Source organism: Acomys minous, assembly GCF_964271855.1.
Source record: "Acomys minous genome assembly, chromosome: 12".
Taxonomy (NCBI): domain Eukaryota; kingdom Metazoa; phylum Chordata; class Mammalia; order Rodentia; family Muridae; genus Acomys; species Acomys minous.
The window spans coordinates 14,808,558-14,880,646 of NC_140493.1; the positions used below are offsets into that span (position 1 = coordinate 14,808,558).

At 47.5% G+C, this 72,089-nt stretch overlaps 1 long non-coding RNA gene across 1 annotated transcript; it reads left to right on the forward strand.

Annotated features, from left to right (window-relative positions):
• Positions 1-10,528: 10,528 nt before the first annotated feature.
• Positions 10,529-24,598, forward strand: LOC311609565. The gene is made up of 3 exons (XR_014783442.1): positions 10,529-11,169; positions 11,651-11,768; positions 24,078-24,598. It is a non-coding gene; the product is annotated as an uncharacterized lncRNA (long non-coding RNA).
• Positions 24,599-72,089: the final 47,491 nt, after the last annotated feature.

Below are 72,089 nucleotides of genomic sequence, written 5' to 3' on the forward strand. Positions count from 1 at the left end.
GATGCAGAGCATCTCAATTCCCAGGGTTTCTTATTTACCACCAGCCTGCTTACATGCAGCTGTTGGTTTCCCAGCCCCTCCTTTTGGGATCCCTTTCTTAGGGTGACCAGGTGATGGGATCTGTGAGGCACCACAGTGATCACTCCATCCAAAATTCCCATCTTGCTCATTCTGGTCCAGGTGCAGGGGCCCCAGGAAGGGCTCTTGGCATGGTACAGGACAGGATGGCCCCCAGATGATGCACGTGGGATGAGATCACCCCACCTTCCTTCTCCTGATACCAACTTCCCCTTAGGATGCACAGGACACGGAAAGGCTGGTAGGAAATATGTTTAGAGGTGATTTGAGAGTCAGAAATCAAGAGAGCCTTTGGTAGGAAGGCGTAATGTACAACCAGTCAGCAGATCCCAGAAAATATGCTCAATAAAAAGACAGATAATGGATGGACAGAGAGAGAGAGAGATGAAATAGATGCTGTGGTCCAGTATACTGTGGGATGTGGAGGTGGGCTGTGATACCTGGGTGTTACCAAAGAGATACCAACCACTGCTCATGTCAGCATTAGCACAAGGATACCACAGGATAGGTAGCAACCAGCATCTTCCTCACCTGACTTGCTTATTCTGAATTTTCCCCAAGCTCTCAGGTGAGAAGCCTGAGTTAGCAGCAGACCTCTGGTGGCCTCAGGGGGGCAGCTGTTCTATCCTGCCTTGGGTTGGGGAGGGCAGAAATAAAAGGAAACGAGCTGCTAGATCCCTCGTGCCTAGGAGGGACACTAGCATGGCCTGCACTGGGCAGGTCACAGCTGCTCAAGAACTCTAGACAGGATACAGAGATAAAGAGTGGGTGTGGTTCAGCTTCATCAAGCACATGAGTGGCCCAGGTGAAGGGGGCAGAGAGTGGGAGTCTCGCTTGAAGAAGCATAGGAGAAGCCACGAGCAGGCAGAGAAGCATCACCAAGGACAGAGCCAAACTTATCACCTAACAAGCGGCAGAGTTAGGTGGGATTCACTTAGAAAACCTGACAGCTGGGATTTTGTACTGGAAGGGAGGTACTTTCAATAATTAGTTGTTCTTTTTTTTTTTTTTAATTGTTATAAATTACTGAAACAGTCCTTGTCGTTAGCAGGAATCCAGCACCAGACACATTCCCTATAATGTTCAGGTTTCTGTCGCCTAAGTACCTGAGACAAGTAAAACCAGATGATAAGCCGTGTGAAAAGTGCTCTTTCCTGCTACTTAGAAATATCAAGAGACTGGCGAGGTGGCTCAGCTGTTAAGTGTGTACACTGCTATTGTGGAGGGCCTGAGTTCACTTCCCAACACAACATCAGGCAATTCTCACCCACGAGCTCCAGGGGATCTGATGCCTTCTTCTTGCCTCTGCAGGCAATGCTCACAACACACACACACACACATACACACACGCGCGCGCACGCGCACACACACACACACACACACACACAACTTAAATATTAAAATTTTCAAATCACTCATACCTGTTTCTAAGATATCTCAGAAAAAGGTAGACAGAAATGGTAGAGATGCTTTCATATTTTGTATTGTAAAAAACGTACCCATGTGCATTAGAAAGAGATTGCAGGGCTGAGTGGTGGTGGCACACTCCTTTAATCCCAGCACTTGGGAGGCAGAGGCAGGTGGATCTCCGTGAGTTCGAGGCTAGCGTGGACTACAGAGGGAGTTCCAGGACAGCCAGAGCTGTTGTTATACAGGGAAACCCTGTCTCGAAGAACCTAAAAATAAAAAGAAAGAAAGAAAGAAAGAAAGAAAGAAAGAAAGAAAGAAAGAAAGAAAGAAAGAGACTGCACACGTATCTTATGGATGACTTTACCTTGTATACACAGTTCATTGCCATGTTTATTCTGAGTCACTCCTGCTCACCCCAGGTGCCGCTGAAAGGGCACAGGGTTGACACTGGCAGATGCTAACTATACTCCATGTTCTGAGGAGTGCCTGAGCTCAGACAGCCAGAGAATGGGGGAGGAACGCAAGGAAACTTCAGCACTACGGCTGAGGGCGGGCTCTGGCAGGACTGATAACTTTTGTTCTCCCTACCCACTTCCTCTGCTTGCTGGAAATCAGTCACGTTCCCAGATTGTTAGCATTATGCTCATATCACAGTCTCTGAATGCTCACTTCCATGCTTAGGTGTTTGCTTCTTGGCATTTGTGGTGCTCTCTGGTACCTCACGGCTAGAAAATACAGCTCCAGCTGATCTGCCACCATGCCCAGCCCCCTCCCAACGCAGGAGTAAACCTCACAGTGATCACCATGTCCCCTCCTCCTGGGCAACAGAACACACAGAACACCAAAGAACAGATGCCCTCCACCAAGATAAACTCTTTCTTCTCCAAGTTGCTTTTTTACCATGGTGTTCTATCAAAACAGTAGAAACAGACTAGGAGAGGAATTGGTACCAGAAGTGGTATTTTGCTGGGACAGACAAGAGCATGCTGAGTTGGGGAGGACTGTGAAAGTGGTTGGAACTTTGGGCTGGAACATCTGTTGGCTGTTCAGAGCCTAATGAGCTGTTGTAGGAACTTGTAAAATAATCAATACTAAGAGCGGTGCAGATAATTGCGGCCTGGCTTGTGAGGTTCAGGAGTTCGAAAGTCCTGCAAACAACCTATGGGTGGGTGGGGCGCATCTGTGTATGTTTTGTATTAAGAAATCTGTAGCTTCTGGTCAGGTGAAGCCGAGGAACCAACGATGGTCAAGAATAGACAGGAATCGTTGAGATAAAAACCTTTCCAGTAACTGCTTCCTCGGGGTCAGCACACTGCAACTGTGATCTGGAGGGGGCCAAGGCTGCGTCTCATGCTGGCAACTGAATGTGTGAATGTGTTAAGAGCCTCCCACGTGGTGCTGATTTAGGCAGGGTGAAAGCGTCAAGCTTTAAGGAGTCATGGAGAACAGCTGAGGCCTGGCACCGTGAGGGAACAGGAAAAATGGTAGGCGCAGTTGCAGTGGAGACCCTGGAGGTATTGGAGACCCTAGGACAGTCAGACGACCACTTAGGACAATGGCAGGTGTGGAGTGGAGCCAGCTTGAGCCGACAAGAAGGCTGTGTGTGCTGCAGGTGGTAAAAACAGAGAAGAGGGTTGCCCAGACCCTTTGGAGCCCGTGGGAGTGTGGAAGGTTCCCACATATCAGGGAACAAACTTTCTACACTGTTGAATTTTGATTTTGATTTGACTGGATTGTAACTGTGCCTAGGTTCTTCTTTCTTGGGGTAAAAAGAAAATATGTCACTTACTTTTTACTTCATAGGAACCCACAGTTGAGAGACTTTGGAATTTTAGACGGACTTTGGATTATTAGAGAGACGTTAGATACTTTAAAGAGATTGAACTTTTAAAGACTGTGGGACTTTGAAAAGTTGGAAAAGTGGTTTATATTGTGATATTAACATGAGGCCTTGGGAACAAACAGGAAAAAAACTGCATGTCACAATGATGTGTTTGTGTCAAGCTGATAGAGGGTCAATTGTGTTGGTTAGTTTTGTCAACTTGGCATGGGCAAGGCTCATCTGAGGAGAGGGAACCTCAACTTAGGAAACACCTCCATAATATTGGCTTGTGGGCAAGACTTTATGACATTTTCTTGATTGGTAATTAGTGAGGGAAGGCTCAGGTCACAGAGAGTGATGGACAGGTGGTCTGGGCTGGTGGTCCTGGGTTGTGTAAAAGAAAAAAAAGCAATCTAGTAAACAGTATTTTGCCATTTCTGCCTCCAGGTTCCTCCCCTGATATCTTGTCTTCAGTTCCTGTTTTGGCTTTCCTCCATGAAGGACTGTAACCTAAAGAAAAAAGAAAACAAAACAACCCCCCCCCCTTCTTGTTTTCTTCAAGTGGCTTTGGATCAGCATTGTTTCATCCAAAGCAATAGAGAGCAAACTAGGTCAGATGCCAACCAAAGACGAGATGCAAGTGCCCTGAGTGTAAATCTCTCCTAAGCCTCAAGATGCTAACTCAGGGGTCCTGGTAACTTATAATTCTGAGCTCTGGGGGTGGGGTGGGGCTTGGGACAGTGACTAAGAGAAGACCTTTTAAAAAATGAGTGTAGGTGACAGGTCTGGAGAGCTAAGCTGGTAGGTTTGTCCTCAAGGCAGTAATGAGTTTCCTGCATCTGCTGAGTCCTCCGTGAGGGCAGTCCCTGGCATGTCTTGGAGGTAGGATGGTTCCTGATAGCAGGAATGAGCTCTCTGCAGGAGCCTGAAGTAGCATCCTTCAGAGCTGAAACAGGAGCCCCCAAGGCAAGAGGACCTTCCCCATCTATTGCAGGAATGGTAAGAGTCTAAGCAAGGTTCCCCACATGGGGCAGGAGTGGGTGGGTCTTGGGGGAGCAGAAGCAGTCATCTTTGGGAAGTCTTGTCTGCAGAAGAGCCTAGGAGCTGGATCCCCAGCTAGAGCCAGGAGGCAGCCAATAGCTAACCTCCCCACAGGTGTAGATAAGCTCTTTGGGCTCTGGTTGGCTGACTATATACAGATAAATGATGTTGTACGAATAAGGACCGATCAAGAAAGAAACTGTCAAGTCAAGAAGAGAAAGAAAGGGGGGGGGGGGAACCAACCTGCTGTAAGTAGGAGGGTCTTCAGTCGGGGAAGCCCCTCTGTTTCTTCTTCTCTCCCTCAATGTTGGAAGGAGGATGGCATAAACAAAACAAGAAAGGTGTAGGGAAATCCTGACCACTTCTCTGTCGCCTCCTGGTTTTAATTGCAACTGGGCAGAGGCAGCTTGTTGCATCTAAGGGGTTTGGCTGCTGCCCTGGAACCTTCTAGAATGCAGCAGGGTCTGTCCCGTTGTTACCGCTGACTCAGATGTTGCCGCCCACCCCCTAACAAAGCAAGCTGTTTCTGACTGACAGGGACTTCTCTCCTGAATCCTCATCACCTGCCATGCTGATGTCCACCTGACCCAATGTGCGGCAGCCCTGCATTTTTCTCTGTGCGTAAGGAGACATTTGGAGTGCAAGTGTTCCCATCTGTTATTCAATGTGCCTTTGGAGACGCATCTAGACAGCAAGTGGGGCTCTTCCTATATTCTCAGTCTGTGCTGGCTGTGCCTATCTCACATTGTCGGTGCTTTTCTAGAAGCTTCTGCCATAGAGAGCTATGCTTCCCTGCCGTTCTTTCAGGATCTTCCCCTTGGTATGTGAACAACACCATCTCTGATGAGTCTAAGACTACAAAAGGCTCCCCAGATCACTGGTGTACTTTAACTTCCTGATCTATGGAAGGTGCAGCTGCCCCCTGGCCTGGCCCTGCTGTGGTCGTCTATTTAAGGTTTTCATAGGGCAAAGGGTATGGCCCAGTGGTGTGGAGCTTGCCTACAATAGTAGACCATGGGTTCTCTCTCCATCTCTGAAAAAATAATGACACGATATATTAGAGGGAGTGCTTTCTAATCTTATGTCAATTTGATATAAGCTGGAGTCACCTGGAAAGAGGAAATAAGAATGGGGAAATGTCCACACTGGACTGGCCTCTGGAAAGGTCTGTGGGATGCTTTCCTTAATTAATGATTGATGTGGGAGGGCCCAGCACTTAGTGGGTGGTGCCACTCATGACCAGGTGGTCCTAGGTTGAATAAGAAAGTAAGCTGAGCTACCATAGGGAGCAAACTAGCAAGCTGCACTCCTCCATGGAACCTGTTTTGGTTCCTGCCTCCAGGTTCCTGCCTGGATTTTCTGTCTTTGCCTTTCCCAATGATACATTCATAACCTGTTAGCCAAACAGACCCTTTCAGATGTTTTCTCACAGTAGTGGAAACTTGACTTAACAAGGGAAAAATACTTGCTGTTCGAACCTTGACAGCATGGGTTTGACCCCCAGGACTCACAGTGAAAGGAGACAACTCCTGAAAATTGTTCCCTGACTGCTACCCATGTACCATGGTATGTGTTGGGTCTCCCGGAGCTGGAGCTATCCTAAGTAAGCTCTGAGATCTGTACCCGGGGCCTCTGCAAAAGCATCAGGTGCTCTTAACTGCTGAGCCATTTCCTAAGCCCCGTCACCTGAATTTTTTATTCTCTTACTGGATTTTTTCTTTTTTGACTTACAAGGTGTCCTTGGCTCTTTTCCTCTCTCTTCTGTGAAAAGTCTGCTCACACCTTTGTACAGGGGTTTGCTTAGTGACATCATTTCCTTGGAAGGGTTTATATATATATAGTCTGGCGGTCACACGTTGCCAACTCACACGCTGGTTGCATCTTCCTCAGGCCCATGGTTGTCTGTTATTGTCTACAGTGCTTCTTATTTCATAGACATTCAAAGTTTTATGCTGGTGAATGAATCAAACTTTTGAGGCAGCCTTCCTGGGTCTTTTTGACATGTCTTTAATCAAACTCAGGTCATAAAGACAGAATCTCTTATTTTCTTCTGAGTATTTTAACATATTACTTTTAAACCTGCCCATCCACCCACTTGAGAGTTGGCTTTGTATCGATGTAAGCTGAAGCAGGATATATATATATATATATATATATATATATATATATATATATATATACATAATGTAGCCAGTAACTCCTACACTATAGGCAGTCCTGTGACCACTCCTCATTCTTCTGCAGTGTCCCTTCTCAAAGCAGGGTACCACCAGAAGCTTCTTGGATCCAGGTCTGCCTCCCACTCTGCACTCCTGTTCCTTTGTGGCCTTCAGGGGACACTGTGCTTCCCTTGCCCATCCTTGTGTCTGATGGGAAGCTGACAACTGTCCGCCTCTCCAAAGAGCTTTCTCTCTTAACTTTGCCCTGTGCGCACCAGAGTTTTGACCTGGGCATTAATCGTGTACCTATCTCTGTGGTTTGCCTGTCGATTCTTGGGACTTTGTTTATTTGGTTGGTTGGTTGTGTTGGTTGGTTTTGTGAGACAGGGTTTCTTCTGTGCGTAGTTTTGACTGTCCTGGAATTCACTCTGTAGACCAGGCTAACATCAAACTCACAGAGATCTGCCTGCCTCTGCTTCCTGAGTGCTGGGATTAAGAGTGTCCGCCACCACAGCCCAGTGATTTCTGGGATTTTTTTAAGTCAAATATTCACAGCTCTGAGTCCAAGGTGCTTTCTCCCCCTTTCCCTTTTCCTTCCTCAGAGCAGGCCAAAGCTGCATGCAGCTGCATTTCAAAGCTCCCAATGCCTAGAACAGCAGTTTATTAATTTATCCGTGAAGTTTATCAGACTTGACTGTTCCGATGACCACCCAGTGTTATGCTAATCCCCCACATCTATCCTACTGCGTTCCCTTGCTTTCCTCTGTTCCAAGTGGTGGAGCCACGCTGCTCTATCAGCACTCCCACCTGCTTTGTCTTGAGTTCAGCACTGTGAAGCACACCCAGAGGCCAATCTGTCCAGCAACACAGGACAAGAAGTCACCCTGCAGAGGTAAGCCTGAGGGCATGGTGGCTTGTCCACAAGACAACTAACATTTATGATTCTAGTAGAGCGACCCACACTTAGATGTGGGGAGCAGTTATAATGAACCCCACATATAAGACTATGGCTAGGAAGGAGTAAGCACATTGACTCAAGAGTAACAGGAAAACAGGGGCCCACCTGTGTAAATACCATTAGAGGTATTGCACCTGGGCTCACACAAGATGGCAGACGTACTCCCATCACCTGCAGCTCCCCCCAAAACAGATAATTTTAGCATTGAAAGTGTAACAGGAGCAGTGGAGCCTCACCAACTCCAAGAGCCTTCACATTGACAAATAAGACTATGGATGTTTCTAGGGCCTTTTAGCAGTGTTTAGTCCTCTCATGAGCACCATCTCTTTCTCCTCCTGGTACTAACTGAGCAGCCAGGGACTACCCAAGAGTGCTGGCTTCAGATCTACAAGCAAGAGACAGTGATATGTCCCCCACATGGAGCTACCAAGTTAGGACTTAACGGGCCTTCAACTTTTCCCCAGGCCCTTGCTGTCCTGGGCTATGTTCTCCTGCTCTCCTCAGGTGTGAGCAGATGCAGGCATGTGGAGGAGGCCCTGGCTACCAGGGGTCCTTACCCTTGGTCCCATCAAGCTCCTGGTAAAGCTCTGTCACCTGCCTTGGTTAGACACTTTCTACAGAGGCCTGAAATAGAGCGAGCCTGGAACAGAGACGTCTCCCTGGCAATTCTTTTGCTGGCTTCTCCTCTTCCCGGGATGCTACATTGTACCCCACCACATCAAGAGTCTCCAACCTCCCTCCCAGCAGGCCCTGCTTCTAACTCTCAGAGCTGTGTACTTTTTTCCAATTGTCTTAATTATTTTGCTAATTAGAAAAACCTCTTTTTGTTCAGTTGGCATTTAGGAGGCTCCCTGGAGAGCTGGCAAGTGTACTCAGAATTTCAGCAGCTAAGGCCTAACTCCACAAAGCAACACCCAGAGGCAGCAGGCATAGACTGAGGCCCCCCCTGGACTTCAGCCAGCAGGCTCTTGCTATAGCACCCTGAATTTCTTTCTTCTTCCTTTCTTTTTTTAATGTGTAAGGAGGAAAATTTTGCTCAAGCTTTGGTCACATGTACTTTTTCTCTACTCACAAAAAGACAGAGCGAACTTGACAGGGTCAGCCCCTCTCTCTTCTAATCATGGAAAATTGACCTTTTGAGGAGAACAAAACTTGAATTTCCCAAAGACAGTCTGCCAGCGTTGGCACGAGAGTGAGGCGACCGTCTTACTGAGCCCTTCCGGTTAGGTTCCATCTTGTGAAAATGGCCTGGCTCTGTCCAATTAGATCAACACAAAACAAGCTATTCTATGATTTCTATCAAAACCTGGCTCTGGCAATTAGATAGAACACAGGCATATCACGCATGGCTGTCCTGTGATGCACCAGCCTCCACATGCCACAGATGAAATGATTTTGTAGGAAGGCTGTGTGAGAAGTAAGCTGTGGGCAGTTTAGCCACTAGACAACTTTACGGAAAACATGGCTAGAGAAAGGTCTGGAACCCCAGTTATGTGCTTGCCCTGCACCCCAGGTGGCATGACTGGAGCTCCCATGGGATACAGAGGAGCTGGGAGTCCAGCACTTTGTCCAGCTTAGGCAGATTCTTTGTTTACCAGGAAGCAGAGAGTGATGGTACCCATGGAATAAAGGGCAGAGTTTCCAGCAGGGGAGGCTGTAAGGAGTGTTGCTGGAGGCCTTGCCCTGCCCACCCACACGGGCCCCCAGGACTATCTTCCAGCTTTGAGTGCCCTCCCCTGTCGTCTCTTCCCAGAGTGCACTGGGGCTCAGATGTTGAGCTTGGAAATGGAGGCCTAAGGACCCAGAAAACCAGCACTGCAGTTGTGGGAACCTGGCCTAGACTATCGTGATCATGTAGTGCCCTGCCTCAAGGACCAGGCTTGCAGCAAGGCAGCTTCCAGCAGTTTCTGTGAAGTGGGCATCTGATGGGGAGTCTAGGCTGTCTGAGTAGCTCCTGGCACTCACTTAGCCACTGACCAGCTGTGTGTTCAGTGATATATATAATCTAAGCTCTAAATGTGCCTGTGCTCAACCACACTCTTCCAGGACTGTTCTCTGAGAAGCTTGGGTGTGCTGGCACGGCAGGTGCCTCCTTATTAAGGAGGCTGGGAGTGGAAGCCGCACAGTCCTGAGGTCCAGACCTTGCTGATAGAACTCTGTGGGAATAGATTACATCGCCTGTGGTGGGATGGGAACGGCATCCCTAGAAAGAGTGGGACTATGGTGAACATCATCAAAATGTCCCTGGAGTGACTAGAGACCGAGGGGCTGGTGCCATGTGATGAGCAAGTCTAGTCTCCAGCAGAACCAAACAGCATGAGGCGGTCAAAGGAAGAGAGGTCAGATCCTAGCTGGGCTTGAGGCTGGTCCTCAGCTCTGCACTCGCGAACAGTGCCTGAGTTCTCGGCATGCCTCAGAGTCAGGAACAGTTCCTCATGGGAGGTCCAGTTCCTCATGTTGTGGTGACACCGCCCCCCCCACAACCATAAACTTACGTTTGTTGCTACTTCATAGCTGCAGTTCTGCCACCATTGTGAATCATGCTACAAATATATGTGTTTTCTCACCGTCTTAGGTGACCCCTGTCAAAGGTTCATTTGACCACCTGGATGGGTTTGTGATCCACAGATTGAGAACCACTGCTCTAGGAAGTCAGCCAGGCTGGGGAGGAACGATGTGTGGCCTGCGCTCCACATGCCCCATGGTGGGGGACATAAAGGGAATTAGGTAAGGAGAACTCAGATCTACAGGAAGCCCTTTCCCCAGGTCTTTCCCCCATCTCTCTCAATATGAAGCTCGGTTTAAGATCGATCACAGAGCTGCTGGTATAAGAAACACACAGTCCCTGAGCTCTGTGGTGGCAAGGTTCCCCTCACCAATATCTCTTTACCTTCCTCCACTGTCTCTGGACAGAACAGGAGTTCTCCCTCAGGGTCAAGGGTCCATTCCCCTTCCAGCACCTGGTGTGAAAGATTCCATGGTGGTCTCTGTCCTCATCCTGTCTGCTCTTGCCGCCAGCCAGCCAGTGCCCAGGTGGCATGCACCACTCCATCTCTCTACCGGAACATAGAATCTGTCCAAAGTTCCAGCAGGAGATTCCCTTCTGTTCATCTCCTCACACACAGCTAGATGAACAAATGCTACGGCCCCTGCCACATGTACTGGGGCTTCAGGAAGGAAAGAAAGGAAGAGAAGCCATGGACTCCTGAGACACGCCACAACATTCTGCATCTGCTCCCAAGGGCATCAGGATGAATATGCCACTGAGGTTCTCTGGCACCTCAGAGAACCAACTTCCAACAGGCTTCCCTATGCATCTTCTAAGCTTCTCCGACTGCCTCCCTTCAGGCAGGACACAAATCTGGATGTGTGGGAATTTCCCTGAAGCCTAGGTTTGGCAAGTGTGAGCTTTTCATATCCTCCAAGGAGAAAGAAGTGGTCCCCTCCCTCTGCCCAAGCCTTCATCCTTTGCCTCCAAACAGCCATGCTTAAACCCGTAAGCCAGATGTTTGATGGAGCCCATGCAGACCCTACCAACTTACAAGACCTCGGAAGGCAGCCACTAGGGGGCTGAACCTCCTGGGATAGGACAGGACAGCAGAGGAGAGCTGTAGGGGCAGGGTGGAGCCATGCACCTGTGTTTGTTTCATCTTTACAACAGAAAACACGTGTGGGGGAACACTTGACCCTCTCAGCACTAGGTAGGCAGGCTGCCTGTCCCTTGTAACCCTCTTCCCTCCTACATTGCTTTCATCTGAGGGACCTGTGCACCCACAAGGACTTTCCACCTCTGACTTCTGTTGACTTCACCCCATTTAGTGACCAGGGCCTAAAGTGACCCTCAGGGCCCAAGGACCCAGGACCTGTTCAGGGTCATGGACCCCAGGTTATGTGCTTAGTATCCAGATGGCTTAGACCCCTAGTGACCTCCTCACAAGACCTCTTCAGGTGGTAGCATCTGTCCTACACCCCCATGACAGGGGAAATGTGGAGCCACTGACTATTGGGGCCAAATGGAGATGCCCAAATTTTGCAGTTAAGATAGGATCAGGCAAAGACAGACATACAGATTGCAAAGTCATCACCATCACTTTTACAATTTTCCATTTCATAGTCACCCCCCAACCCTCATTTCAATGCTGAGTCTGTCCAGAGACCCACTTTAGATCTCAAATGTTTCAGAGGCGGACTCTTGCAGTGAAGCTCAGGAGGCTCATGTCTTCATGGGGACCAGGCCTGTTCCCAAAGGGTCATCTCTATTCGATGTCTGAGTGATGAGTTCTTCACCAAGCTGTCCAAGGTGATGTGGTTATCCTAATAATTCTGAAAAATGTCTTTCCTGTAAATGCATTCTAACTGCTCTGAGGTAAGGGCGCATCTCAAAGGAGCCACTAGCTGCTCTCATCCTACACTGTCTACCTGGGCTGACCATCCTTCATTTGGCACCCAGCATGCCAAGTAACACAAACAAGGCATAGGAATGACAGTATTTTAAACATATAATTCTGCTGCATCCATCTGGGCTAGCACACAGCTCTCCCCTCCACAGTGCCTGCAGAAGCTAATCTCCCCTTGTATATGTGTTTATGGGTGCACAAGTGTGTGTATGTGCATGCGGGCGTACATGTGCATGCATGCATATGTGTGTATATGAAGGCTAGGGTCCCTTTAGGCTCTGCCTCTCACTTGATTTCGGAAACAAGGTCTATTCATTACCTGGGAGCTGGCTAACTCTGAGACTTGACCATCAAGTTCCAGAGATCTGCTTGTCTCTGTCTCCTCAGCTATAGGATTACAAATGCAAAACACCTGTACAGTTTTACATGGATTCTGGGGAGTGAATTCAGGCCCTCATCCTAGTGAGGTAAGGTCTTGGCTTACTGAGCCATGTCCTCACCATCTTGCATTTCTGCAGTGGCTTGTTTTACTTTCCCCACCTATTTATTTAATCACTTTACAGCCTGATTTAGCTCCCTCCCTCCTGTCCTCCTAGTCTCACCCTTACACCCCTCCACAAACCCCCCTCTCCTTCTCAGAAAAGGGGAGGCCCCAAGGGATACCAACCCACCCTGCCTCCTAAAGTTGCAGCAGGATTAAATGCATCCTCTCCCAGTGGGTCCTGACAAGGCAGCCCACCTAAGGGGAAGTGGATCCAATGGCTGGCAACGGAGTTAGAGACAGCCCCCACTCCCATTGTTAGGGGGGGGACCACATGTTAACCATGCTGTACATCTGCTACATATTTGGAGTAGGTAGACCTAGACATATGTGTAGGTCTAGTTCCAGTCTATGCATGCTCTTCAGTTGGTGGTCTAGCCTTTTTACGCCCCCATGGGCCCAGGACCTTCTTCTCATGAGGTCTGACTCTGGTGACAAATGAAATGTCACATGTGGTTTTCATTGAGAAAGCTGTAGACTGACCTGCTCTCAGAAGAAATAACCAGGAGGCCAGGTCTTATGCCCATTTCCTAATTCAATTATGTCTTATGATGAATTTTGAGAGCTCACTTCACATTTGGCCAGTCTCCTGGTTTGGAAGCATGTCCCGTTCATGCCCTGCTTCTAACACAACCCTTTTCAAGGGAGATGTTTAGAGTCTGATAAGGTTCAATTTCCCCTTTCAGATAAGTGATTTTTATATCCAGTCCAAGAACTATGGGTAAAACATGGATTCTGAAGATTTTCTTCCATTTTGTCCTAATAGAGTTATACGGTTTAATTTAATTCTGTGACATGTTTTCATTAACTTCTGTAATGTTTGAATTTTAGGCGAAGGTTTGTTATTTTGGTCTGTGGATATCTACTCATTCTCCACATAAACCTTCCAAACTATGAACATACAATGTCTTCCTGTGTATGTAATTCTTCTGTGGATATTTTTTGCTCATATTTGATTTTTTTTTCAAGTCAACCATAGCGATATACAAGCTCCATCCCAGGACATGGGCTGGGGCAGAGGATCATAAGTTCAGGTCATCCTGGGCTACATAATAATACCTTGTCTCAAAAAATAACTTGAGACTGAGGAGGTTGCTCAGACAGTCAAGTAACAGTGAGGACCAGAGGTCAGATCTTCAGAACCCATGGAAATACCAGGATGGCATGGTGGTTGCCTGTAATTCCAGCAAGCTGGGTAAGGAGACTAGTCATTTTGTTGAACTCTGGGTTTTATTGAGAGACTCTACCTCCTTGAATAATGTGGAAGAGCCATTGAGGAGGATTCCTGACATCAACTTTAGACTTCTGCATGCACACAGGTGAACATACATCCATATACATATACATACCACATACATATACATATACCACATACAAGCATGAAGACACAAATGTACACCACACACACACACACACACACACACACACACACACACACACACGAAAAAAATGAAAGTAAATGTTAAAAAAAAATCAGTCTTTTCAGCATACAGATCCCATGCCTGTTTGCTCTTTGGCAGGTAAGGGAGGGATAACGTGTCTCAGTTTTATCGTGCCTTCTGTCAGCATGCAAGTTGTAAATGAATTTTGTACATCTTGTGTATTTGTGCATCCTACAGTCTTGCCAGTTCCATTAGCTCTACAACATTTTTTGTGGATTTCTTGTGATAATTAATAGTGCTATTATCTCCAAAAAGACATCATTTCAATTCTTGCTCTCTAACTATATGTCCTTGTCCTCCTCTCCCAACACACATCCCATTTCATCAGCTATGCAAGGTACTAATGTGGAACTCAGGTTGTGAGAATGGACTTCCTGCCATACTCTCTGCTTTTAAAGAAATAATTTAACACTTAGTGATTTTTTTTATTAAGATCCATCACCTCTGTGTTTCTAACTTTTGAGTTTTTCTCATGAAAAAGCATTGCATTAATCAAGAGCACTTCTGCATCAATCCATGTAAGCATGTGGTTTGTATTTTTCAGATCATTCATGTGGTAGATCACGTGGACTGATCCCAGATGTTTCACATCTGGAATAAACTGCACTGAATCATCACACCCCATTACTTTATGCATCTTAAAATTCAGTCTTCCATTGTTTTGTTGAATATAATTGTGTCAAGTTCATGAAAGATTATGGTCTCTCTTTCACTTTTTAATGCTGCCCACATCTGGCATTGATGTCAAGTTAATGCTGATTTTGTGAGAGTATTTGAAAAGCGTTCTTTCTTGGAAGATAGTGTGCAAAATTATTGTTACTCCTTTAAATACCAGACTTCTCCAGCAGAATCTCTGACACTGAACATTTCCTTTTAGGGAATCTTTTTAAAACTCTACTCATTTACCAATTTTAGTATCAGTTGGATTAATTATTTTATCTTTGTTGGATTTCAGTACAGTTTTGAGGCATTGGACCTGTGAGTCAATGTATGTATGAGCGTAGGTAGCTGGTTGTCTTTCTTTGTCATACTTTAAGGACTGTAGGATCTGTAGTGATAGCTCCTAGAGCATCTGCAATGCTGGCTATCTTGTTTCTTTTCTCTTCATCTTTCTCTGTCCTGATAATTTTATGCATTTTCTGTAAAAACAAAACATTTTGTTCAGTTGGTTTGCTTTACATTTATTTATTTCCTTCCTTCTTTTGCTATTTTATTACACACACATATAATGTTCTCTGATCATATTATCTTTTATCCCCTCAGCCTCCTATTTTCAATCTCATTGGCTTCTTCCATGTTCTTGTTACTTCTTTCACTCACTATTCAGTTTCTTCTTTTATTATTTTTCTTTTTGCTATTGGCTTTTATTTTCTTTTTTGAGATAGTCTCATCATGTAATCAAGGGTGTCTTAGAGTGTTCCATGTACCCCAAGATGGCCTCACACTTATGACAGTCCTCCTGGCTAAGGCACCCAAATGTATTACAGGTGTGTACCATGCTTTGCTCCTTCAATTCTCTGTCTCTTTATTTCGTTCTTCTTTTTCCTTTAGGCATCAATGCAAGTCATTGACTTGAGAGCTTCCCTTGTTTCTCAAGAGTGTGTATCTAAAATTGTGTAACATAAATTCCATTTTCATCACTGGTTGAACTACATCTCACACATTTTGATATTTAATCATTTTTCCTTTATTTCTAGTTTGGCCCCTTCATGAGAGAAAGCCCACTCTACAGTGTTGGTGTACTCACATTTGCTGAGGTGTGTCTTGCATGGGATAAGATGTGTACTGGTGAATGTTCTGAGGCTCCCATGTAAAATTATGCATACATCCTCTAGAAGGTGTTTCTTGCATGTATTCCTCAGCTCTAGATGATCCTTAACATTTGTCTTAGAGACAATGACATAGTTGCAGCAACAAAGCACCCTGACCAAAAGGCAAGTTATAAAAACAAGGCTTATTCAGCTTACAATTTCAGGTCACATCCATGATTGAAGAAAGTAAACTCATAGCCTCAAGGCAGAACTTGAATGCAGGTTGACTTGATATTCCACACATTATGTTGGTGCATTTTTAAGCAATTTTATTGGGGTCTTTTACCTCTACCTCCCTTCCAAACTTAATTTCTTCCAACATCCCAACACCAGGTAGGAGAGACAGAAGGTTAAGAGGGAAAGGAAGCACTGAGTTGTTTTTAGACTACTCCCTGTTGACTAGGGGCATTGAATTCCTTGGGAGAAAGTCCAATCTTCATCTTGTCAGGCTATCTCCAATTTTTTTTTTTCTTATTGTCTCTTTTCTCACAACCGCTGGACAAACCAGGAACAGCAGCAGCAGGAGCAGGAACCAGCAGGAGGAACAGCCACACCTTCTCTTGGGGTACTGGCCTTTTAAAACCCTCTCTAGAGTCCCCAGAGTTAAACTATCTTCAGCTGGCAGAATATCACATCCCACCCCTGCCAGAGTATGTATGGGGCTGCTGTGGACAGCCTGAAGCAGCTGGATTAAAACCGGATTAAACCCGGGTTAAAACCAAAACAGGTTTCACAACATACCTGGGTTTTTAGACACCAAAATTCTTATTACAGCATTATTTCTGAAAAAGGAACTCACTCCACAGCCAAGCACAACAGAAGCCACAGAAGAACATTGTTTGCCAGCCCGTAGGCAGACTCATTCTCTGCTAAACTTTATTATATAACCAACGTCCACCTGCCTAGGGAATGATGTTGTTCAGTGGGTTAGACACCCCTGTGTCAGTTAGTAAGATAATCCTCTAAGGACCAATTTTATGTGGACAGCTCTTCAGTTTATATCCTTTTCCCAGATAACTCTAGGTTGTGTCAAGTTGACAAAAGTAACCAAGATGTGGCTTGTACTAGTGACCCATGGCTCTCCTGTCACCTCTGTTGGTGGTAAGTCATGGCATTGTGGTTTGGTTGTGCACACACTTTGATCTCCATGCTTCCTGGTGGGATGATATTCCTGTCGTTATGCAAAGTGACTGTCTCTAGCAAAACTTTGGTTTTGTATTAGATATTAACACAAAGAGCATCTTTAATTTTACATAGTGCATCTTTGTCCATCCTCTTACTTCCTGCTTATCTGTACTGCTGATATGAAATGACTTTCTTACAGGTGGCACACAGTTGGAATACGGGCAAGTTTCATGTGTGTGTGTGTGTAAAAGAGTATATCCACTTTTTCAAACATCCGTTTTTTATTGGTTGTGCATTTAGTCACCTGTATTCAAGGTTATCTTTGATAAGATGGTAGTTGTCCATCATTTTCATATATTTTTAAAATCTCATTTATCTGTTTCTTGCTATCTTTTTGTATTAGTGGTTATATTTTTGGTATCTGTCGTCATCTGTCTCAGCAGTTCTGGTGTGCGCTGTGGTGTAGTTTGGAGCAGTCATTTTGGATGATTCTCACTACACATCTGTGACTTTGCACAATCCACTGACAACAGCATTGCTTCACACTCAGTGGCGCCTTCGTTCCCACTTGCGTTCTTTCCTTTACTTTTAAATGTTGTTTTGAATACAAAAGAAATATTACTTTTGCTTTAATCATAAAACGTGGTTTCTGTTGCATAGACCTACTGCTGGGAAACCCTGCTGCTAAGGTCTAAGTCCAACATTACCAGAAAGCCCTGAGATTGGTGCAAAATGGTGGACTCCCTTTGCCAGCAAGGCTTCCTTTTCACTGCCTCCGGGATCCCAGACCCCAAACTCTTTAGCTGAGAAATGTCACATAGCCCTTAGGGAAATTACGGGGTCTAACTCCCATTCTCCCCATAAAACTTGTTCAGCAAGCACCTGGGATTCCTGGAATGCCTCTCTATATTGATGAGGCATCTCTGTACCTTAGCTCTTTAGCCAATTACATTCGCTCAACCTGGAAATTCCCTTCACTTCAAATAAAATTGATCTACCCTCCCAATAGCTGATCCCTGAAGGTTATTTCTGTTTGTGGTCATGGGCCACCGAACCCCTAGTTTGTCCCCTCTGCCACCTTGTTCCTGAGGATGGGTAGCCAATGACTCCAGGAATGGGGGAGAGCCACAACCTGCCTGCCATCTCATTCACTTGAGGCTGAGAAACCAAGGCCTGGGTGATTTAATGAGACTCTATCTCAAAATAAAGCATTAAAACAGGCTCAGAGGCAAAGGGCTTGCCGGGCATATGAGGCCCTGGACTCGGTCTCCCACATCACAATGGAACCAATGACATTTGAGCTTTCCCTTCCCTCCATCCTTTTTCCTTCCCTCCATCCTTTTTCCTCGTTCTATCCTGACAGTCCTGAGCTCTACCAAGTGTGACTTTCGTTCACTTGACAACCTTTCTTGGCCAGCTTTTGAGGGGAGATTCAGGGCACAGATCTTCTAGCTCTTCTGTGAGGACATCTTCATTTCCTCTTCCCTCCTTAAGGAAGCTGTTGTCATATTTAGAATGTGTGGTTTAGCGTTCCACAACAAGGGACACTCACCATTCATTCCGGTCTCTGGTTTCAGATGAGAAATGCTCACTCCACCGGGTAATCTCCCTTGGTTTCCTATGGACGGCTCCTTGACTAAATCCTTTGGTTTGTGCAGTTTTCCTTCATCTCCATCTTTACATCTCTTGACAACTTGTATTCTTTAACTCAAACAGAACTTTCATCTCAGTTTTCATCCCACAGATGACAGCAGATCTGCATGTCCACCCTCAGGCTATGCGCGCCTGATTGAGAGATTTTTCTCCCTCTGTGGCTTGGAGAGCAATGGCTTGGCCTCTTTGAACTTTGGCATCTATCACAGACACATCCGGCAGGCCCTTGGGTCTGTGTATTTTTAGTTCTGTATTTTCCCCGTGGCTCCTTTTGGCTGCTTCTATTTATCTGTTGAGAGGTTTTATGATGCTGCTGGTTTTGAGAACACTTGTAGGGGCTGAGATGTTGTTCTGCGCTAAGCATGTGTGAGGTACTAGGTTTAATCTGAAACACCACAGAGAGAGAGAGAGAGAGAGAGAAAGAGAGAGAGAGAGAGAGAGAGAGAGAGAGAGAGAGAGAGAGAGAGGAAGAAGGAGGAGGGGGAGGAGGAAAGCCAGGGAGATAAGCAGGAGGGAGAGAGAACGAGCTAGGCCACCACTATAATCCCAGCTACTTAGAGGCTGAAAGTGAAAGGTCCTGGAAAGAACTATACTTTACATGGAAACTTCGACAAGGCCGATTAACCGATGAGAACCTCAGTGACAATGGAGGTGTTAGAATATTACAAGTCCAAAGACTAATTATAATTTATCTTGGACTGTCTTTGCTCCTTTAATAGCAATTCTTTAGGCATCATCTCTTTGTCTGCCCCAGTATCCTAGGACTAATGAATTAAAAGCCTTCCTAACTGTATTAACAGCTCACTGACTTCCACCAACCAGAAGGCTCAGCGTCATTAGATAGCATCTGAGGTCAACAGTAGACGGTTCCTCCACTTTGCCATAACCTACCCACACAATGTTTCCACCAACACATTTAAAGAAGTGCCTGGATGGATGACTCTCTTTGTTCTGCTACTATAAACGCACCATGAAACTATTACATTTGGATCATGAAATTTGAAGTAACCCAAATCTGTGTTCCTGGCCTGTTGGTCACTCGTATTCAACGCCAGGATAAATTGGTTGGCCAGATGCCAAAAAAAAGTTCACAGCCAGCCTGGACAATCAATGAGTTCCTGTTTGACATAGAGCATTTAAAATAGGCTGAGGGTGCAGTTACGAGAGGCTGCATAGCTGCCTCTGGTGCACAAGGGAGTCCACAGATTACACTTCCAGAACTGAAAATAAGAAAAAGAGCATTCATACATGACTGCAATACTAGGTTGTATAAGAAAGGAGGGAAGGTTGATCCCTCTCTTTAACCTCTTCTGCTGTCTATTCTATTTCCCCTTTTGAGTGAAGTTTAAGCACCCTCCCTTGAGTCCTCCTTGTTACTTACCCTCTTCGGCTCTGTGAATTGTGGTATGTTTATCCTGTACTAGATGGCTAAAATATGCTTATAAGTGAGTACATACCATGTGTCCCTTTCTGGGTCTGGGTTACCTCACTCAGGATGATCTTTTCTAGTTCCACCCATTTGCCTGCAATTGTTAATGCTTCCGTTGTTTTTAATAGCTGAATAGTATTCCATTGTATAAATGTACCAGTTTCCTTATCCATTCTTCAGTTGAGGGGCATCTAGGTTGTTTTCAGATTCTAGCTATTGCAAATAAGACTGCTTTGAACATAGTTGAGCAAGTATCCTCGCTGAGGGTGGAGATCAGACTTGAGGAGAGCAGGAGGACAGAGGACCTGCAGAGAGAAGAGAAACTGTGGGCGGGGGTATCTCTGTGACAAGCTGGAGACTTGGGACAATGTAGGCTTCTAGGAGGATAATGGGGGTGGCTCTAGCTGAGGCTCCTAGTAACATGGGTCATGGAGACTGAAGAGGACAACCTCTAACTAGACGGGACTCCTAGTGAAAGAAACAGAACGTCAACCCACTCACAAAAATTTTTGACCCAAAATTTACCCTACCTACAAGATGTTCAGGAATAAAGATAGAACAGAGATTGAGGGAATGTCCAGCCAATGCTTGGCCCAACCTGAGACCCACCCCGTGTGAGAGAGCCAACCCTCTGACACCATTAACAGTACTCTCCTATGCTTGCAGACAGGAGTCTAGCATAGCTGTCCTCTGAGAGGCTCCATCCAGCAGCAGATCGAAACAGATGCTAAGACTCACAGCCAAACATCGGGCGAAGCATAGGAAGTCTTGTGGAAAAGTGAAAGGAAGGATAGAAAGACCTGGAAGGGACAGGAGCTAAGCAAGAAGACCAACATAGCCAACTAACCAGGGCCCAGAGAGGCTTTGCAGAGACTGAAGCACCAGCCAAGAATCATGCATGGGCTGGACCTAGGCCTCTTACACAGGTGTAGCCAATGGCTAGCTCAGACTTCATGTGGTTCCCCTAGTAAGGGGAGCAGGGCCTGACATGGACCCAGTGGCTTGTTTTTTTTATCACTTCTTCCCAGTGGGGGAGGGGAGGAGGATACCCTCAGTCCTGATGCAACTTGATGTTCTGGGGTGCACTGGTGGAGGGCTCCCCTTTTCTGAGGAGTACAGTAGGGGGGATAGGGAGATGAGGAAGAGAGGGTGGCACCAAGAAGAGAGGAGGGAGGGGGCTATGATTGGGATATAAAGTGAATGAATGAATGAATGAATGAATGAATATTGTTTAAAGAAGAAAGGAGGGTTGAGCAAGGCATGGAGAAGCAAGTCGGTAAGCAAGATTCCTTCATGGTTTCTGCCTCAGTTTCTATTTACAGGTTCCTGTCCTATTGGAGTTCTTGCTCTGATTTCTCTCAATGACAGGGGATAGCCTGAGAATTGCAAGAGCAAATAATCCTTTTCCTCCTCAAGCTACTTTTTGTTATGGCGTCTTTCAGAGCAATACAAAGCAAGCTAGAACAACTTCTACGGAGTCCACCTCTTTGTGATATCTCCCGAGAGTTTCCATTGCTTAACAAAGAGAAGCCCGGGGGAAACAGGGCCATGCTAGAAAAGCTGCCCTGTGCTTGTCTCCTTGATGGAGATGTAAGGCGTGTGCCCAGAGGCTCAGTATACTGAGGCTTTGGATCCAGTGGTATTTAATATAGTCACTGAGTACCTCAGCCACCATCAGTCATCATCAGCGATCCCAAACCTCCATCACACCAGAGGGAATGACGGCCACACCATGTGTATCAACCAATACTTCCTTGACGGCTTGACTGCTTCCTGCACAGCCCAAGCATGGGCAGACAAGCCAGAGGAGACAGGATGCTGGCCCACAGAGGGGTAGGAGTGAGGCTTTGACACGTCACCATCTAATACAGTACAATTATGATAAGCACAAATGAAATAAAAGAAAACACAGGCCATTGGAGCAATAAGTAGTGCATGCCAGAATGAGTGTGTGTGTGTGTGTGTGTGTGTGTGTGTGTGTGTGTGTGTGTGTGTGTGTGTGCTGTAGCTCCCTAGCAAGGGTGACTGTCATTAGGAGGAGGCACCAGTGTGAACAAGAGCATTCATTCCCTTGGGGGGTGTGGTCAAAGATGAGGGTCTCCCTGTAGTGGATATAAGCATGTTTTTTGGTTTGATCCCAAGTGTGGGATGGGGAATACACTTGTGAGAGATCAGGTAATGTTTATCCACTAGAATATGAACCACCTGGTGCAGGGGCTTGGTTTTTGCTAGCTGAAACACATCGTAGCACAGACTCTATATATATACCCAAAACAGGAGGCTGGGGCTTTTGGGTCTTGGTATTGTTTGACTGTTCATTGCTCCACTTCGAGATGCTCCTTGAGAGAACCACACCAGAGAAAGCTCAGGGCTCCAGTTCCGGCTGCTGTTACTGGCTCCAGCAGCAGCTTTGGTTGAATTGCTGGTCTGCCGAAATCCTGTGGGAGTTGCTTCCAGGAACTGAGTCCACAAAGGTCTACTTCTCCTAATCCCATTAACCTTCTTTCTCTCCTATCAAGGGTAGGTGGGTTGGAAGGGAGGTATAGGAATTAAAAAACCCCAAATAAAGTAGGTTTGGAAAAGGTCAAAGCCTACATCTCCCTAAGGTTTGCACCTGGATCTTTCACAGCTCTTATCCAATCCTGTTGGAGGCCTAGTACCCTTGCTGGGACCTTTCCACCCACTGGGTAGTGGTGTTTTTATTTTTGAGCACTGTATTGGTTACTTTTTTGTTGCTGTGATAAAACACCTCGATTGTAGGAACTTAGAGAAGAGTTTATTGAGATTTACAGGTCCAAAGGGATGAATCTATCCTGTAGGGGGAACATGGCAGCAAGAGGTAGGCACAGTGGCAAGAACTAGGAGCTGAGAGCTCACAGCTTCAAACACAAGCCAGAGAGGTACAAAGAGGGAGGCTGTCTAGTCTCAAAATCTGCCACCCCGTTACATACTTCCTCTAGGAAGACCCTGCAAACAGTGCCAACAAATGGGGACCAAGTGTTCAAATGCCTTAGCCCGTGGGAACCATTTCTCATTCAAATGCCCACAAACATCAGGCATTGGATGCAGGATGATTTGTATTCATATCCTAATGACAGTGATGGGGGTGGGGATGGCAACAAGTGTAGCATCCTTTAAGGGAAAAGAGATGGTTCTTCCTATGAGTCAGAATCCAGGGGAGAGGTGGGAAGTTTTTCTCTTAAGAAAGATGTGTGTTTGCTCAGCTGGTCTGCATGATGGGGGCTTGGGAGTCCAGGTTTCACAAAAGCCCAAGAGAGGCAGGTGAGTGAATCTAGGATGCACCCCCCCACCCCCCCCCACCCCCCGCCGCATGCCCCAGTGTGGACCGTGGGAGAGAAGGAAAAAAAAAAAAAAAGACAAACCACCCGAACAGGAGCCTGCCCTTCCCCCAGCCCCATTGTCCTTGAGTCCATTAAAGATGAATAAGCTGCAGGAATCATAGACTCAGCTCCCGCCCCCCACCCCTTCAGGTACTTCACATTCCAAACAGTAAATGCAGCTAAATGATTAGAAGTAAATGTTCGTGAACAGCGCAGGAAAGCCGTTTATCATCCCAAAACTCTTCCCTGGAGGTGCGTCCGCCTTATCCAGCATTTATCTCTACTCTTCTGCACTGTAGCAGCCAATCAAAAAGTCAGCTCATCTTCCTGACTACAAAACCATCTACTAAAACGTTTTTATACAATGCAAATTTTCAAGATTTATCATCTCCGGCACCCATAACTTAGACTGCATTAGGCCAGCATTATCAATTTTAATAATAGTCTTCCCAGCGAAAATTTGGATCAACGTCACTGGGGTTTTTTTTTTTTTTTTTTCAAAATTTCATTACAAGGCTTACGGAAAACACAATATCCCATAAAGAAACTGTATTTCTCTTGTCAAAAACAGGAATGCTTGTGCTGACAGCTGCTGCAAACTGTCCCCTCCCCCCTCCCTTAGCTCTTATATCACTCCTATTCGTTTCATTTAGTTGCTTGGTGTCTCTGGTCCTTGCATCCATGGACTGTTGTTGTCTAAATTAATCTAAACAGATCTTCCACTTATTTTCTTATAATCCCCAAAGAATAAAAAGTGATTGTCTAACCATGTCCACCCTCTGCCCTCTGGCCCAGTTCTTAAAGGTCACCCATCTTCATGTCAGGTCCTAAATTTCACCATCTCTTCTTCCTTGTGGTATGTCTGCCTAGAGACAAGCTATGGAGTCCTTGCAATTGTGATTTCTGTTGTCAAGGCGAGACATCTAGCTGACAGCCCTGATATCAACCAGATCTGCGATTCAGACATGATGAAACATCTGCCCATCAAGAGGCCAGCACCGGCCACTCATGGATCTACTTGGCTCGACTTTGTTCGTGGAAGGCATACAGCAGACCCTCTGTGGGACAGACCTCCTGCTCATCTCTGTAGTCAGACGTCTCTGGCTGCTGCCTAATGTCAACAGTGATGCCCCTTGTCCCCAGTGTACAAACCCTCTACTCTCCAACTGTGGACATCTGCCAGGCTAATGGGTACCCCAAAATGAGAACTCTGCCCCACCATGCCATGGAAAACGCCTCGCGGAAGCCTAGGAAGACACGGGATGATTCTAATAAGTTGAATTAAGCTCCTATCTTGAATCCAGTACCATAACATTCACAATAAATGGTTGAGACGTTCATGGCTGGTTTGTGAGGGGATGGTGCTCTTGAATCGCAAGAAGCCAAACAAAGGCCACTCATGCTGCAGTTCTGTGATGTGATGACACCAGAGCTTCCCACCCTTGTTTGCAGGAACCCAGGGAAGCCTGGGGTCTGGAGGGCCACACCTTGGCTTTGGTTTGTCGGTTTCTGGTAGAGAATAAGAACACTGTGCTATGCGGTGTGGGCAGACACCACTCCATGGAGACTTCTCAACTTCTCGGGGGTGACGTTAGAGGTCCTTAAGGGATATGGCAGTGTATGTGTGTGGGAACATGCTTCACATCTGGGGTGATGAATAAGAAGAGGCCTGCTCACTGTGGTGGCTCAGCTGGCTCTGAGCCATGCTGTGGGCCTAGGCAGGGTCAATAGGAGGCAAAGAGGTTGAAGTCCCTGCAATGTATGGACAAAAGCCTTATTTGGCAATGCTTCAAGGATGGCTCTGCCTTCAGAGGCACCCTGGTGTGTGTGTGTGTGTGTGTGTGTGTGTGTGTGTGTGTGTGTGTGTGTGTGTGTCTGTGTGTGTGTCTGTGTGTGTGTCTGTGTGTGTGTCTGTGTGTGTGTGTCTGTGTGTGTGTGTGTACGCATTTGTGTATCTATGTACTGAGGTCCTCTCAATCCCTAGGACAATGGAAACCTGGGACAACATCATCTCCCAGCAGTCAATGGGAACCCAGGGCCACTCCTGGAGAGCAGGACAGGTCTGTTTCTCTAGTGACTGCTTTAATGAGAAGTTCCAAGAAATGATCCAGGGACAGGATAATAGACTCACCAACCCTGCTTGGTGCTGATGTCCCCAGCCACCCACTGAGGGAGCTGGGCAAGGGGTCAGAAAGTCATGACAGGTATTCCTTCCCCCCTCACCTGCGGGCTACCTACCACGCAGCGCCAGCTCCAGGAAGGTGGAAGATGTCTGCCTTGAAATGTCCCCAGAGGCTCTCAGGTACAGCATTCAGCTGTTTACAGGAGGGCAGAGGGCAGGCTTCTGACTTCCCATGTCTCTAATAGTCTTGGGACCACTGCGCTGTGGACGTTTACCTGCATGTAAAGGCTAGGCAGAAGAGTCACACAGGCTCCTCCAGGAGCTTACAAAGGAAAGAGTGGGTGGAGTCTAAGGTGTGAGCGTGTACTCCCTCGTCAATGGCCACGTAAGCTCTGTGCTCACTCCCCAAACTTTCATGTACATCCCAGGAGACCTACTTGCCATCTGTCCCCCTTCTGTATACACCTGTTACCTTAAAGTAGAATGAGCACTACTACTCAGGAGAAAAATTAACACCAGGAGGGGCAGGAGAAGGTGTAGGAAGTGAAGACAGTTAAAGCCCATGATACAGTTAAGTGAAACTCAGTACTTTATGCAGTGAATACACACTAAGGAAAAGTTCTTCTTAAGGGCAGAGAGATAGCTCAGCGTTTAACCCATGGCTGCTCTTCTTGAGCATCAATTCCCAGCACCCACTTCAGGCGACTCACAACCAACCTCAGCAACTCCACTTCCAAGGGGCCAGATGCCCACTTCTGACCTCCATGAACAATTTACACATGTTATGTGCATATGTACACACAGGCAGGTACACATTAAACCAATTGATTAGCTAATTAATTAATTGATTGGTTGATTTTTAAAGGTAAGCCAGTAGACATTCCAGAAACCTTAACGCAAGGGGAGAAAAGCATTCACCCCAGTAGCCAGAGTTCAGAGGTCAGCCAAGAGCAGCCACACAGTGTTCTCTTTCTCCCAAGTTATGGGGGAGATGGAGGTAGTGGGTGGGAGTTTATTCCTGACTGACAAACAACTCTCATGTAAAGTTTACTCTGGCATTTTGCCTATCCATGGCCAGGCCCAGCTCTAGAAGGGCAGGGTACCCGGATGGTGAGAGACAGTAGGTGAGGGGGTAGGTAAGAAGAGAAAGAGGTACCAGATGGACTTAAAAGGCCTTCCTTAGCTGGCTGGTCCCTGGTCCACAAAAATCTCTATAGAAGTTCCATGCATACATACTTACATTTGGGGGAGCCTCGGTGTTATGCAATAGTGGAGGTTGGACTAGACACGTCTTTCCATTGTAGCTGGCACCTACTATTTCACTGGTGGAGAGGATTAGCTGAGCCCCCTGGAAATGCTCTGGGCTCCTGGAGTCCCCATCTGCTCGACTCATCACTCAGCTGCAAGCACAGGCAGAGGAACAAACGGAAATAGACCTCAGCACTCTGAGTGAAACTGTCTACTTCCTGCCGGCTCTCTGCCTTGCTGGTCAGCTCTGTGCCAGCATCCGAGTGCTGGACCCCCTCACTCAGCACAGTGAAAGACCGACAACTCTAGAGATCTCAGGAGCCTGTGTTGCCTTCAAGGGACACCGAGCTCTTGCAGAGGTTCAGACCCACGTAGTAGCTTCTTGGCTCACTCACAGTTTGCTGGGCGGAGGTGTTCTTTTATCTAGAGTGATTTCTTATTTTAGACACTGTGGTCTTTTTAGGACCTGCCCACTGCTTAGCCAGGCTGGTACGTCTACTCTGATCATGCAAAGAAAGCACACCAACCCCCGGATCCTGGCGTGAACTTTTCCTCAGCACCTAGCATGCCTTTGTTCAGGGGAAACACACATCCAAACGTGGTACCCAGAAGGCCCTACTCACCCATAGTGCCTTTTTATTGGAGCTACTTAAACAGCACCATGTGACTCTGTGTGTGGACAGTGGGGCAACTGCGGGGAAATTCCTTCTCAGATCTGGATCCAAATCAGGAGCTTGGGCCACAGTCTTGTTCTCCTACAAGGTAGGGGTGGAAGTGCCCTCAACAGCTAAGGAGGCTAAGAAAGCCAGAGGGGAAATAGTGCCAGCACCCTTTCCCCACAGCACATGAATTGACTGAGTTCCTTTCTTACCTTTTGCAGAGGGTCCAGTGGTCCCACGCTCACTCGTTGACCACCTCCACTGTGCTCACTTCATCCGTGAATGCAAGCACTCAGCCACGTTTGATTTTTGTGTGCAATGACAGCATGGTGGAAACCAGCTCACACCTAGGGGACGCAGCCAGACACATGAGTATTTTGCTTGGGGGTGATGGGGGGAAATCCCGTCCGAGGCAAACCACTGTGTATCACAACTTAGCTCTGCAGCTGGCCCTGAGGCCCACAGAGCTGCCTGTGACGTAAGCGCACCCTGGCACTAGGGATGGGCAAGGAGTCCCCATGTCTCCCGTTCACCTTTCTGTCCTGGGGACTTTCTTGCAGCAGCTGGGTGGATATGTGGCTTTTTGGCCAGGAGAGCTACTTTTATGTCACTGTCACCAAGGAGAGCAAGGGATTGTGCGCAGCTCTGTGGGAAAGCATGGTATGGGGTTCCTGCTGATCCTCCCTACTCTGTTTACACCACAGCAGGGCCAGCCGCCTCATCCCAGCCTAGGTCAGGCCAACTCACGGACTTGACAGCAGGAAGTCCATACCACACCAGATCTCTTGGGATGGGGGCGGGGCATGAAGCCAGTGGCTACACTGGGGTCAATTCTGTTGCTACCCTCCTGTGCCTAGCAGACGCCTAATATTTCCATGTAGAGTGTGACTATATTCCCCAGGGACCTTCAAGTTGGAGTCACACAGGCTGAGCTCCACCCTGTGATGTTTTTTGTTTTTTGTTTTTTGTTTTTGTGGCCTGCTTTGCCTATCCTCATTGTGCACAAACCTCTCTCTACATGCCTGGACATAAATGTCTGCCATGCTAATCATCCCCCTCCCCACGTAAGAGTGTCACAAAAGGGGAGAAGACTCCCTAACTAGGGAGACTGTGGAGCCCACCCTCAGCTGGACCAATCAGTGACAACTATATATCCTGATCTTGCTGGATGCCCTTGTCCAGCCTAAACCATCCCATGCATAGTACTCAAATGGCCTGTCCTCACCTAGGACAAACTATTCCATGAGCTACTTGTCATGGCCCCCCAAAGCAGTGCCACAGTGCCTCCAGGGTAAGAGTCCTGCTGCCCCTTCCATCTCTGGTGGCTTTTAGCACTGGCCAGCTTATAGCCATGCTGTTTCTCTGACTTCTCTCTCCTTTCTGTCTCTTCTAAGAAGAGCAGTTATTAGATTTAGAGGTTATCCTAAATCTCCCATAACCTCAAGGTCATCTTAATGATAATCTGCATAGTTTTCAAACCCAGTGGTGTTTGCAGGCACTACATAGACATTCATTGCAGAGCTGGGGGCATCTCTACCCACTACAGGGCAGAATCCCCATCTTCCAGCAAGTCCATGTGGCAGGTACAGTAGGAAGTGAGGTTGGCACACTGTCTAGGGCATACAAGAACAGCCATCAAGGGATAGTGCTAAGCCTCGAGGAGAGGCTGGGCTCTGCAAATGGACACCCCAAGTTTATCATTCAAATTCATGTGCTATGTTCCCTGCAGCAAAACTTTCAGCTGAGCGGAAAATATTTCCCGATGAGCCATTTTGGAAAACAATCCCTTAAGTGAGACTCTAATGCCTTGGCAATGACTGCCGTGACAATTGGCTGTGATTTAACTTTCAGATGTGAAATTTCTGATTGACGGCCATGATGACAAATGGCCAGAGAGGCACCAGAGGAGGCAGCGGGCCCTCTGCTGGCTCTCTAGTGGAGAGGCAGATACTAGCTGCTTGGACGAACCTGCTCCTTACTGAGAAACTTGCTGAGCTAGCAATCCTCTCACCTCCTCAGCAAGGTATAAGCCCCAGGACTTCCCAGAGATTGTGATTAGGGAGTCTTAGCTATTTACCTTCTATGTCCCTCATCTTTGATTTGGTGGTGTTGCTTCTAACTGTATCACCCAGGGATACCCCCAAGTCTGTGCATTACCCCACAGGGGTCTTGGCTCAGCCATGGGAAGACTCACAACCAACCTGGAAGGTGGATATTCTTCCAGTGACTGCTCTTCTGTATCCTACAGGGGGAAAGGGGTCAGAGAGGGACAGTCCCTGCAGCATACAGAACCTGCTGTCCTGGGCCCAGGATGTAATCAGACTGTCCACTTATTAATTCTCCAGAGACTTCTCAGTTCTGGCATGTCCAAACCAAAAATGCTCAAAAAGCATTTCTGTTGGAGAATACAAAGAAACCTGACAGCTGACCTTCACTGTGCCTTTAGCTGCATCCCTGAAAGAGGCGGAGTCTCAGTGCAAGACCCAAAAGTAGAGCATGATTTGGAAGGGTTTACAGCTGGGCCAGTGAGGATGAGATTAGTGAGTGGTCCTTACACCAGATGGCTGGCGTTTCTGGCAAACCTGAGACTAGTGCAGAGGATGGCAACATGAAGAAAGTGGGAGATGGCAGCCACCATCCGAGGAAAACCAGGAAACTGGAAGCTCACAGACCAAGCAGAGCCTCTCATAGCCTGGGAAGGATGCAAGCAGTAAGACACATCCTGGGCCAAGGTCTTGCAACTACAGAACCATGAACACTGTGTTTTCATACAGGATACCCAGAGGAGCACCTTGGTTGCTATGATCCCCTCCAGAGGCTCAGGGAACCCTGCTCAGCTCTATCACAGCCTTGATGGAGAGTGAGCCACTCAGCTGAGTCTCCTAGGGGACAGAACCACACAGAGAGTGAGTGGCCGTTGGAGATTCAAAGGCTGTGCTCTCATTGGTGCCTGTGCTGTCTCCCCACCACTGTGTTTCACTCTAGAGACCCCTTTCCAAGGATATGTCTTCTCCTATCAAGATCCTATAGGCGTGAACGTGCTTTTGTGGGGTGAGCCTCTGTACTGGCAACAACTGTGTTTCACAGGGTCCACAGAAAGACTTCCAGACAGCAAGGCTGGGTCTCTCAGGAAGCCAATAAGCCTGTCAATTTCAGCTTGGTGCTGTAGAGAAACCAGCTACAGAAGGGAGCGCCAGCTAGCCCTGGCTCTCCTCACTCTCCTCAGCGCATGTTTGTGTGTGCCAACGAGAGGACTGGTGAGAGCCAATCATAAGACTAGGAGCATCCTCTTGAGACCCAGTAGGCAGCCAGGTAGAGTGCTGAAGTAGGTGGTGAATTGGAGAGGGTGTCGGGGAGGGGAGGAGACAGGAGCTAGGGCATGGAGGATCAGCCAGGTGGCACCCTTGGGTGATAGAGGGTCAGGGACCATTGATGTGTGGCCTAATCTGGTCATGCTCCATCTGACCATGTAAGTCATGAGGCTCAGGCTTGGGAAACTAAGGCCCAGAAGTTCTTGGGAGTTGGAGTGAGAGTGGGGCATCTTTCAGGCGGAAGCCACTCCCTATGTCTTACCAGTCCTGGGCTTTGATAGCTCCGTGATGAACTGTCCGACAGTTGCCCCAGCCTGCCGACGTCATGGAAGGTTAAAAAGTCATTAAGCATTTGCTGTGTGTCCCTATCAAAGTCATCTTAATTTCACCAGGACACGCAAAGCATCTCTTCAGGGAACAGGCTCTTAGGATGGATGCGATTCCTCATTAACAAAATGGCAAGCGCAGAGTTCTGTGTCAGAACCCTGAGTGATGGGCTATAAATTGGCTCCTCCGCCCTGGTGGAGACTTTAAATTCCTGCCTTCGGAAGGTGGGCTTCCTCCAGGTAATGAGCACATCAACTGTCACTCAGCATTATTTAATTTCCCTGTGCGGCGACACCAGCCGGCACTGTGGATTGATGCCCCGTGCACCAAAGAGCCCACTAGAGACGGCCGATAATGCGCCTCGTTTCTGCCCATTATCTCGTCTACAATTTGAGAAACAGGAACTCGATATTGCTGGAATATTGATATTTTCCTCCTGCGTACCTCACTTGTCTGCCTCCCTTTTTCTATGCAGAGCAACTGTGTTTGTGTAGCTAGGGACCCACCAGGGCATTCCAGGGCGGTGTCCCTGCTACCATAGCCTGGGTCATGGACCAGGCTCCCCCGCCTCTCTCCAGAGCTGTCCTAGTACACACCCAACTGGTCCATTCACCTTTTCTGTTCTTATGGAAGTGTGAAGAGTGAAAGTCCTTTGATAGAACCAAATGAAAGTCATGTGACTGACTGCAGAACTCCTAGAACAAAGCTGTGGTTCACAAGATTCCTTCTGCCCTGTGCGAGGTCCCCAAGCTTGATGTAGCTCCCAGGCAACTCTATCTGTCCCGGCCTCCCTTCCTTCTCTTCTTCTTCATCAGTGGAAACGTCCACTTGGAACTCTTGAGTTGTAGGCTGCTCACGTACCCAGGTCATCATGGCCATGCTAGGGGCAGAAAGTGCAACCATAGGATGAATGTTCCAAGTAGCTCTACAAACTGTAGAGCCCTGGGAGGTGTCCGGTTCAAAGCAGCAGCCCTGCAGACATCTCCTTTCTCCTGTCTCCCTCACTCTAGCTGTGACGTATTTCCCATTTGCTGGGAAACAACATAATCCTAGGGAAACTTTTCATCTCACATTGATAGGGCGCACTTTTCCATCCTGATGGCACTATCCAGGGGTATGTGCAGCCGTAAGAGCCACCGCCTCCTGTAGGGGGGATCTTGGTGGTGACTGACTCCAGCACGGGAGTGCAACACCGAGCAAACCCAGCTGGTTTTATTCATTCTCTGTCATGCAAAAAATAAAATTAAAGAAAAAATACCAGAAGCAAGAAAGGGTGTGCTCCACTCCAGTCCCTTCCCTGTTGACCTGTGTTAGAGCTCTGGTTTTGTTCTGCCTGGGAAGCAGTTCCTGCTGTGTTGTGAATGTATACAGCCTGCCTTTAGAAGTGGATCAGTGGCCACTCTGCCCACCCCCACCCAACTCCCAGTCCTGTGTTCTACATCCGCCTCACTGGCCCACCCACTCACTGTGGATATGCACATTTGCTCATGGGTGTCACAAACTCTATCTGTTGGGGCGGTGATGAGAACTGAAGAAGTGGGCAGGCTGTTGGCTTCGCTTTCCCTTCTCTCACTGCTGTCCACTCTCACTGCTGAATGTAGTCACGGGCTCCTATAGCCTCAGCATTCGGGATGGTGAAGCAAGATGGTTGCCCCAAGTTCAAGGCTATCCTGAGCTATGGAGGACCTGTACCTGCTCTCTGCCAGTAAACACCATCAGAATTCTTAATGGGTGTCTGAACTGCAAGAGGAAGAGATCACTGGGATGCCATTTGCACACTCTGGTGTCCCCACTGCTAAGAAAGGCTGGTGAATTCTGGGGAAGTGTGAAGGAGCTGTCTCTGTGGCCATGCTTCAAATGACAAACCGGATGGTGCCTCTCTGACCTATTTGGTCACACACACACACACACACACACACACACACACACACACACACACACGGGATGTGCATGCCAGTTTCCACCCCTGCTGCTGCAGGAGCGTCACAGTGGATGCAATCTGGGAACATGCAACCACACTAAGGATTCCTACCTATGGGTCTCACAACCACCAAGACTTAGAGATCCCACAGAGGGCCTTAGGAGAATCCTTGGAGGATTCGCTGGAGCTTGAGCTTCCTGCCGGACTAGGCAGAGCTGTGGCTAGCAGAGCCCCAAGTGCAGAAGCAGTTAGTTGTGGAAGGAAGATAGGATTGCTCTCCCAGGCAAACCTAGGAACAGGTTTATGGACCAGAAACACCTCCATGTAGCGTTTGGGGTCAATGAACTGGCACTGTCCACCTACACACTGGCCGCAGGTTGTCCTGTCTGTACCCACCTTGCGAGGCTCTACTGAGGGTCACTGGAGCTTGGCAACAAGTCCTTAGGTCTGTACCAGACACAGGTGCAACATCACATGTGTTCAGCCCTAAGGATTGAAGTGGACGTCAGCCTCTTATGGGACAGATGGGACAGTCATGATGTCTGGTCCACACCGAGCCCCTGTTCTGAGACTGTGTCACCAGGGAGGCCTGAACAGGTCAGCTCTTGGAACTCCATCTATCAGTGAAGACCTGTGCAGCCCCAGGGCTGAGTGCAGTTCTCAGTCTCTGGAGCCAAACCCACTGCTCAATCAGACCCCGTACCTTCCCTTGAGCTTTGGCCTCCTGCTCAGTCGGCCTGGTGGCCACTCATCAAGCTGCATACATCTTCTGCCCTGAGCATTCCAACATCCCTAGTGTCTGTAAAGGCGATGAAACCTCCCCTCTAAGTTCTTAGTGCCTTCAGTCCTGGTTCCTCAGATAGAAACTGCCCAAGATGCCGGGAACACTCTGGTCCCCAGGAGCCCAGGCAGCCCATCTCCTGCTGCACGGCACTGCCTTGTCCCAGTTTCCAGGCTCCAGGGAAGGCATAGCCATTAAAGAGGGAGCCGGAGCCTGGAAAGTAGAGCCACTTGGAAGAACCGAACGGCCCTCGTCTCCTGCAGGAGATACTCTTCAGCAGCATCTCTCCCTGCCCCCCCCCTTCACTACAGCTGGGGTTCATTTCCAACTCGGGCTGCTGGCCTCACGCTCTGATTGCTGGTGGAGTCTATTTAAAATGAGACCAGAGGAGGAAAGCAGAGAAAAATGGAGTAAGCCAGAGACCCAGGAGGGATCCGAGTCAGAGAGCAGAGAATGGAGTTTCCATCTGAGCAGGGGCCCTGCAGCTGGGGCCTCGTGGACCTCAAACATTGTCCCAGAATGGCAGCTCAGCAAGGCAGGGGCCCTTCCAGATGCTTCCTCAAGGAACAGAAATGGATGTTTTAGGCAAGAGCCCGTAAGATTCTTGGAGAGGAAAAGGACCTGGATTGACTGTCATTAAAAGTTGGAGGTGGAGGAGTGTGTAAGGAAACACAGAGCAGGCTGGAACACTCTGCACTGGGTGGCACCCAGGAAGGCCTGAGGAAGCATAACACTTAGGTCCCAAAGTCAGAAGTGGGGGTAGGCTACCTTCTCTGACTGTCATGGGGCCTTCCTTTTTGCCAAGGAGTCAGGCATTGGCTTGCCTAAGCATTGCTTTCCAACATGATGCATGACCTTATTATCGAGTCCTCCCAGAGGAACAGATTTTTAAAATTATAGTTTACATTTTGGGTAAACCTGATCATTGTTCTGCTCCCTTCAGGTGAATGAGAACCAAGGCTGGCCGCCTGACACCACCACCACCCCCACCCCGAGATTGAGTAGGTGCAAATAAATGCAGAGTCATAGGGCATGGTCAGCACAGCCAAGGTTCAGTGTGCATCACTTATCCCAAATGCAAATGACTAGGGCCTGAAGAGGAAGTGGTCGGGCCAGCAGGCATCTGCATCTGCATCCATAAGCCTTTGCTTGGGTACCCAGAGGCCATGGCAGCTAAGGGCAGGTAAGTCACTGCTCAGATTAGCTATTACTCTGGCTATAAATGGGGATGGTGCAGTCTTCCCCAGGGGAAGGACTGGGTGAGTGGGGGCGGGTCTCAGGAGAACTCATGGCCATTTCAAATCCCCACACAGGTGTCCAGACTTGGGAGCTTTCCTCTCTCACCATCCTGGGACTGCCAGGCAGGTACTGATCCCTTTTCACTAAGAGGATGCCCAGCTCAGAGACATAAAGTGACTCACCAGGGTCCCCAGCTCATAAGCACTGGAATTAATAAGGCTCAGTGAAGGGAGGCTTAGAGTCGCTCACACAGGCACAAAACAGCTCTGCAGCCCGAATGTCCCTCATCAGCATTTAATTTTTATTATTTGTATTAATATTGGAGATACAAGGCCTTTGTAAATTAGGTGTTAAACTGGAGCCTTAGCTTTACATATTCATGAGGTTAATATGAATATGTAACACAATCAAGAGGTGTCACTAGGGTGTTGGCAAAGTACCTCAGAGCTCAAGTTCTGATCACTCAGTGTCTTAGGCTCTGCAGATCTCTCGCTTTCACCTGAACTCCAGCTAACTACATTTGTCAGCTGGCCAGCAGCTCTTGAATAGAGTCTGGCCCCTGACACCCACCATGACATTCTGCTGCCTCATCTACTACTGAACTCAGAGACCCAGGGAACTATGGGAAAGTGGGCCCTTGACAGAAAAGGTTCTGGTTCTCCAGGCTCAAACAGACAGGCTCCTGGATTTGTCAAACTGCTGTAGCCAGACTGTGTCTTCTGTGAGTTAAGCAATTAGCAATTTGGAAGCATTTGATGAATTTCTTTGCCCACTGTGACGACTTATGGGAATTACGCTCCTGAGGCCACACAAAAGAGGAGGGGGGGGTAGTCAGTGCTTACCTGGCCTGCAAGGGACCCTGGGTTGGACCTCAAGCACTGCCTAACTTAAGCAAAAAACAGTGCGTGCCTGTAATCTCAGCCCTTGGTTCAGAAGTCCAAGGCCATCCTCTGTTGCACAGCAAGTTGGAGGCCAACCCTGGATATTGAATGCACTGTCTCAAAGGAAGGAGCTAGGGAGAGCTCAGCTGGTGACGTGTTAGCCACCCAAGCATGAAGACCTGAGATTGGTCTCCCAGAACCTACACCAAAAAGTCAGTTTCTGTAGCATGAGCCATGGCTGGAGAGGTGGAGACTGGAGAATCTAAAGCTCCCTGTCCAGCCACACTAGCCAATCAGGGAACTCCAAGCTTGGTGAGAGAGAGAGAGATAGGATCTTAAAAAAAAAAAAAAGTAGAAAGGGACTGAGGAAGAGTCCTGATTGTGACCTCTGTCCACCTACACACTCACAGTCACACATATTTCACACCCTTGCACAGACTAACCCACACATAACAACAACAACAACAACAACAACAACAACAACACACACACACACACACACACACACACACACACACACATGAGTAAAGGAACCAGAAAAATAAGAACATGGTGGGTCACAAAGGTCAGATAGTCAGGATAGAGGCAGAACAGAGGGCAGCTCTGGTCCAGCCTCTAAGGAACTCTGGAGAACTCCTGGAGTTATGGGCTTGGGCCACATCTGTCATGTGTGCCTTTGTCATCACACAGCCACTCCCTGTGTCTAATCTTGCTTCGTCTCTGTCCGACGGACGTAAGTGTGCATTGGACTCACCTGACCATGCTAACCCAAATCACCGCCAGTTTGAGACCCTGACTCCAGTCACACCTGCACCGTCCCCAATGCCATGAAAGGTCACCTTTGTGCTGCTGGGACTCAGGACCTGGGGATCTGAGCAGGCATGTTTTTCAGCCTACCGCATGCTTCACAGTCCCTTGGGCAGTGTGACAGGCATGTAGCTGGAGCTTAGGGTGTCAGCTCACTGGATCCCTCTCATTCTCCAATGGACAGTCTGCTGCTGGCTTCCCTCCCCCAGGCCCTGACAACACCCTCATCTTGAACCTGTTGCTTTCCTTGCTCCACCTGAGTTAGGGCAAGCATTCTGTTGACAAGGCCAATTTCTGCCTGACTACCCAAGGCACCATGGTGGCTGTTCCCACTCCAGGCTGGCAGGGCCAGGCACTCTGCAGATGTCCAAGGGAGGCCTCCTCCCGTTACCCAACCAGCCTCAACACAGAGGAGTTCATGATGTCTGGTGTCCCAGGGGTCGTCCACTGTTGCAGGTGGCAGCTGCAGCCTTTGGGAAGGAAAGGTGATGTCTGAATGCTGGCTAAGCTGCAACAGGCTGCATGACCAGTTCAGTGACTGTGAGAGGGAGGGAAAGTCCAGTGGTGTGAGGGACATGGTGACAATTAGCAGCTCATGGCATACCAAGTTGACAGGAGACAGCTTGTGTGTGAGTCATGGTTTCTCACAGTTACTCTGCATGGCATTTTGCCTGGAGAGGTGTCAGGTCAGGGAAGGCACATTGTCACAGCACCCTCTAGATTACGAGAAGGCCCAACACCCACTCCAGGGCGCAGAGTTAAGTAGAACACCCTGAAAGGCTCAGATAGCCCTCCCATCACCACTTCTCCTGCCTGCTGGCTTGTAAGACCCCAACAAGCTTAGAAAAGAGTGGTGACAGTGAACCAGTGAACCCAGTGAACACAAAATAGGCAAAGGTGGGACAGCCAACTTTCCCAGAGGCCCCAGAGGAGGGCCACAAAAGGCCTGAGGGAAGAAGCTGCCAGCTGACCAAAACTGAGGCATAGCTCTTCTCCAGCTCCTGAGACCCCCCCCCAAGAACCCCTGGGGTGAGATAATAGGGCACAGTCTCAGAAGAGCTGTGGAGCCCACCAGCAGCAGGTGTGTATGCCATATGGGACTGCACTATTTCCCAGAGAAAGCCTGGCCAGTAAAACCACTGTGCCCCAGAGCCCTTCAGCTGAGGGGTGGTTATTATTTGTGCTTTTATTCATAATAAACTTGCATGCACCTAAGGATGCAGTGTGATGGTTTGATTTCATACACAGGGAGGGATTGGCAAAGTTGAACAGATCGACCAATCCATCTTCTCACAAATACCTTTGTTTTATTTGGATTTGGGGGGGGGGCATATGAAATCTACCTTCCCTAGAATCTTCTCTAGTGTATGACCCACCATGATAGGTGTCCTGTGTGTTTGCATTTCTCCTAGTTAGCTTCAACTGTCAATTAGACACAGTCTAGCATCACCTAAGAAAGGAGTGTCAGTTAGATTGGCCTATGGGTATGCCTGGAGGGATTGTCTTGAGTTTTGATTGATGTGAGAAAGCCCAGCTCACTAAGGGTGGCGCCATTCCCTAAGTAGGTGTGCCTGTGCTGTATTAAAAAAAACCTAGCTGAGCATGAGCCTGTGAGCAAGCCAGCAAGCAGTGTTCTCAAGGGTTTCTGCTGCAAGCTCCTGTTTGAGCGTCTGCCCTGACTTCCCCCCATGGTGAACTGTGACCTGGAAGTATAAGCCACATGAACTCTTCCTTCCCTTAAGTACTTTGGCCAGACTTTTTCATCACAATAGAAAACACACTAGAATGATGTTATAGCTTTACCCCCTCTGCCTACCTACTGGAAACTTGGCACCTTTGACCTGGGTCTCTTACTTCCATTCACTTCAGACACTGAAAACCACATGTCTATTCTGTTTCTTGGGTTTGTCCCTTCAATACCACCTATCTATGAGATGACCGAGATGTTGCCTCTCTGCAACTCCTATTTTCACTTAGAGCAATGTTTTGTGTGTGTGTGTGTGTGTGTGTGTGTGTGTGTGTGTGTGTGTGTGTGTGTCTTGTTGCAAAATGCAGGACTTCCTATTGTTGCTGGCTGAAGACTACGTCTTTGCCTGGATGGATGGTTTTACATATTCATCAGTCATTTCTCCCTGGAACTTGTTTCCTTGTGTAATTCTGCAAGGACATTGGAGTGCACATATGTCTGCTGGGACTGCCTGCCACTGACCTCTAATTCCACATTTGCACAGAGAAGGGAGTCCAGTCCATATTGCTCTCAAGTAGGTGTAACAAATAATAAGATAAACCTCCTGAGAGAAGCTTAGACCCCAGGGATACCTCCAAGCAGGTCCTCCTGGAGAACAGTGAGGGGAAGAGAATCTAGGAACCTCACCCAGGCCAGGCTTGACTCCAGAGTTTCTCCAAATTTCTGAGCACCAGGAGCCCATTGAGCATGCTCAGTAGGGCTGCTTTCTGACATTAGCTTTAGCATAACGCCCCTTAATGCCCCACTGAACCCCAGCATCGCATAAGCATGTCCATATGTCTGTCCTTTATTCCTGATCATTCCAGCAATGTCTCACCAGAAACTGTGGAGTCTGAGACAGTGTGGCAGCAGATATCTGTCCTTGGACTTCACATGGGACTGTACTAGAAGATCCACCCAAGGAAAAAAGGCAAGAGTCAACAATTATAGGACGTGGCAGAGAGGAAAAGTAAAAGTACGTCTGTTCGCACACCTCATCTTTCATAGCAGCGGCTCTGCAACCCCTTAATACAGTTCCTCGGGTTGTGGTGACCCGCAACTATAAAATTATTTTTGTTGATACTTCATAACTATAATTTCACTACTGTTATGAATAGTAACGTAAACATGTATGCTTTCCAAGGGTCTTAGGCGACCCTGTGAAAGAGTCGTTCAACCCCAAAGGGGTCTCAACCCACAAGTTGCGAACCATTGTTTTATAGTGATGGTCCCCGAAGAACCTGCTAAAAACCCATCACAGTTTTTCAGCCAGATTTTATCAGCCAGAGCTCTGCTGTGTTTCAGGAACTCAATCTCATACTACTAGTAAACAAACCAAAAGTGAAGCAAGGAAAGTATCAATATTTGTAATGGTCTCAATGAGCAGTAAAGCTGACAAAAGAAAGTCAAGACCTTAGGCACGACAGAAGCCTATGGGAGCAGCAGCTTTCCACCAAAAGCTAATCCTGCACTTCACACCAGTATGTAAGACACCCGGGCTGCTAAAGTGTGTCTGGGGACCAAGAGACCATGTTCTCCCTTCTTTAAACTTATCACAAAGCGATAGTAGTCAAGTGCGCTGATGCCATAGCGACTACACACAAATCAATTAAATATAGTAGAGAAAGAAAAAGATAAAAACAACTTCTGTCAAATTATGTTCATCATAGTCACCAAGGACATTCAAAGGGAATTACAACACTGCAGATACATGGGTCCATTGAGTGAAAGGTGAGGTGTGTGCATATAACCCGTACACTCTTCTGAACATACAAAAATCACCTCTGACTACTAGTTATACCTGAGACAATGTGAATACTCTAAAAAGACTAGAGAATGTTTAGAGAATTTGACAAAAAATAAACCTATGTTCTGTACACATACTTGTTTATTAAATTCTATAATGTGCAGATGGATGCTTTCTTGGGTGCACAGCCGACAAATGGAAAAGGCTGGTCCACTCATGTGTATGGGTGTGTGTGTGTGTGTGTGTATGAGTGTGCACATGTGCTTACACACACACACACACACACACACACACACACACACACATGCACAGAGAGACCAACAAATTTTACTATAGATAAGACTAGAGATCCAAACAAACCAACACAGAACTGAGAAAGTTATCTGTTAGCCATGTCCATTGTACCTCTGCCAGGAAAATTCTTCACAGGATTCCATTGAACCTTCCAAGCAATACAGACATACCTTAAATTGAAATAAATCTTTCTCCTTCATGGTTATAAACAAATATGGCTAACATACACACACACACACACACACACACACACACACACACACACACACACACACAAAGCTAAAATTATATCTACTTTGTGCAGTGCACAAAGCTCTGTGTGGAGAATCAGCACAGCTTGTAAAAGAGAAGCAGGGCTGAGTTTGTAGGACTCCCCCAGGAACCAGTGATGACTTAGAATTTAGGACCCAGTTTGCACATATCACCCACAATTGCCACAGCAGTGGTTTTAAGGATTCCAAGGGACCATTGATTCCATTCCTTTGCTTGCTTGCTTGTTTGTTTGTTTTTAATCCAGGTTGACCTTCTACTGGCAATCCTCCTGCCTCAGACTCCTGAGTAGAGAGATATTACAGATGTGTACCACTCACCTGACTTCAAACTACATTCCTGACAAAACGATATGAAATATTAGCATTGCCAACAACTCCCCCATTAAGACACTAAAATTCCCAACAAGTCCCAAAGTGAAAAATTCAGAAGTACAACAAAACAAAACAAAACAAAACAAAACAAAAAACCCAGAGAGCTCAAGAAAAATATCTCACAACAAAAAGAACATTCATGTTAATAAATATAATATGATGTGTTCAAAACAAGGTCTCACACACACACACACACACACACACACACACACACAGACACACACACACACACACACACACACACACACACACACACACACACACTGCACTCTCCATCTCATTCATGGGGCCAGCCACAGGAACACAGCACCACAGCTATGTACTTTCCTGAAATCTCTTCACCGAATAACTGGAAAGCATCTCTCCTATTTTGAAATGCACTTGTAGTTTGCCTCAGCTCTTCCATGTGTACACACGCTCACAGAAACGTGCAAACACACACACACATATGTATTATAAAAATTTGCACAACTTAATTGATTACAGGTATCTACAACCGATCTAAATATTCCACACTCTGGAATGAGTGGACTTCTGTGGTGTAATGAATTATTAGAAAGCTACAGAACTGAGATATCTCCAAATCATGTTTCTTAAGTAGAAAAGAAAAGTGCAAACTCTGTATGTTTCCAGGGTGTCTTAGGATCCTGTACATGTACAGAGGTACAGGGATGGCAGTGATGTGAGACAGGGGATATTGAGGGGGAGTTTTTGCAGCCCTGACTTCAGGAGGGAAAAAGAAGAAAAGAAGCAAAACAAAAGAAGGCATGTTTCTGGACACACTTGCCCACACCTGAGATACACATGCGACATGAAGTATTGAGTGACTTTTCACTTTCCCTTCTGGAAGACGACCAAGAGACGGTCCTTGAACATTTGCAAACACAACCGCTTTCTTGACTTGAAGAAGGAATGGGTGGGCCAGGCAGCCAGCGACAACTGGGAATGGGCAGGGACAAGTGACTAGCCATATGGGAAAATAAAACTCTATTCCTTTCACAAGCCATACACAAGAGATGGATTCCAGATGGTATGGAGATCTAAATGTTAAAAGCAAAACCTTAAAAGCGTAGAAGAAAATGCCTTTTAATTCTTACTCGTGTTCTTATTTCTTAAATAAGACTCAAAAGAATAGGAGGTGAATTGTGAACTGGGCAGCATCAGAATTCAAACCTTTACACAGCAGAACCACCATAAAGGAGGTGGGAGGAGACGGTTTATCTAATAAAACCAATAAAGATTTTTATCCAGAATATACAAATGATTCTTGCAAATCAATAACAAAATGGAAAATACGATATGCAAATGACACAAACATTCAGTCCAGAAATGAGGAGCTCAAATGTCTCACAAGCATATGAGAAGAATTTCATTTTCGTCATTCTTAAGATAATGAGAGGAATTTACACACATCAGCCAAACTCATAAAAAGTAAATAAACCACATCAAATACCAGGAGCGCATGGGGAGAGGCTTCCAATGGAGGAGGGTGGTTTGGTAGTCTTGTCTTTGATTTTGAGATTGGATAGTATCTACCAGACTATAGTCTCTGTGTGTGTGTGGTGTGTGTGTGGGGGGGGAGTGTGTGTGTGTGTGTGTGTGTGTGTGTGTGTGTGTGTGTGAGAGAGAGAGAGAGAGAGAGAGAGAGAGAGAGAGAGAGAGAGAGAGAGAGAAGAGAGAGAGAGAGAGAGAGAGGAGGGGGAAGGGGGGAGGTAGGGAGACACCTTGCCCCCCCACCCCACCCCAACACCCACCCTGCAGGGACTGCCGCTCAGGTGCCCGTGGAGACACAGGAACATCCACAGAGCTCTGACGACTGCAGCAGACCTATGGGAAAAGCAATGTGCCTACCGGTGGGGGAAGCAACAAATGAACTGGGACATAATAACGCGATGGAAAAGCTTACAGTTGTTTAAATGACTCAGGCGCAAGTGTGCGCCTCAGCAAGAATAGGTCTCAGGATGGGATGTTGAGCGGAAAAGTAAATCTCAGAATCGTAATATAGCACATTACCTTTCTTGTAACGATTAAGACAGAGAATGTGTGGCTCTTGGATCAGCAAGCTGAACAGTCTGACGCACACAGGTCCGGGGCCTTGGGAGTTCATCATGGTACATGCAGAACCACAGTTGGTAAGAAGCCCATTAAATCTTCCCTTTATCTACATAATCAAAACCTCTCAAGGTCAATTGAGGATGAGCCCAAGTTCTAGCAGCAGGTCAGAGAGTCCTAGGTCCCCAGTCAGTTCCCAGAACTATGCCAATTAACAGGCTCAGAAAGCCCTTGAGTGAGGATGAGTCTGTATTGCCCTGAGGAAGGATCTGTTACCTTAAAAAAGCTTAGTTACTAATGTGCCAGGCCTCTCCCTGAGGTACCCCTGGGCTTTCAACAAAGTCACTGTGGCTCAGGGAATGGCTAGCTTTTGGCTTTGAACTCACGTATTGCAGACCTGAATCATCACGGAGCCGTCTAGCCACAGCAGGGCTTGAGGAAGTGGGACAATCAAGTGAGGTTTGTCTCAGAGCCATCGCACAGCAGGCCACGTGGGTACCTTAGCCCACCCACAGTTATTTCCACAATTCTGATATGCGATGCTGGGTACTACGGCAGTGTCCACATCGGTGTCCAGGGCTGTAGAGTGGAGGGCTTTTTCAAGTGAGAGTCATCGGCGCTGGATCTGCCTAAGAAAGTGACCGTCTGCAAACAGCACACATTCCTGACTACAAGGCAGATATCAGAGCCCCTGTCAAAGGGCTTAAAGTGCACAAAAGGGCAGCAAATGTACACAAACAACCAGTTTACCTCTTGGCCCACGAAGGTCCTGGGTCACTGTAGCCTTTATCAAGGGGATATCAAGGTCAACTTCTAAACCAGGTGTAGTTTCCTTACCCTGCTGTGCGACTGTGAGCTGGCACACATCTTTACTCCATCCCTGTCCAGAATGCTACAGGAAGCATGTGTTTTCATCTGATAAGCCCTGCCATGTATCTGTACCCTTCAACCTCCCAGGTGCAGCCCTCCATCCAGGGTCATCTTAGGTAGAGTTCTATTGCTGTGGTGAAACACTATGACCAGAAGCAACTTGGGGAGGACAGGGTTTCTCGCACCTTGTACTTCTAGGTAACAGTCCATCATTGAGGGAGGGATGGGCAGGAACTCAAGCAGGACAAGAAGCGATGCACAGGAAATGGAGGAACACTGTTTACTGGCTTGCTCCTCGTGTTTCTTATAGCTCCCAGAACCACCAGGCCAGCGGTAATACTAGCTTATGTGAGATGAGTCCTCCCATATGAATAAAAAAAAAATGATCCATTGTCTTCTTCTCAGAGGCGTATTTGATGGGATCATTTTCTCCAACTGGGGTTTCCTTCTGTGAAGTTGAACAAAATTAGCCAGCACAGGGGGGATCTTGGTAACCTTTCCCTTGCTAGAATGTCATACTGGGCCGTCTTATCTGTGGTGCTTTGCTGAGAGTGGAAATCTGGAGAAGAATGAAGAGTGTCCCTGTGGAACCTTCTGGAGGAGGCATCGCCACATCCTCAGACCACATCCATCAGTCCCTTCAGTTGGAGGCAGAAGAGCTGATGTCACTACCATGGATATCCCAAAGATGAGAAGGCTGATGCCGCTTGAGGTAAAGATGCTGCCTCCACAGGCAACGACTCATCAGAAGTTAGGAGCTTGGGTGTAGTGTTGTGTACTCATGGTCTCAGATCCTGGGAAGCATGGGCAGGGAACTCCGAGGATTCAGTGGCCAGACAACCTAGTTTACTTGAAGGTCTTCATGCCCATGAGCAACCCTGTCTCGAAAGAAGTGAGGTAGACAGCTCCTCCTGAGGACTGATAGCCAAGATTGTCTCCTGGGTACCCCATGTACAAATTTGCACCTGCACAGGAATGTGTACACATGCGCGCACACACACACACACACACACACACACACACACACACACACACACACACACACACACGGAGAGACAGAGATAGAAAATGTAGATGTTCAATGTCTCTATCTCAACTCACAGGATCTCTTTCTTTCCTGTTTTGTGTTAACGCATGGGTAGTGGACAGCCCGCAGGCTGGGAGTCCAGCTTGCTTGGTCATCCCATCAGCGATAGGTTGACAATTCTCAGAAGCTTCCACTCTGTGGTGACTGAAGAGACCCCCTTCAGCCACACCTAGAAGCTCTTAGGCCATTTGTGCCCCAACTGCATTTGTTTTCCTTTTCACTTCTTTGTCCATCAACATTATAATTTAATGACTATATCACTATAGTCCTCTGTTTTCCAAAAACAGTTTGAAAGTATCACGGACAGGGTCACCCAGCTCTGTGCTTCCTGTATGGGTTTAGTAAGGATGGTCCAGGGCAGATTTGTTGCACGAGTCCATGACAGTACACCCCGTGGTCAGACAGCACTCCTCTGGGTTCAGAGCCACAGGTGTCTTTAATCTGATGAGTTCAGACAATTCTCCCACCCACCCACCCCCACTAAAACTCTTTGGTGGTGGAATATATACTAGCCAAGATTCATCAGAGGAACAGCTGCAAGATAAATATGGAGCTATGTAGACAAAGACTTAGGGGTGATTGCGAGTCCTGAAAAGACCCACAGTCTGCTCTCTGTAAGATGAAGGTTCAGAAGAACCAACAGGGATGTTGCACTCTGAAACCAGAGGGCTGACAAGCAACAGCACCAAGCTCTGAGGGGTGGAGAGGATGGATGGCCTAGCACATTCCACCTCTATCAACCATTTCACGCCATTGAGACCTGTAACAGGTTTGACAACGCCACACCAGACTGGGGAAGGGCCACCTGCTTCACTCAGTCCACTAATTCTAAGGCTAATTTTCTACACAACAAAGACCCTATAGCACACCCAGAAGTCATATTTAAACAGCTAGGTGGGCACTCTGTGGCCACCCAAGTTGACCCATGAAACCAGCCCACAGGGTCAGTATCCAGTCCATACTCTAAATGAGACATAAAGGGCGGGGAAGATGGCATTCCCTCTGCCTGGCCACCCATCTCCTGCCTGTGATGACTCCAGGTCCCTGGCCTTCAAGAGCAGGTCTGGAATTTGCTCTGTTGGGCCTCTTCTCCTGGGACCTTTGGATTCTATCAAGCTTCTCAGGCTACCCAGCTTACAGAGGGCCGATGTGGGAGCCAGCTTCCCGGCAGGAATTGGAGGTATTCATATGCATCTGCTTCTGTTTTTCATTGTGGATTTCTAGCACATCCTGTACCTATTTAAAAGCCATGAGTGACATAACTGCTGCTAGACACTGGGTGAGCAGGGATAGTAGCATGTTATGGCTGATGCTGCTACAGTACGAGTTACAAGGAGGTCGATTCCCACCAGTGTTCTGTGTTCTGTTTCACTCCCTGGGGTGACAGGAAAGACTGGCAGGTGTCAGACGTCATCTATGTTCTTCTTCATCAAGACATTGGGGTAAAAATAGAAATAAAATAGTTAAAAGTGGTAGGGGAGTCTAGGAAGATAGTTCAGCAGTTAAGAGGGCTTGTTGTTCTTCCAAAGGACTGAGCTTCCAAAGGACTGTGTTTGCACAGAAGGTCTTTGTCTGTGAGCAACACTAGGCAAATTCTGAAATGCTTACTTGTCCTTTGTCTTGTCCAAAATTTCAGAAGGACTATTCTAGAAACTCCTGGATGTAAAACCCACCAGGATGCCCTAACTCAACTTGGCGCAACTCTTAATCATTTGGGAAGAGAATCTCAATGGGGAATTGTCTAGATTAGCTTGGCCATGTCTGTGGAGTGCTGCCTTGGTTGTGCTAATCGTCTTAGCTACTGGCCTACTGCTGTGAAGAGACCCCATAACCGAGGCAATTTATAGAAGAAAACATTTCATCAAGGCTTTGCTTACAGCTTCAGAGGGGTTAATCCATTATTGTCATGGCTATGATTTTAATGGTGTCAGGAAGCAGACAGGGCGGTATGGTGCTGACGGAGTAACTGAGAACTTTACACCCTGATGTGCAGGCAGCAGGCAGAGAGAGACACCGGGCCTGGCATGAGCTTTTGAAACTTCAAAGCCTACCCCTAGTGACACATCTCTTCCAACAAAACTGTGCCTCCTGAATCCTTCCTAAATAGTTCCACTAACTGGGGACCAAACATTCAAATACGGGAGCCATTCTTATTCAAACTACCACAGTAATGAAATGGGAAGACCCAGCCCACTGAGGGTGATACCACTCCCTTGGCTGGGGATTCTGGACTGTGTAAGTATAGGGAGCAGACTGAGCACATGTGACCGCACATGCAGTCATTCTCTCTGCTCTTTACTGTGCATGCAATGTGACTAACTGCCACAAGTTCCTGTGTTGACTCTTCCCAATAACAAGCAGCAACCTGGGCCTGTGACCTGGGGTTCAGACTCACCACTATGCACACCCAACACCTCATCCACATGACTATTTCAGAATTGCCAGAGCATGAAACTCTACTGGCTTCTGTCTCTTGATGTGTACTGCAGTTCTCTGAATTTGTCTCTGCAGATTCCAGAGTCAGGCTCTCCCTATACCCCAGTTCCGACCTGATACTGTGATTAACATGATGGCTTTCAGGCTGCTTATTTGGTGGAGCTAGAACTGAAAGATCTTCTGTGTGGTATGCTAGTGTCAGTTTTAACTCTTGGCTCCCCATGGGGAGGGAGAACAGAATGTAGGTTCCTTTTGACTCTCCAGAGGTACCTGACAGAATTCTATACAAAAAGTCCAGCATCCTACAGATATAATAGGCACCCTTCTTAACAGCTCTGAGAGGGAAGACGCATCAGCCTAGAGTTTTCTCTCCCCAAGCCTCTGGAAACAGTAACCCTCCAAACAAAACTCCAATATGCTAAGCAGCTCAGCTCTGACTCTATGGAGAAAGCCCATGAGTGCAGCTAGTTGGGGGCCCAGGGAAACCAGTAGAACATTTCTGAGGATGCCTGGGTGATCAGGGTTGTGTATAAGCATGCCCTGTATTTGAACCTCAATTTCTTTGTCTGCCTTCTCCACATGAATATTTATGGCCCGAGAGCAAAGCCAGAATGCCAGCTTCCATTCACTGAACTCATCAACAAGGCCTTTGTGGAACTTGACCTAGGAATAGTGCGTGGGGAGGGATGAATGCATGTGGTCTTGTGAACCACTGGGCTCTGATGCACAAAGTTAAATGAGCTTTTATTCTTTTACTGGTGTACCACACAGAACCTTTGGGACAGCAAGGCCATGGTGAATTGTTGCAGAATAGAAGTCACACCAAGCCACAGAATTCCACACTACATTACAGGAAGACCCTGACCCTTATTGCAAGCTAGCTCCTGGCCTATGTGACTGGAGACCTACTAGAAATTTCTACTTGCTCAGGTGGGTCTTCCTCTGCTCATATGATTGGGGATCAGCTCCTGTCTGGCAACCAGCACTAGGCATGGTGAACATGTTGGGCTCAAAACACTGTTCAGCCCCAGCAGGCCTGTGCCCAAGCCCCTCTATGGTCAATGCCACTGCAGCAAGTTTGTGGAAGGATACAGAACATCCAGTTGCTAATTGTCCTGTAAAACACTGGGTAGATCAGTATAAAGCCCCTTCCCCTAGCCATGGCACAGTACGTGTGAGTCACAGGGCCTCTAGGCTCTCAACTTCATCAGGTCTTGGATGCCCAGACAATGACTCAGAACACTTGGATGTGAATTCCTTCTCCGGAGAAAGGCCTAAGATCTCTTGACATGGGAACCTCCCAGCGAGGGAGAGCCATCCCTGTACCACCTCCCCAAGAACTGCTGACCTGACGAAATCTCTACATCTGCCAGCCTTAATACATAGAGAAATGGATTTCACTAGCGTCAGGATGGCCCAAAAGATGACATCAAGTAAGACAGACATCAAGGAAGAAGCTTTAGGTAAGCTTGAAAATAAACTGAGCCTATCTATTTAATAATTAAGGAGAGCACTGGCTACCTAGGACCCTCTGATGTCTGTATACTCAGTAAGGCAGGCAGGAGGTGACACACAGCGCACCATTTTCCAACCCCTAGGTGTCACATCTAGTTGTGATTAAACTAAAGATTTTTATTTGTGTCACTTGTCCTCAGTGGTGACCCAGATGAGCGCAGAGTCACCACAAAAAAAAAATGCTTAAATGTGGAACGGGGCACAAGAATGGCAGAGCCAGAAGGACACATTGTGAGAAAGCCAGACATAGCAGCCATCAAGATAGTGGGAGGAGCCCAGAGCCAAAGAGCTCAGGTGGGCACTAGAGGCTGCACAGGCTGTGCTGATCTCTCTGGAGCACCGAGAACAGAAAGACACAGGCTTAGTGACAAGCGGTTTTAGCCAGTGAAGACCAAACTCAGGCTTCTCACGTGGTAAAAGCATCAATTTGTGCTGTTTCATCCATGGTAACTTGCTATTGTTAGCAGTAAAGGCTGGGTATAACCCATCTTTTTGTTTAGCTACCAGGAAGAGGCAAGAGCTTATTCTACAGAAAATACATAAGACAATAAAAAACAAGTGGTCTCTGCTGCTCTTTTATACCACATGCCTGAGACTCAGAAAAACCTAAAGGTAAAATGTGTAAATGTTATCAGGGAAACTGAGTTCCTTTGGGGTTCTTAATCTCATTAATAAAAGAATTGAGAAATAGACTCAGAAGGGAGGTAGAGGGAAGCTTATTAGAGTTTAAGAGAAAAACATAGTACAGTGTAGAGCAAATCCCAGCCACCAAGAAGAGATGGAGAAAAAGCCATGCCATTTAAGTTAGGGCTGAGATAAAAAATTGACAACTTTTTAAGAAAGGAAAACATACTTCCAAGAATGGAAGTGGCTAATGAGCTTAGGAATCTGGCCATTTGGTCCCATACAGTCATTTAAACACCCCACTCCAGTTTGTATTTTGCAGGATTTGTTTTGAGCCTTGTTCGTTAAACGTTGCCAGGGTAAAACAACTGGCTTCCAGTCTTTCTTTGCAAACTGGCTTTTTTCACATGGCAATGCTGATGTAGTTTTTTTTTTTAATGTCCTACTCTACTATTGTATAAACATAAAATCCTTACTAAAGCAAACAATGGAAGCAAATTTTGAAGAAAGCAGAAACCCATCCACTTATCTAGAGATTTGTCTATTTTGTACATTTTGCTTTAAAAAATAGTGAGTGAGTGAGTGAGTGAGTGAGTGAATATGTGAGTGAGTGTGTGAGTGAGTGAGTGAGTGAGTGAATGTGTGAGTGAGTGTGTGAGTGAGTGTGTGAGTGAGTGAGTGAGTGAGTGAGTGAATGTGTGAGTGAGTGTGTGAGTGAGTGAGTGAGTGAATGTGTGAGTGAGTGTGTGAGTGAGTGTGTGAGTGAGTGAGTGAGTGAGTGTGTGAGTGAGTGTGTGAGTGAGTGAGTGAGTGTGTGAGTGAGTGAGTGAGTGTGTGAGTGAGTGAGTGAGTGAGTGAGTGAGTGTGTGAGTGAGTGTGTGAGTGAGTGTGTGAGTGAGTGAGTGAGTGAGTGAGTGTGTGAGTGAGTGTGTGAGTGAGTGAGTGAGTGTGTGAGTGAGTGAGTGAGTGTGTGAGTGAGTGAGGGAGTGAGTGTGTGAGTGAGTGAGTGAGTGAGTGTGTGAGTGAGTGAAGGGATAGCTTAACAGTTAAGCGTATTTGTTTCTTTTGTAGAGGACCCATGTTCAGTTCCCAGTACCTGGAACTTAAAACCCTCTGAAACTCCAGTTCCAGGGATCAAATACTCTCTTCTGAACTCTGTGGGTATATGCACTTGTACATACGTGTATACACACATACACACACACGAGAGAGAGAGAGAGAGAGAGAGAGAGAGAGAGAGAGAGAGAGAGAGAGTTAAAAATAAAATTAATCTATTTTTACAATTCTCTGTTTTGTTGGTATTTTCTATATTTCCATTTTTTTCTAACTTGCTTCTGTTTTCATGTTTGCACCGCTAACTCCTCCATGACCTCCTCCTCCTCTTTCCCCCTCTCTTCTCTCTTTCTTCCTCCTCCTCTTTCCCCCTCTCTTCTCTTTCTTCCTCCTCCTCTTTCCCCCTCTCCTCTCTTTCTTCCTCCTCCTCTTTCCCCCTCTCTTCTCTCTTTCTTCCTCCTCCTCTTTCCCCCTCTCCTCTCTTTCTTCCTCCTCCTCTTTCCCCCTCTCTTCTCTCTTTCTTCCTCCTCCTCTTTCCCCCTCTCCTCTCTTTCTTCCTCCTCCTCTTTCCCCCTCTCCTCTCTTTCTTCCTCCTCCACTTTCCCCCCCTCCTCTCTTTCTTCCTCCTCCTCTTTCCCCCCTCTCCTCTCTTTCTTCCTCCTCCTCTTTCCCCCTCTCCTCTCTTTCTTCCTCCTCCTCTTTCCCCCCCTCCTCTCTTTCTTCCTCCTCCTCTTTCCCCCCCTCTCCTCTCTTTCTTCCTCCTCCTCTTTCCCCCTCTCCTCTCTTTCTTCCTCCTCCTCTTTCCCCCTCTCTCCTCTCTTTCTTCCTCCTCCTCTTTCCCCCTCTCCTCTCTTTCTTCCTCCTCCTCTTTCCCCCTCTCCTCTCTTTCTTCCTCCTCCTCTTTCCCCCTCTCCTCTCTTTCTTCCTCCTCCTCTTTCCCCCTCTCCTCTCTTTCTTCCTCCTCCTCTTTCCCCCTCTCCTCTCTTTCTTCCTCCTCCTCTTTCCCCCCTCTCCTCTCTTTCTTCCTCCTCCTCTTTCCCCCTCTCCTCTCTTTCTTCCTCCTCCTCTTTCCCCCTCTCCTCTCTTTCTTCCTCCTCCTCTTTCCCCCTCTTCTCTCTTTCTTCCTCCTCCTCTTTCCCCCTCTCCTCTCTTTCTTCCTCCTCCTCTTTCCCCCCTCTCCTCTCTTTCTTCCTCCTCCTCTTTCCCCCTCTCCTCTCTTTCTTCCTCCTCCTCTTTCCCCCTCTCTCCTCTCTTTCTTCCTCCTCCTCTTTCCCCCTCTCTTCTCTTTCTTCCTCCTCCTCTTTCCCCCTCTCCTCTCTTTCTTCCTCCTCCTCTTTCCCCCTCTCCTCTCTTTCTTCCTCCTCCTCTTTCCCCCTCTCCTCTCTTTCTTCCTCCTCCTCTTTCCCCCTCTCCTCTCTTTCTTCCTCCTCCTCTGCCCCTGCTAACCCCTCCTCTTCCTTCCTGTCTTCTTCTAATTCCTTCAGGTCCCGAAGTAAGTTGTGCAAGATGTCTCTTCTTTTTTGGCGCAGATGGTTCCACTGTGTGTCTCTTCTTTTGCCTGTGTCCCCCAAGTTTTGGTAAAGATGCATATTATTTTCATTCAGCTGCAGACATTTTTTTTACAAGATTTATTTATTTTTACTTTACATATGCGAGTCTTGTGCCTATATGTATGTAAGTGTTCTGTGTATGTGCCTGGTACCTGAAGAGGCTAGAAAGAGGTCACCAGGTCCCCGTGAAACTGGAGTTACTGACAGTTGTGAGCTTCCCTGTGGGTTCTGGGAACTGAACCCAGGTCATCGGCAAAAGCAGCAAGTGCTTTGAACCACGGAGCCATCTCTACAGCCCCTGCAGGTAGTTTCTGGTTCCCTTAGACATCTTAGGCCCAGTAGTTAAGACTGGGTTACTTAGTTTCTACTGATCTATGATTTTGTCCATTTTCTTGCTATTAATTTCTAGACTCATTCTGCTGTGGCTAAAGAAATTCTTGATATGGTTTCAACTGCCTAAAAATTGTAAAGACTGTTTGGTGACCTAACTGTAGTCAGCCACAGGCAATGTTCCATGCATACCTAAGAAGAAAATGTGTTTGCTTCCGTTGGGTGGACAATTCCATCTACGTCTTCTGGATGGGTCTTCTGGGCAGAGAGCGCTGTATGTGTGGCTTCTGGGTAGAGAGTTCTCTTTGTACGTATACTATGTGAATAATTCTGTGTGTGGGTGTACACTGGGTGAATAGTTCTGTGTGTGTCTCCTACGTGCACAGTTCCACCCATATCTTCTGGGTGGACAGTTGAACATGTGCCTTATATCTGAGTAATTCTACATATACCTTCTGGATAGAGAGTGTTAGTGCACAGGTGATTTGGCTGGCCTTCCCTCAGGGACCCAGCAATGTTTTGTGCCATCACCTGCCACCACCAGGTAGGGGATACCAGATAAAAGAATCCCCTACTACCCCAGCATTCTGTTCCGGCTTCCCCCTGTTCTCTCTGTTGGCACTCTGTGTGTGTGTCTGTGTGTGTGTGTGTGTGTGTGTGTGTGTGTGTGTGTGTGTGTGTGTGTGTTCTCTTCCTGCTTGCCCTCCCTCTGCCCACACAGCTCCCTAAATGCCTCTACACCTTCTCTCCCTCCCCCCAATAAACTTCTTTGGTACTCCTTCACGGAATCATTAAAGATCATACCAGACAGTTCTATGAGTATATTTTGTGTGTTGGATCCATTTGGTCCACAACATTCTTGGCTCTTGCTGTTTATGGCTTCTCTATCTGGATGTTCCATCTGCAATTGAAAGTGGAGAGCTGAAGGCCCTGATGTCCATGTGTTGATGACAATTGTTCCTTTCAAGTTTGTCAACATTTGCTTTATATAGTCAGGTGGTTGGATGCTGGGTGCACATTTATTAAATTGTTATGTCTTCCTGATGACCCTTTCTCATGACAAGCCTTTGCCATTACAATCAGTTTTGAGGTAATGGCTCCTTAGACTGATGTGAGGAAAGCCATGCCTGCCTTCTCGAAGCTGTCATTTTCCTTCTTGTTACCTCTAGACTACTTATGTCCTTGAGTCTTGAGTGACATGTTTATACACAGGGTACAGTTGCCTTTTGTTTCTTTATTTCCCACCCCCTCACTCTGTCTTTTCACTGGGGAGTTGGATCCAGTCAGAGAACATCTTGAGAAGGTGAGATTTTTCTTCTGGAATCCCATTGATGGGTTTTGCTTGCCCTCTAGTTTTTGTTCCTTTTATTCTGTCTTGTCTTCTTCTGTGTCTCACTGTTACTTTGAATGTTGGTAGGGTCTCTCTCTCCCCTGCCCCTTTCCTCTGGTTTTTAATACTTAGGTTTTAATTCAACAAACTAGATAGAATCTGCCTTAGCAATGCAGGAAAATTTCCTCATCTCACATCATAAGTGAATTGTGTCCACGCAGCTTTTTTTTTTTTCCCTCATGCAGAGATAGGATATTCACAGTTCCCCAGGAGTGAAGGCAAGGGCACTGCAGTCTGTTGCTACTCTGCCTACAGCAATGGAGAAAGTGGGGCTGCTGAGCCACAACTCCTAGCTACTAGAGAGGCTGAGACAGAAGTATTGCAAATTCAAATTCTGCCTGGACTATAGACAAGTTAAAAGCCATCCTATGCAACTTGGTAAGATCTCTCTCTCAAAAGTCTTTTAAAAAGTCAAAAGAGGCCGGGCGTGGTGGCGCACGCCTTTAATTCCAGCACTCTGGAGGCAGAGGCGGTCGGATCGCTGTGAGTTCGAAGCCAGCCTGGTCTACAAAGTGAGTCCAGGACAGCCAAGGCTAACACAGAGAGACCCTGTCTTGAAAAACAAAACAAAACAAAACAAAGCAAAAAAAAAAAGTCAAAAGAGAGCTAGAAGCACAGCCTTTTGGTCAAGCTCAAGGTGTATCGTGGCCATAGGTACAATCTCTGATGCAGCAGGATCAACCAATGAATGACAAGCAGGCAAAGGATCGCCCATGAGCATGTAGAATGAACATCGCTCAGCTCCCAGTTCACAATGAAGTTATTTATAGTTTTAATGCAATCTCAACAATTGCCTCAGGGGTGATTTCTGCCGAAATTCACAGCTGATTTGTAAAGCTTGCGTGGGATGCGTGATAATCCTGTGAGCCAAAACAGCTGTGAGAATGGAGAACCAAGTGCCAGGATTTGCCTAAACTGGTTTTAAGACTCAGGCAGCTGAGAGATTCTGGCATGAAGAGAGACACACAGGTCAGGAGACCTGAACGCACAGCACAGAAACTGACCCAAGAAACGTCATCTGGGGAGTTCTCAGGACAAAGGTACAAAGATAACCTAGAGAAAAGCAATACTATTGCAGCCAATGGCGCTGCAAGGAATCCACAGTTACACACAAGCACCAGCTTTGCAGTCCTGGCTGCAGGCCCTAGTCCATACCCTATGTAACAACATAATGATAACCCAAGGGAGAAGACAGCTAAACGTGGCTGCCAAGAGGCACCTGGCAAACATGACATGGTCGTACATTCATGAACTCACAGCAGCAGCCGTGTTGTCTGCACACGATGGGGACTCCTCCCTCAGGGTTTAACTGACAGTTAAGGGCTCCTCAAGGGATGGGGACTCATTCTTTTCAGTGTTGTAGCTACCAGTAAGTTGCCTGCTCCCCGGTAAATAACCTCCCACCCATACATATGTGAACAATCCTAATTAAACTCAGAGGTGTGTGCGCGTGAGCGCGTGCATGCGCACGCACACACACACACACACAAGCACACACGCACACACACCAATACATGAAAGTAAGAGTGGGGAGCACTTGTTGGGAAGTGGAAGGCTTCCAGTGGGAAGGGAGGAGGAGAGAGGTGAATGGGTGTGAAAATGAGAAAATGCATTATATACACTATAAAACCATCAAATAATAAAAATAAGCAAATAACAGAAGACTAGTAATCTTTTCTAAAACATGACAGCTGCGCTCGGCACTCTCCAGCCAACGCAAAGATCGGTACTTAATGAATACTAGAGACTTCAACCCCGGAAAATGTTTAAACTGATAAATGACATAATTGAAGTCGAGCCATTTTCTCCTAAACTACAGACAGAAATAAAAAGCCAGTCCACGGCCCGGGAGGAAATAACTTAGAGCCCCATCTGAAGGAAGCTTGTCTGCACTGGCTGCACAGGGCCCCGAGCTCAGAGAGGAATACGTGGAGGCTGAGCAGACCTGAAGCTAGACACGTGGCCGGATAAGCATGAGAAAAGATGCTCCCTGTCTTCTGGCTCCAGGGGAAATGCAAATGAAAGCCACAATGACAGCCTACTTCACACCTGTTAGGATGGAGCCTTTGGAATGCTTGCACTTTCGCTGCTTGGAAGGCAGACAGGGGAGGGCCACCCTGAAAGAAAAAATAAACCTGCTCAGTGGCTTCTGATAAAGCTCCATGTGGCAAGCCCCAGATGACTTGGTGATTCAAACCCTAGGTGTTTATCCAAGAGAACAGAGAGATACCCCCACAAAAACCTGCAAATGAATATTCATGCGTCTTTATCCGGAATAGCTAGCGTCTGTACAGAACCTGGTGCCTAGGAAGTAGAGTGCAAACATGTTGTAGTTTATGTCTACAGGAAGAAATGCCAGTCAGCAATGCAACAGGCAGTGTTTACCAACGCCACACAATGCGGGTGACTTCATCAGCGTGGGAAGTGAAGCAAGACGGAAGGCTCCCCCCCTACCCGCCTCCCCCCTCCTTCCCGGCATCGCACAATATAACACATACAGAGAAGCCCCACAGAGCTGACTCAGTGCAAAAAGCGACCCAGGGGACCCCAAGCCACTGTGCTGGAATATAGATCAGCACGTGCTGGCCAGGACAGTGGTCAAGCCAGGAGCATGAACCATATATGGGGTAATAGAAAAGTTGAATATTTTCATTATGTTGATGATGGCAAAAATCCATGTGTCACAGTTTATTTTATTTATTTATTTATTTATTATAGTTTATTCACATTACATCCTGATTGTTATCCCCTCTACTCTTTATCCAGGTCCCACTCCTCCCTCTTCTGGCCCTAGTCCCCTCCCCTCTCCTGGACCTCTGATGGGGATTGGGGGAATCCTCCACCACCGTCTGATCACAGTCTTTCAGGTCTCATCAGGACAGCCTGCAGACCCGTCCTCTGTGTTCCTGCAAGGCCACCCTCTCGCCCAGGGGCAGTGATCAAATTCCAGGCACCAGAATTCATGTCAGAGCCAAGTGCCCTCTCTCCCTGCTCTCCACACTCATGGAGCATGAGCTGTCCATCATATACATCTGAACAGGGCACCTAGATACTCTGTATACATTGTCCTTGGTTGGGGCATCAGTTTATGCAGGCCCCCCCCCCCGCCCCGGGTCCAGATCTGATGGCCTTGGTCGTCTCCCTGTGGAGCTCCTGACCACTCCCGGTCCTTCCACCACCCCATCCCCCTACCCACCACCACCAGACACATACACACTCCTCCATACATCTCTCAGCTCTCTGCCCCGGGTCCAGCAGCAAGTCCCAGTATCTGTCCCAAACACCCACTGGTGGAGTTTCTCACAGGACATCCATGTTGAGCTAATATCCACTTTTAGGTGAGTATATACCATGCATGTCTTTCTGGGTCTGGGTTACCTCACTCAGGATGATCTTTTCTAGTTCCATCCATTTGCCTGCCAATTTCAAGATTTCCTTGTTTTTGATAGCTGAATAGTATTCCATTGTGTAAGTTTAACTTGATAGTTTCATTGTATAGGGATCAAAGTCTGAGTAAGTCAATGGAAAAGGAACCAGAACTGGTGAGATGGGCTCAGTTGATCCAGCATGAGACAGGAGAGGAGGGAAAGGAACAAACAGCCAACAGAGCCCAGAAAGAAGAAGTACAGATGCAGCCCAACGCAATCCAGAGGTCATTTCAAATATGCATGGATAAGAGCAAGATTCGGGCGACCATGAAGAGGGGATATAGTTCAAGCACAGAGAGTGGTTAAGTTACCTTAACAGACACATGGAGGATGCACAGTTGAAGCAGATGTGGTTGCACTGACAAAGAGGAACTGAAGACAGGCTGTTCTAGAGTCAGAAGAAGAGAAATTTCAAATGAGAAAGAGAGTAAGTCACAGAATAGTGATTGTCAATACACATGCACCAGGGAGAAGAAGAGCTAAGACAGGCAGACAGACAGACAGACAGGTGACTAGTGCACAGATAGATGTAAAGACTGACAAATGCTGACTTATAGACAAACAGATGGATGACAGGAAAAATAGACAAGTGATAAATAGACAAAGGGCAAATATATGACAGACAGACAAGCATACAGACATATGCTGACAGACAGACAGATGTCGGATAGACAAAACAAAACAAGCAGACAGAAAGATTTCAGACAGACAAAAGATATGATGACAGACATACAAAAGATGGATAAAAGGCAGACAGACAGAGAGATTTCAGGATATAGGCTATAGACATACAGACATTTGTCAGACAGATGACAGACATATTACAGATATCAGGTAGACAGACGAGTCAGCTAGTACACTTTGAAAGCTTCGAATATCAATGGAATTAACAACAACAACAACACCCTCCGACCCCCACCCCCACCACCTTGCATAGTAGAGGTGTAATTGTCCTTTCTTGGTAATTAATAGGTGCTGTGAGAAATGTTCATAATTGACTTGGCGAATAAAGGAGCCACTCACAGCACCTGCACATCCGTCCGAGTGGACTGGCACCCACAGAGTACCACTGCAGGGCAAGCCTCACACAGGTGGCGCCAGCTCTGCAAGCAGATCACAGAAGCTGAGACTCAGCAGGCAGTTGAGTTCTCAAGGGACTGAGAGTGGAAACCAATAACAATGAGATGCAATCTGAATAGATTATAATAACTTAAAGTAAAAAGTAAAAAAAAAAAAAAAGAAAAAAAAAAGAAAGAAAGAAACCAATAACAATTGTCATGCAAAAATTCACATGTCAGAAAGTTAGAAATCGTCCTGGATGTCACTCACAGGTTAGGGAGGGCCATGAAGATTGGGTTTGGTGGCAAATGTGGGTTTCACTTTTTAACTGAAGTATTTTTAAAAAAATCATGAATTGTGTGGGAAACAGAAGTAAAAAGTGACAAAGAGAAAGGGAGAAACCTGAGAGCCAGGAAACAGCAAAGAAAATGAGTACAGTCGAAAAGTGGTGACTCGGAAAGGTTGAGTATAGCTGACAGGTGTCCACATAAGCTGATGAGCTCAAAAGGCTGAAAAACACCTGCTGCTTTCCAAGGAGAAAGACAGACAGACAAAAAGATGGCTACAGTTTCCCAGTTCAGCTGAGGCGGAAGGACAGTGCCGGGAACTAATACCAGAAATGGGCTCTCTGGGAGGCAACTGACAACACATGCTTTTAAAAGTTACTTTATTAGAGCCGCCTATCACACATTTAAAAAATACCAGTCAATGTTAGGCTGGGATAGGTACCTCCTAAGAGAAACGTCTGGTAGCAAATGAGAGTCAGCCAAAGAGAAACCCACAGCTGGCCAGAGAGGGAGAGATTTTGGAGCCCACAGTCCTAAATGGGATGTCTTCGTCAACCCCTTTCCCTTAAGGCTCAGGGATCTATGCAAAAGAGGAAATAGGGCTGTGAGGGACAGAGAATGACTCCAAGAGAGTGGGGAGGGTCATGATCTTGGTGCCTACTCAGACTCTGAAGTCTGTTGTTTGGCCTGTGATGGACAAGGAAGCCCCACAGAGGAAGCAAAGTCTGGATCCATCATCTCCAACGATTATGTCCAGCTTACTTTCCTGGTGGCCCAGCTGCACCATCACCATGGAAACTGCCTTTCCCATGGAAGCACTCATCCTCCACGGAAACCTCTTGGGAACATCTCTGGGCATGGCGATCCCCAGAGCTACTGTCTGATAAGGTCAGTGACAGCAGCACAGACGTCCAGGGGCAGCCTAGAGTTAAATATGGTGGAGTGCTTCCTCCAGTCCTTGTGGAGGGGACAGAGTCACACCTGGACACCTGAGATTTCTTCCTCCTTGGAGGGCCCATCACAGCACTGTTTGTCAAGGTAAACTGTGTGAGGATCCTTCCTTATGTCATCAAAAATGAGGGAAAAGTGGACTTATCCAGGCTCTGATATTGGGGTGCATAAATGCTCACTGTCCTAGGTATGGCAACCATGGTTGCTCTTGCAGTTCTTGGAAGAAAGAAGAACCTTGCAGATCAACACAAGGACTCACAAAGTAGGGACGGAGCATGGCTTGTGGCTTTTTGTGGGCAGCCAGGCCCAGCATGTCTTATGACAAGTAGGAACTATGCTGTCCTGTCCACTTGATCCACAAACCAAAGGAAGCTCCTGGGGTTGGATTTCAACTCAGAGTTTCAGATACGCACTGCCCTCTTGATAAGGTAAGAAGCTCCTTGCTGGTCTCATGCTTCAGCCCCTTAGACATAAATGCTTGTCCACTGAAGATGCCCTGTAAAGCTTCCAGGGATTTCTAAAGAGCCAGAGGGAACTGGGCATCTGACACAGAGGCATTCATAGTGGCTCAGGAACAGTTGAGATCTCAGGACTCAGGTTGTGGGCTTATTCATGAGACAGGGCCCAGCATCTGAGACAGAAGGCAGGATGTTCTGATATAGGAGAGAGAGATAGACCAGGGAGGGGTGGTCCTGGCAACTCTGGTAGGTCTAAGGCTCTACCTAGGAAGCCAGCATCATATGCACTGTAGGGAGTGTCTCTGATGTCCCGTCCCCCCCCCCCCCCACCAGGAGAGCATCTAGGAAGAAGCCAGCCTCACACAGCCCTGGGATTTACCATCCTATCTAGCACTGGGAACTTAGGTCATGTTGGAGAGGTTCAGGCTCAGAGAGGAGGCAGATGGCTCGTTGTGCCCAGTGTGGACATGTGTAAACATTGTATCTTCCTGGCCTGACAGCTATTGGCAAACCTGGAGCTGGGCTCATCGGAGCACTGCGGCTATGGTGGCAGAGTAAGGCTGTGTCTGAGAACTCTGGCATATGGTGTCTGCAGGGCTCTGTGCCTTGGAGGATGCCAGAAAACAGGATGAAAGTTGTGAGACCCCGATACATCCCAGGCCTGTTAGCAATCCTGTCTGGGAGAAGCAGTTAGCGGATGAATTAACTCTAGCGCCAAGCAAACACTCACAACAGGCTGTTGCAGCTGGGAAGTGCTCAGCCATTGGTGGAGTTATGAGACTCAGATGCCCTAGGGTTCTTCAGCTTGGCCCGCAGTTCATTCATCTGGCGTGAATCAAGAACTCAGGCTCAGTCAATACTCCCCCCCCCCCATTAGACATATCAGGACATAGCCACAGCTATGCAGGGCATGCATTCTCCATCACTTGGTTAACAGAAGGGTCTGTGTACTCCTTAGAGGCTTGCTGAGAGAGCACTGAGTCTGGCCAGGGTCTTGGTTCCTAAGACCACAGACCCGAGTGCTCCCAGGAAACCTTCTCTAGCAGCCCTGTGATAGCTGATCCTGTCGATTTGTCAGGGTCCAGAATCGCCTAGGAGACCAGCCTCTGGAAGTACCTGAGAGGAAAGCTTCGAGATTAGGGTAATTGAGATGAGAAGACACATACCCAGTGGGCAAGGTCTTAGACAGAATAAAAAAGGAGAAAGTGAGCCGAGAGCAGCCAGTATTCATCTCTGATGGCAAATGTGATGTGGCCAACTGCCTGAAGCTCCTGCCTGCAGTCCTCGCCCACCAAGAAGGACTCTACCCCCACATTCACTGAGAGTCAAAGCAAACACTGCCTCCTCTAAGTTGCTTCTGTCAGGTACTTTTGTCACAGCAAAGAGACTAACAACTAATACAGGCCTCCAAAAAGTGGCAGGGCTCCAGAAGGGAAGGCGGAAATGGGGACACAGTCCACACGGTGTGGGGTTTCTACCCAGCCTCTGCTGCGTAGCTGAAGCCTTGATCACGCTCTTCAATGTCAGCAGCAACTATGATGCGATGGCGTCCGGGCTCAAGCCCTGTAGAAGAATTCTCATAAAGCAGTTGTCCAGATCAACACAGGACTGCCTAGCAGTGGTCAAAGCAGAGTCATCTGGTGACTGTCTCACAGACCAATCAGTAATGCATCATCAAACTGATAGAAAATATCTTAACCTAAGGAAAACCCAATGGGGAATTTCTGGGATTGGAGATAGCAAAGAGCCAAGCCCAAACTGAGGTGGGGTTGGTATGGGTGTCTTGGGGCAGAGCAGTCAAGGCCTGGTTTTCCTTTCTCAGCAGGGGGCAGCAGTTGGTAGCGCAGACACAGTCACCACAGTGGGCTTGCTGAGCCACAAGTGCGGGTTTGTCCTTCTGGTTCCTGCCACAGATGTCCCCTCCCCAGTGCACGTTCAGGAGTTTTGATCTCTGGCTTCCAGCCTCCAGAATAGTACAAACTATGCTCTTACCATCTGGTCACAGCAATAGGATAGAGGGCAAGCACAGGGAAACATCAGCCAACTTTAGGGGTACAGGAATGAAGACTGAACTTATGTCTCAGAAGTTCCTGGAGGCAGTATCACTACGGCACTAGAAAACTCCTGCGATCGGATAGGGTCTTACTTTCTGGATGGCCACTTCCAGTGATGTGGGGCTGGTCCTCCTGCTCTGGCCTGACCACAGCTGGACCCATTTGGACTGAAGGAAAGACTGCAAGGTGCAGTCACTTCACATAGGCCCCCACCTACTTACTACCTTGTCATAGCAACCCTGTCTCCTGGCCCTTGTAGTCGTGTTCCTGGTAAGAGCTTTTGTGCCACCAGTGCCCACTTCTCCTGGATTTATTCTTCAGCCCTTAGTGCCCTCTCTTTTTGTTCTCACATGTTCAGGACTGTGCTGTGTGGCCCTGTGCCCTGCTCTCTGGGACACAGGCCCATGTCCTATTAAGTTCCCGTTCTGAGCAGTAAAGGAAAAGAGAGAAGACATGGCCACTAGCCCCCACTTGCCCGACCTAGGCTTGCGGGCTACTTTCTCCTTGTTTTTAAATATGAAATATTAGTCACACAACAGATACGAGATGGAGAAGTTTATTATACTGGAAGAGATACTCCAGAGAGGAAGCAAGAGAGAAGAAAAGAACAAGAGAGGGAGGTAAGAGAGAGAAAGAGAGACAAGGTGGGTTTGTCCTTTTTATAATGCTGGGCAGGGTCATGCCTAGTGGCAGCCAGGTAATGACATCATAGGTTGCTAGGCAGACTGGACCCAGTATGCTAACACTTATACTACAGCCACTGTGGGTCACTTGAGGCCTCAGGCTGACAAAGTCACCATCTCTATTGTGACAGCCACCATTCTAGAGGGACTAGGGAGATCTTATTTCTCTTGTTCCAACAAACAGATACTCACCCAGAAGAGGAGTGAGTCTGTCACTTCTCTTAACTGTTGGAACAGATCCAGGCATGTGGCCCTGCGCAAATGTAAGGGTCCAGCCTCCTCCAGATCAGCCCCTGCCAATAACATCTGATGGAACAGACCTGATGCCTCAGAATTATAATGACGAAAGTCATAAGAACAGCATCCCTCCACTGATGCTCACGATGTGGCCTGTGAAGACAGCACACATAGGGCTCAGCTCAACCAAGGATCTTAGCAGGAACTCAGGAGAAAGACCCAAAGTCAAATCCATGCTCTTTGGAGCCCTGTTAGAGGGGAGAGCAGTGATTTTAAAAGCAAGAATGAAGTCCCTGCCCACAAAAGTTGGGACATTTGCATCAGTCTTAGATAAGTTTTTACTCTATTAAAATTATAAGCAAAACAAAGAGCAAACCTGTCTCAAGTGATTCCCCGCCACCGCCACCCGGTTAAGTGTGCCATGCAGATGGAAATGGGCACCATGGAGCTAAAAGAACACAGGGACTGAAGAAGTGAGTGTTTCAGGAAAGTGGCTGCAATCTTAGCTGCCTGTGGTAAAGTGAGAGCAAATCAAGATGGAGGAAAGGCAAAGAGAAGGAAAGGAGGGAAGGAAAGAGGGCGGGAGGGAGAGGTGGGAGAAATAGAAAGGAGAGAAAAGAACATAAGACTTGGAAGGAAGGAGGAAGGGTATGAAGAGACAGAGAGTGAACCAGAGGAAAAGGAGGCCTAAAGAAGGAGCAAAAGTGAGAGGGAGGAGGGAGAGAAAGGAGGAGGGGGGGAGGGAGGGAAAGAAAGGAGGGAGGGAGGGAAGGAGAGAAAGGAGGAAGAGGGAGAGAGGGAGGGAAGGAGGGAGAGAAAAGAGGAGGGAGGGAGAGAAAGGAGGAAGAGGGAGAGAGGGAGGGAGGGAGAGAAAGGAGGAGGGAGGGAGGGAGAGAAAGGAGGAGGGAGAGAGAGAGGGAGAGAGGGAGAGAAAAGAGGAGGGAGGGAGAGAAAGGAGGAAGAGGGAGAGAGAGAGGGAGGGAGAGAGGGGGAAAGGAAAAAGAATAGAGAGAAGGAAGACAGGAATGGAAGGAGGGAGGGAAGGGAGAGAGAGAGAGGAAGAAAGGGAGGAACAGGAAAGAGAGAAGGGAGGCATAGAAGGAGGGAAGAAAGCAGGGGAAAAGGAGGGTGGAAAGGAATGACAGTAGGAAAAGGGAATTGACAGAGGAAGAGAAAAATGAAAGGAGAGACAAGAGTGAGAGGAGCAAGGAAAAGAAGGAGGAAAGGAGAAAGGAAGCGAGTACCTATTCCTTTGAGAAGCTCCCGTGAGGGAGTTGAGAAGGCACAGCTGAGCCCTGCATGGCCTGTTGAGGACTGCAAATGCCCCCCAAGTCAGTGTCACCAGGACCCATCCTTATATCCTAGGAAGGCAGACAAAGGCTGGGATGCTGGTAACAGGAAGTATAACACTCAGGATGCTTTTTCCTCTGCCCTCCTCTCTTCTCCTTTCTCCTTCTCCCCTTCCTTCCTCAGAAACCTGAAGGCCAACCAAGTCAGGAAAATTACCTACAGGCATGCTTCTGCCCTGCAGGAGAAAGGATTTAGCCACAAAACCATCAGGCTGTACAACTAGCTGCCAGTGGAAATAGTCTTAAATGTCCACCAAAAGAGAGTTCGGGAAGAGGTCTCTGCCAAGAATAAGCCCACATTTCTGAAACATGCGCCAACACCCTAGCTGTCACTCAGAGCCAGAGGAGGGCCCTGCTTGCTGATCTCCTCTGTAAGCTAATGAGGTGGCCTTGAGACAGGGATTTCTAAGCTCCTGACTGGACCCTCTTTCTGTCTTGCAAATTCTCCCATGAATTCATAGAGCCGAACATGGAAGGACCAGGTATCTGTCAGTATCTGCTTCCCCTATCTTATGTTCACCCACATTCTTGGACCCAGAGTCAAGTAGGTTTTGGTGCTTCCCACCAATGGGCTTTGAACGGCAGCAACACGTCACTCATGCTTGGCCTAGATCACAGGAGCTGATTTTTTTGTGAGCTTTGTGTGGAGCTCTGAAAATGGCAGTAGTGGGGGTGGGGAGTAGGTGTCCTCAGATGGACCTAGCAAAACAGGAAAGACAAGTCACTGTGGGCAGAGAGCCAAGTCACACGCCAGGGGTAGAGAGGAGGTCACAAAAATGCAGGCAAAAAAGGGAGGGCAAGAGGGGTACCCAGCTCCTCCCAGTGTCTGTCTACCCTGCCTGAGCAGCAAATAAAACCTCAGGGCTCCCCCTGGCTCAGCCTCAGTCCTTTAGTCCTCTCTGCTGTGCAGACACAGGAAGCAGCAGCTCCCTTTCTGAGCCTGTGCTGCACAGAGACACTCATATGCGTGTATGGGTGCATGTACACATTAGTTGACATACATATATGTCAACATGTGTGCTATGCACATGTATTCCTATGCATGCAGGGCTCATTGCTTGTGGGCATTTGTCTCTAGACACCCGTGTGTATGTCTATGAGCATCTGTGTGTGCATGCATTCAATGTGCACTTGTTTATGCACATACACATGAATGTCTGCATAGGTGTGGGTGTGCGTGGACATGCAAGCATGTGTGATCGTGTGTACATACTTGTTTCTCGCCTCTGAGGATTAAAACGCACTCTAAAGTGCACGAGGCCTGCTGTACAGTGCTGCACTGGGTGGCACTGCTCCTGGTGCCCTTCTAGGCTCCTGTGGAAATGACTGGCATTCTCAAAGCATGCAGTTTTCAGTGATGTAGCATGCCTGGGGACCCTGGTAACCATGGAGCTTGCAAGGCCTCTGAGAAACTCACCACCCTGTAGACCATAGGAAAGAGCAACGTGGATATGATAGGGATGGGGTGGCCATCAGTGCCCACTGGGATTCAGGGTTTCTATAGCAGCGTATCTTTTTGCTCATATCACGGGGCATGCATGGAGCTTTCTTGAGGTTCTCTGGAAACTGGGTTTAGTTGTCCATCTGTCTTGGCTCAATGGTCCTAAAAAGCCCTGAGTGTTGGCAAAGATGCAGCCCTTCCTAGCATGTCACAGCCTGAGAGTCTGCAGGGTGACTCCTAAAACCATCTCTCTGGTCTATGAAACATGTCTGGGCCCTGACCTCTGACTCTCTCAGCATCCTAGCCAGCCAGTCTCATTTATGTCATACTTGGGGTCCTGGCAAAGATGGAGCAGAGGAGCAAGAGCATATCCTGTGGCAGAACTGAATAAACCCCAAAGCTAGCCCCAGTGCAGCCAGGGCTGGGTTCATCCTTGAGAGCAGTCCCCTCCCTGCACCCTTCCCTGTGTCCTTGACAACAGCTAGCACTACCTGGGACCACCAAACCCAGAATAGAAAGGTGACTGACAGCCAGATTTACTCACATGAACACTGCACCCATGTCACTGAGGCACAGACAGAACCTTGATCAGCACCCCACCCACCGTGGGGTCCCGAAGTGGAATGTCCTCCTTTGGGGGCTTCCTTTCTCAGGGAGGGAAAGGTGTCCTGCACAGACCCATGGTTTTCAAGAAGAGAAGGGAGCCCAGGTTGCTCAAAGAAGGCGGAAGGCAAGTCTCCTGGCCCCTCTGACAGTTTCCTAACCCTGCTGGAAAACACGCACGTGCACACACACACACACACACACACACACACACACACACACACACACACACACACACAACTTTGCCAGTGGGAAGACTTCACAGGCCCCCGTGCCAGGTGGAATTTCATTTGCTTAGTGATATTGTTCCTGTGCCATCGGCTCCTTCTGAGGACAACAGTTGGAGGCAGGTGGGTTTGTGGGCAGGGAAAGGCAACGCTGATTATTGCTCAACAACTCGGCAAGGCCGTGGATTTGGTTTTGATTTGACTTTTCAAATCTGGCCTGTAATGGAGGCGGCCTCACAATGACAATCACAACATTCTGTTTACATTATGCTGTGGCATGAGGATCAATATCCCCAATGACACATGGATGACCCGGATTACGGAGGAGTGTGTCTCATCTACAGCTCTGAGGCTGACAGGTGACACAGGTGTGGTTGCCCCTAGGACACGTTACAGTAGCCCCCTTCCTGTTCCCCCCCCCCCCATATCCCAGCATTCACCTTCCAAGACTTCAGTAATTCATGGTTACCACTATCAAAAACACTGAACGGAAACTTTAAGAACTGAACTACATGCTCATTTCTGCATTGTGCACCGTTCTGCCCTGTCCAGTCCAGGACACGAGGCAGCTCCTCACCCAGCGTACTCACATTGTATGTACGACCTGCCTACCATGTTGTATGTATAACCTGCCTACTTTTGTGATATTCAAGTACTTGTGCTCATATTTTATTTTATTAGGGTCACAACATACAAAATGCTGGCATTTCTGCTGGAGGATATTGTCATAGACTTCCCATTTATTAGTTATTGGTCCTCACCTGTTCCTGTGTCTAATTCATAAGTTAGACTTCATCTGGGGGCATGAAGGCAGAGGAAAAGGCACAGTCTGTCTCAACTTTGTTTGGTTTCAGCCCCTGCAGGGCTGGGTCTGTGTACCTCAAAGACAAGAGAAGACCACGCCATCAGTAGGCATTGTCTCAGGATTGCTCCCATGGCAACATGATCTGTGATAAGCTAAACCTCTGGCCCTGTGTGGTAGCAAACATTTGGTTCATATGGGCAGATGCTTAAATAGGTGACAAGAGGCAAGCTGTTCCCCAGGGTATGTGCTGATGTCTTCACTTCTTCCTTCTGTAAGTAGCAGTCCTGCTGTCCCACACACATGGGCCTCCTCAGGCCTGTGGAGAGCTGACTGAGGGGCTCTACTGTCCTGCGAGGCTGTTAATTAACCCAGTGCTAGCTTGGTGAGGGCCTCCAGTGGGGACTCTGGGGACTCCGAGAGAGTCCATCAGCTGAGATGGTGATCTGCGGCACTTACGCCTGCAGGAGGAATAGTCAATGTCCAGCACTGGGCTCCTCGAGGAATAGATTAGGATAGCAGTGTGAAAAATGACTATAGTGGGGCAGGCCATCCACTTAGGCTGTGAGGCAGCTAGACACAATATTAATGGCGTCATTAACAGCACCGTGCAATTCCACCCTGGGGGCGTTGGTGCACATGTATTAATATGGTCCATTTCTGGAAGGCTGCAACATTGCTATGTGCAGAATAATGATCCCTCAGCTGACTGGGAGACGGTGTAAGTACAAGGGGAATGCACTCGCCTGGTCTGGAGGGACACTTGGCCAGGGACGTGCTCCAGACCAGTACTCTTCACAATGCTTTTTCCATGTCAAAGCCCAGACAGCAAGTCAGATCCAAGGAAGCACAGACTGATGCGACCTGTGACTATAGACAAGTGGTCGTGTGCCTCAGTTTCCTGTTGTGACATCAGGGGTTCAGGGGCTCTCAAGACTCAGTAATGATGTCATCTGACAGCTTAATCATGATGAGGAGTAAAAAAAACTATCTCTTCATCTTAGACACCTGGTCTTGAGAGTTTAGACTGTAATTAATTTTCTCTTTCACAGTTAGAGAAACAGAGTCACAGCAAAGGGCAGACAGAGCCAAAAGGGAGCCTGCTTATTAGAGCTGGGTGTCCATTTGTAGAATCCTCAAGGTCATGATTCTAGAATCATTCTGTCCTAGAGAAAAGCAAGGAGGCCTTGGGGACAGAAGCCAGTGGTTGGGGGTTGAAGGGGACAACAAGGAAAGGCCAAAGTGAGTCCAGCAAGCATTTTAGAGGCTGGCTCTGATCTAGGAGGCTTGTAAGAGGCGAGAGTCATCAGTGTCTACTGAGCAAGGTGGACATTTCTCAGAAGCATCTGGATGCTAAAGGGAGCTCTGCTGGGGAGGGGAGGACCTCAGGGAGTGTCCAGTCCAAACATATAGGACAACGGAGAATTAACAGCCAAGGAACAAGTGAGGCCAGGAGATGGAACTCTCTAAGAGGAAACACAAGTTGAAGGGGATTAACCTTTCATATTCCTTTAACACTTTTTAATTAAGAAAAATGTATATGTTTAGGTGCATGTGTATGTATATGACGTATATGTATGTGTATGTATGTATGTGTATGTGTGTGTATGAGGTATATGTTTATTATGATGTATATTATGTATATTTATATGTATGTATGTATGTGTATATGTATAGAGGGCATTTGTGTGTGTGTGTGTGTGTGTGTGTAGTACCAATGGAAGCCAGAAGAATGCATAAGTCTGAATAGGTCATCTTCATAGGAGTCATGCTAAGACAGACCGGGCCATCAGATAGCCTCTGTGTGTAGGGCCTTGAAGAAAAGCTACACAGTCAGGGGTGCCCAGAGATGGGGTGGCTCCTCATTAAAAGGAGTTGTCTACTCTTCTGTTACATCTGGGTAGTACTTGGCATTTGGGTTGATGGCTACTTCCCTCCCATCTCAGACTGGTTTCTTGTGTGTCCCTGTAACAGCAGCCCCTTTAGTTGCAAAGTTCTGGGGGGGGGGGAGAACCCTCAGGTTCACAGCAAAGAACCGCCCATGCCTTCATTCTATCACAGAAACAGATTTGAGATCTGGGGGGGGGGAGGGGTGTCATCTGGATAACAACAAGCTGGAAAATGCTCCCCACCTGATGTGGAGTCAGGGCCCACAGGACACACAGGCCCTGCCTGTGAAAGAGATGTCACACACAGGCTTGAGGACCAGCCCCCCTCTTCTCAGTCCCCTCTAGGAATTTCACAAGGATCTGCTACAGAAGCACTGTAAGTGGGCTCATGTGATCCCCAAATGGGTGAACAATCTATAGTTCCTTCTACACCCCATGCAGCTGCCCTCCGTGAGCCTCCCTGAAGGACACAGTTCGGTGGATGGGGACATTATGGCTCCTGTTGACGCTGGCTAAGCAGCTATTGCCTGTCCTTACCTCCAGCTTGAGGGAGCCATCTGTTTTGTTGGGTGGGAAAGGCTTCCCAATGTTGTAGGAGTTGCGGGGGACTTCACCTACTGCCTCCTATGCTAGGAAGACACTGCTCATTTGTTCCAGCTGATGTACACCCACAGGTCTATGAATGCAATAACTCAAAGGAAATTGGAAGTGTTTAGTGTGAAGTAATAGCCATTTCAAGGAGACTGCTTGACCCCTGGGTGTAATGTTTCCCAGTGCCATTTACAGACTAAAACACGCAGAGATGGACACCAGATTCACATGCACTGTGCCTTCTGAAAGCCATTGAGCCAGAACTTGAAAGGGGGCTACATTGGAATTTTCACTTTCCTGTTTCTACTGAAAGACCATACTCCTCACAGTGACTCTATTATGGCCTTTCACTCTCTTAGGAACAGTGATCAGTGGCCATATTATCTCAGAGGCTGTGGGGAAGACACAGTGGGGAGGACACTTCAGGGAGGATGCTGTGAGTTACTTGACACAGGTGTGTGTGTGGTAGTAGTGGTTTGAACTTCTGTTCTGAGGACCTTGAAAGGTAAGATCATTAACTGCTTAAGGTCAGTTGTGCCCAGCTACAACCCATCATCTTAGATGAGGACATTCATCTCCGGGAGTGGAAAAGTGGTACCCTGCGACACACACACATTTGTGGACTGTTGAGGGGAGAACAGGGCCATCTACACCATCTTCCCAGGAAACTCTTTCCTCCCCAGCCTCCAGGGCCCTGTGCAGAAGGAAGTCATCCAAGCTGCCTGACTGCGTCACATATAGGAGCTCTTGACATGGAGCCCTTGCTTGTCTGCTGTGGAGCCCCAAAGAGAGGGGATGGGGGAGAAGGATAGAGGAAGAGAGAGGGGGAGAAAGTGAGAGATAGATTAGATAGATAGATAGATAGATAGATAGATAGATGATGTAGAGATAGAAGATACATATAGATAGATGATAGTTACAGAGATAGATAAATAGATCATAGAGAATAAATGATGATAATGATGATAGATAGATAGATAGATAGATAGATAGATAGATGAGAAAGACAGACAGACAGACAGACAAACAGCAGACAGAGAGACAGAGAGAGACAGAGACAGAGACACACACAGAGAGAGATAGGAGAGAGAGGGAACTTATTTCTTCAGCAGCTAAACAGCTCCTAGTCCCTGCTGTATTGTCATCATTCCTGGTTTTGCACTCTATTTGATTTTGGCCATGATGGTTCACTTGAGGCTGTGGCTCACACCTTCCTCCCTTTTTCTTCAGATGGCAGATCTATTCTTTACTTCTCTCTAATAGCATCCCGTCTCTGTCGTTGCCCTCTACTCCCTGACCTCACCATTGCTGGAGCTCACTCTGCCCTCTGCCCTCTGGCCTCTGCCCTCTGCCTTCATCTGCTTCTTGTTCCCATTGGATCAGGCTTCTTTTATGACTTCATCCCTGTCTTAGTCCGTGCTCTATCACTTTGAAGAGACACCATGACCAGGCAAGCTCTTATAAAGGAAAACATTTAATTGGGGCTAGTAGGTAGATGATGGCATGCAGGCATACATGGTAGCTGAGAGTTCTACATTAGGATCCAAAGGCAGCAAGAAGAGAGAGCCACTGGACGGAGAGAGAGCCACTGGGACTGGCTTGGGCTTCTGAAACCTCAAATCCCACCCTCAGTGACATACTTCCTTCAATAAGGCCACACCCCCTAATCCTTTCAAATAGCACCACTCCTTAAGTATTCAAATATATGAGCCTATGGGGTCACATGCTTATTCAAGCCACCATACAGCCTCGTATTTACTGTCCAATACCTGGGCACCCAGATCTGTTCTTTTCATCTTATCTGCTCACTGTCACACTGGGTAGGACCTGGAAGCACAGTGAACTCAAGCCCCTGGTCTGGTACTTCTGGTGCCAGAGACTAGAAACAGACAAACCTAAAGCTTTGGTTCTTGCTCATGACCTGCGAGCCCACTCTCTAGCATCAGGCTCAGAACCTCCTTGTGCAGCCTGTGTCTCTGGACCTGAGCTCCACTTGCTGGTTAGCAGAGATGCATCTTAACAAAACAGAAGCAAAAGCTAATTTCCAGACAAATGGCTCCAACAATGATATCTTGATTCACTGCCAGGCATCTCCCATGGGGCAGGGTTCTGCCCAGGAAGCTACTGTCAGGAGGTTCCCAAGGTCCTGCGAACCCCAAGTTCCACCAACCACGCATAGTGAGGTCCCAGAGTATGCATGTGCATATGC